This window comes from Daphnia pulex, chromosome 4 (assembly GCF_021134715.1).
Source record: "Daphnia pulex isolate KAP4 chromosome 4, ASM2113471v1".
Taxonomy (NCBI): Eukaryota; Metazoa; Arthropoda; class Branchiopoda; order Diplostraca; family Daphniidae; genus Daphnia; species Daphnia pulex.
This window is the reverse complement of record NC_060020.1, coordinates 8789352-8850299: the sequence shown is the minus strand read 5'-3', so window position 1 is coordinate 8850299 and position 60948 is coordinate 8789352. Positions and strand designations below refer to the sequence as shown.

Sequence of the window (60948 nt, the reverse complement as noted above, 5' to 3'; positions counted from 1 at the left end):
CCCAATGTACATGGAAAAAGGTTATACTTTTTATCCTGTTCATGAAATTGTGGTGCGTGACCGTATGTTAAATACAGTAATTAAATTAAATATGAAGGTAATGGAAGTGCATGTTTTAATATCGAGTATTTTCCTGAATGCTGGAAAACTTCAAAGGTTGTCATCATTGGAAAGCCCAACAAAACTGATAACGACAGCCTAAACAGCTTTCGTCCAATCAGTCTTGTCAATACCCTGGCCAATATTCTCGAGAAGTTCTTATATCGAGACTACAGTGGTACTCCGGTCATTTAAATATGATTAGTGCTAATCAGCATGGTTTTTCTCCGGGTAAATCCACTGAGGCTGCTTGTCATGCGTTGTTATCTTTTGTTTAAAAAGCACGGCTTACTAAGCAAACCACTGCTGTCACTTTCCTCCATATCGTTAGCGAGTTTGACGCAATGTGGCATCCAGCCATTCTAACTTCCCTGATCCAAAGAGGTTGCCCATTCTATTTTGTTCGACTTGTCTCTTGCTTTTTGTCATGTCGTACCAATATCTGGCCTCACAATGGTTTCACCAAGGCTTATACTGTTAACTTAGGGTGTCTGCAAGGCGGGGTCCTTTACCCGATTCTCTGGGTTATCCTCTTTGATTACGTCCTCAGGCTCTCGTGTCCGTTCTTACATCTAATCTCTGGCTATACTGATGACTTGACCGTCGCCTGCTCTCACAAGATCCCTGAGATCTTCACGCAAAATCTCCAAGTCATGAGCTACGCAATTTCTTTGGGGTTGTCAGAGTCAAAGCTGACCCTAATGCTCTTAAAACCGTCGTAATGTTCTTTCAAAAACAGTGCCCAAATGTCTCCCACCTCAGAATTTCAATTAACGACGTGTTTATTCAATTGTCTATGAAACCGTCTTCCTAGGCTTTACTCTCAATTCCCAACTCAAATGGTCCTCTAATGTCAATGCTACAGCTGTGGCTGCTAAGAAAGATTTTTTTGGTGTGTGAAGTTGCCTTCGCGCCTCTTGAGGTTTGGACAGGAAACGTATTCAGTTCATCCACCTCACGGTCATCGAATCAATCCTGCTCTATGGCTGCTCCCTTTTCTCAAGTCAAAGGCAGGGATTAAGAAACCCAGATCCCTCCAAAGCATCTTTCTCAAGGTCACAATAGGTGAATTCAAAGTGGTGTCGACCGAGGCACTTCTTCTTTTGAAAACAGCTATTCCCATTCACTTTTGGGTGGCAGAAATCACCACGACGAAATTCTGAGCTTGCTCGAACGAGTTTTTGCCCGTCTCACTCAAATTTATCTCTTACTTCTTTTCTTGCATCGTCACTCAAAGTAAAACTGACCTATCTTGCCATTATTGGGGTTTTGATTAGATTAAAGTCACAATGTTTTATTTCATAAGTTGCAACGTCGCCAAAATGTAGAAAAGACAAAGAAAAATACTTGAACCAATGAGAAATATAGAAATCATCACGTGATAGCAACTTTACCCTTTTACCTTTTTTTAGTTTAGAGTTTAGCCACGCCCTTGGACTATATTTGTGTAATTGGTGCAACATTGGCCATAAATCATTCTTGAAAATATGATGGCAACATCACCATTGCATATATTTTTTAAGTTTGCGCCATCATCTACTACCAATTCTAGGTATAATCACAATGCTACCATCTGCAAAAGATCCTATACTGATAATGCTCCATGTGTACTATAGATTCGAAAACAAACTTTGTCATAGGCTGCAAAAGATGGCAATGTTTCTGACAAATGTTTTCAAACGACGATCCATCGGATTTTCCAGATTTTTCATCCACGAGCGTATTTTTATCTTTTTTCATATTGCTAATACATTTAGAATAAAGAAGCAAAATGTATCATTGCAATATGCTTGCAACAGCATTTTACGTCTGAAGATTTGTTAAAAGAAATAAAAATTTCTTCCACATTTTCGCATTGGTTGGGGTTCGATGTGATAATTTATATTGAAGCTATTGTCATGTTGGGAACTGGATTCTTAAGGTTGCTTCTTTTTAATGTTTTCTGTGGGTTTCTTGTAGTAGGTCTAACCCAACAATTCTCGAAACCTGATTTAACCGCCGTATTTTTTTAATAATTTAAATGGCGTACTGAGACTTGAAAGTGGCCTCTGCTCTACCATACAGTTGCAGACTCAGATAGATTTAAAACGTAACGGAGCGTTTCATACTAAGATTGGATGGTTGCATATGTAAGATTTTTATGTGTAAGATGTGGTTGGAAGATAGTAGTGCAGGAAGTCTTATGAAAATATGGCTAGTGGATATTAAATTGGAGGACGGATTAATTGATAGATTTCGTGTGCAATTTCACGTGAGTTGGACGGTGGACTGACTTTGGACATTGGTTTTGGATTGAAGTAACGGGGGAGTTCATTAGCCAACCGCCGTATGCGACGGACATCCGCAAAACACGGACTAATAATACCGGGCACTTGTTTTCGCCGTTTTTCCCCAATTTTTCTCTCTTAAATCGATCTTTACGAATATTTGCTTCGATTCAAATCCATATTTCCGCATTGTTTTTGTTCCTGACAATTCAAATCCCGTATGTAGGTGACGCTTGTTTGTGACGCCCAAGAGATACGGACTAATAGGACGAGACACCTTTCGTCTTATTTTTAACGTCCCACTTTCTCGCATCCATCTAGTCCCGCCATTCAGTCCTGTCGAAAACTGGCCATGGGACTTGGAATAAGTTTCAGCAAAGTTTAGGGTGGCGAGAGACTGCCCCATGCATAAAAAAGCCAACGATATTCCACTATTTGATTTCAGCTGCTTATTTTGACCGTTTGGTCGGTAACATTGTCCCGACCATCCCTCACACGATATCTAGAAGCCTCTTTGGATACTATTTTTTTATTTTCTTTTGAGGTACTGCCTTCCTATATAGGAAAATAATCAATATTTCTGGTAGTATCTGTACATTTTTCCTCATTTCTGAGAGGGTGGCTGAGAGCAATGCTCAATTGAGTGGGACCAACCCTCGCATATGTCGGAAATCAAAAACGACCTGGCGGTATAAAATGAAATTTTCGCATTTTTCACGACTATTTTCCTCTTCTCTCTCGCGATTCAATTCAACCAAGTCCCAACTTCAGTTGATGAGACCGTTGACGGGACGTCAAGACAAAATTACTGTGTGTGTAAAATAAAACAGTTTCGCTGAATGAAAACTCCCCATGTCGTTGAAGCATATCTAGTTGCTAACTAGACAGGTTTCAAAGAAAAGATAGAGGAAACGATGCCACCATTTCTATTTATTTTAAGCCTCTTTCGTAGGAACGCAGCATCTTCGTCGTATCTACGCCGTATGTTCTGGATACAATGAGAAATAGTCTTGGGACAACGCCTCTTTCGGAACGATCCGTTTAGCTTCTTCCTATTGTACCTCAGTGACATCTGGTAAAAAGGGAGAACCTAATGACGGCTGGTCATCATCGTTGTCGGAATCAAGGTCGGTGATGTAGGCGCCGGTCTCATCCCCGACGGGTTCGTCATTCCCGTCGCTGTCTTCTGGGTCTTCTTCGTAGTTGGTAGAAATGGGCGAGTACTCTTCGGGTTGAGGAATCCAGTTGCCGTAGTTTCCGGGAAGGACGTTCCTGTCGGCGAAGCACGCGTTGGCCATCTTCATGAAGGCAACGAACATATCGGCGTCCTGTTGGGCCTACAACATTCTTTTCATCATAAAGAGGGCCAAGCACGCCAAGAGATGATTTCACGTCGCACCTCCCTTGATGAGGGTGCGCTTCGTTTGCGCCCACATTCCCTCGACGGTGTTGGTGTTAGCGCCGGTGATGGGGTCTTTGAAGTGCTTGGAATGGTTAACGGTGAGATGTGAGTAAACATGTTTTCTTTTAATTAAGAAGACCTTTCCAACCCCACCAATCTGGCTGGATTAGGCGGAAAGACCAAAGACGAGAGGAAAAACTCCCTCCCGCAGATATTTTGCCCAACGTCTGGTGGTCTAGTTGTTGGCAATCCTCATGTTCTCTTTCATCTGGGAGTAGCTTTGGGAATTAATGAAGAAGCAGAAAAAGAACAACGTCTAGAAATCAACAAAAAAAATTAGTTAGACATCAAGTTACATTTAAATAAATTTGGAATTAATTTAATTACCAGTTCCGGAATGGAGAGCCTGGAGTGTTCGTACAACGTGCCGGTACGCACGGACGAAGTTGGATCCTTGCAGTGGCGTTTGTTCATCGGGTTGCGATAGATGCACTTCCAGTAGCAACTATCAACGTAGGCCGCCGTGTTCTGATGTAACGTCATTTGTCGCTTGAAGGGAGAACAGATGCGATGAGGTCGGAAACAAGCCTCCTGATTGCGTCGATACCTATGAACACAAAACCACTTACCTAATAGAGTAGGGTCCGTCGGTGATGGGTTCTCGGTGGGGATGAGTAGTAGCCAAATCTTTCCTTCGTCCCATTTATCATCCTGCATGGGACGCCTAAAATAAATGGGATTGTAACTAGCTTAGAACGAGAGATCGTGTGGGGTTGAGCTATTGTAAAACATTAATATTCAAACTTAAGTTTTGGTTTATATACGGAACCTGTTGTCTTAAAAAGAAAGGTCTGATTCACTCGGCAACAATAGAAGATGATCTCCTCAGTTTATGATTTGCTCGGCAAAAAAACAGAAGAAGGATTTAGTTGGCTTTAGCGAGGTAGATGCAGTAATCCATCTTAATCCGTATTAGCAGTTTCTGATTTTCTCGGAGAAAAACAGAATGATTACATTTCGACTTAAACTCTCTGTAAGTCCAAGTATAATTCATCGTAATCCATTATGTCATAAGGTTTCATAATCTCAATGTATTTAACCTAATACCTTTTTTATAGATTTGAACTTGGGCCCTAAGGAATAACACCCCTACTGGTAAACATTATGCGACCTTTTCATTTAACGCAGTAACATCGGTCCGCATGTTATTACAGTGCATGATTCTGATTAGCTTTTGATGTTTTAAAAATCAAATCTTCATCACGTTCCTTGCTTCTTATAATCTTCTAAATAAGCGTCCTAGGTGATAGAACCAATCGATTCAGTATGACTCAGTATGACGCTTTTTGTGGTAATCAAAGGCCCTTCTACTGGGCACAGCTTTAATTTTACAATCTATATCTTATCTGTCGCTATTGCTTGAATTACATCAGGACTGCAATTGAGGAATTTTTAAAGTCTTTTCAGGATTTAAATTTATCCATTTATTTGGTTCGGGGTTTCAAAACGAACACAGGCAATCTTTCGGGGAATTTTGAGATCTCCAATGGGTCAAGATTCAAATAAACTTTGCATTTTGGATTTAAAAATGGAACAGTGGAAATATTGCCCTTGCAATATTGTTGTCGGATATTGAGTTACTAATCGTTTCACTAAAATCTGGAAATACTGAATTAAATTCATTTTTGAAAGCCAGCATTCGAAAAACTTTGATATGACAATGTTCGACAGTTAAATCTTCTTTGCAGATTTTTCTGTGCAGTTCACTAGTAGCTATAGAACACTATTTTATCTATGATTTGCTGCTGGCCTAGGTACTGCATTTTTTAATTTAAATATAAAACCAAACCACAATAAAAATTCAGTACGTAAATGTGAATACTGATGCAGACTTATCCTTATGATTAAATTATTATAGGGCGACGATGATTCATAATTTCATCGTGATACGATATTGAGGGACACAAAGTGTTACGGTCTAAGGAGAGTATGACATCGCATCGTTTTCTTTTCTTTCTTATCATGGGGATATGCAGGGGGATATCTTAGCAAACGAGAATGAATAGCAATTAACCATTCATGTGTGGTGCGTCGACTGTTTGAAAGCAATCTCACTGGAAGGAACATGGCGAAAGAAACACAGGATTTCATTTTAATCGGTTGTTTGGTAAACAATAACGAAGGTCCCGTTTCATGTTTTTTTTTGGGGGGGGGGGGTTTAGAGGGTGATAGACTGTTTCATCTTCTGTCAAAGAAATTGGATTGTCCATCTACGAAAGTTATGATACCGAACGTGAAATTTTCGTGATTTTAGATTTATATCTTGCTGTATATTGTATTTTTTATTACAATGACCTTAATATCATAGTAGGGGAGGGCAGGTTTATGGGGGATGCTTTGGACAAATGATCCTGTGACAAAACTATTAAGAAAAAATAACGAAAAATTATTTTTATGTGAAGAATGTTAGGTATTTTTTATCCGAGAATGCTATTTGACGTTTAAATCTATTTCATTTCTCAAGATATGAATAAAAGTAAGAAAACCATTTTTTTGGAACATTTTTCCCCAGTTTTTACCTTCTTGTTTTAATTTATGAAATTTTGTATTTATTAACCAGAATTCAAAATTTTTCACAAAATAAGAGAACAGACAATTCTCTGCTTTAATATCTACAACAAAACCAATGAAACTCGGGGATCAGTTCTTTTTTGTGTCTATCCAATTAATCACCCCAACCGTCCTGTTTTAACCACGTTTTTTTATATTATTTGTAACTATTTACGATTTTTCTAAACTCTATAACTCGGAGACTTCTCAACATAAAACTTCGAGAAAAATAGGGAATGTAAGGGTAACCAAAAACTATAGTTTCATAATTTTTTTGTCAAATCGTAATAAATTTCATAATAATCGATGAAATACGAAATTTTTCCAGGATAACCCCCCAAATAGGGGGTATTTCAGTTTTGTTAGATGGCATCAAATGCATCAGATTTCTTCAAAATGTTTTTGTTTTCTTCTGATTTTTCTCTAATATAAACAACAGAATATGAAAACCAAGACGAGATACGCTACCAAAAAAAAACCCTATCTACCCCCGAGTGGAAAGAAATTTTCTAATACTTCTGCAATTATTTTAAACGGGTCATTGCTGCAATCATCCACGAATTTCTTTTTTCTTGAGTTCTTTGGCTATTTTTTCTTTTTTTAAATAAGGTTGAGCGTGGCGGCTTGTAAAAAGTGTGTTACGTAAATGAGGGCAAGAATATAGAGGGAAAAGGCCAACAACTTGTAAATAGCAACGGTAAGCACACTTTCATAAATTCTTACATAGAGTATCAACGGAAAACTAAGATTTTCATTACTTTACTTAGGTTTTTGTTCACCTTTCTATGGTAAACAATGGACGTTTAACAATTTTTAAGATTTCATTCAACCAATATGAATATCGGTGAATATTGTAGCAAATGTTGGAATTGAATCAGAATCTTACTTCAGAAAATTCCATTTCAAGGATTTCAACCAAATCGAGAATTTATTTTCGTATTGCGTCAATAAAAGATATACTAACCTAAATTTTTCGAGACGATACGTGAATTATCCGGTAGAGTTTTGACGATGGTTGGTCTTCACGGACGAAAGCTAATCGTCGTCATCCTCAGCACATGAGTAAACCAGAATTCAAGGACCACCCAAACAAAGATTCAACCGAAAATATATGTATTCCAATAAAAGAAGTGGAAAAACAACATTAGGCTTTTCGGGTGGAATATGGTTGGGAGGATTCCTCTGCTTTATTGCTTTTCCAACAATTTAACTCTGGTAAAAATTCGAACACCTTGTCAGATTGATATTACTAACAGGTTCCATTTCAACCACAGCCGGATCAATCGAACGATCTGCCGCTCCAAAGCTAAAATTATGGTCCACGGCAATCCTACACACCATCCTACAACACACCATCCTACAACACGCCAAGTCAGAAAACTGGAGGATTGAAACACCACCAAAGAGGTAAATCCAAACGCTTTCGCGTGAGGGACACGGGATCAACCCTCTGCCAAAACCCGACCACGGGCCAGTGAAAACGACAAGAGGCTTCGACCGGTTCTCATACAGTTGTCAACACCACCCAGCTCACCTAAGAGCTCAAGAAAAGGGAAAGCCCTGCGAGCAAAAACTTTGGACAAGTCCAAAACCAGCTTACCGGTGGTTGACCCAACTGCATCCGATGAAGATGGTCTAGAAACTGACATCAAAGCCAGTCTAGAGGAGTTACGACTCAACCTCATTTGGTCACAAATGGAAAAAAATGTGCGCGGCAGCTCCAAGGATCAAGACTCTGAGAAGTAGGGCCGAGAAGGTCCACAGCCGCTCCACGGTGCCTGTCCCAGAAATCGTGATGGAAGCCGACCTTTTTGGGACCATCACGGACGAAAAAGAAGAGCTTCTGTAGGATCCCATGTAGAACCAACAGCCAAGCACCGTTTAGGCCACTGCATTGCCTACTCCTCCAGTCAAATAGCCGAAAGAAGTCAAACTCGAGCTATATACGACCACCGAGGCCGATCAGGACGATGTCGACTATCGGGACAATTTTTCCGAAGGCTTTTCATTGGGTCTGGCGGGAGCAGTCCCACAGACACGGGAGATTAGAATTCAGCGAAAATCCTTCCGATGGAAGCTTATTTCTCAACCATTCAATACAGAATTGAATGGCCTTTTCACGAAATATTATTGTCCCTTCTTCTGTCGATTGTCACAGAAGAAATTTTATCGAACGAGTATTTCTCGTTTTTTAACCGATTTTTTGGTAAGGGGAAACATCTGGCGCGACAGTCGGCTCTAATCGAAGTCTACAAGAATCTTCGACTGTGAACCAGCAGGACATATTTGTCTCGCACCAGATTTGTCCCGACACTCAGCTGCCAATAATCTAACGCCCTGGATGCTGCCGGGACAGAAATATCGCTCTTCAAGAAAGATCTGACTCGCCATGCAGTTATGACCCAAAGAATATTTTAAACGCTATGCGTGGATAGAATGAGAAAGAGAGAAGGCTAATTAATTGGCTAAATTAGAAGCCTAAATTAAACTAATCTTTCGCGTTCTACGGAGAGCTTTAGAAATAAGCAAAATCAGAACAGGTGTCCAGTTCTAAGTACTTTACTCCAACGTAGGAAACCTCCTTTCCGCCCATCGTTCGTAGATTTTATTTTGATTCCGTTTGGGCACTAATGGGAAAGAGAAAAATACAAAATAGTAAGTCGGCCGAAAAAAACGAATTTTGAAGCCAATGGTAGGATAGATCGATGAAGCTAAAGATACAAAAAGAATGTGCGAAATTTCCTATTAGTTTCTACGGAAAACTTCATTTTACGGAGTGATTTTTGGAATGGACGAAAACGAAGAACGGGAAGTGCACGGTTCAGCGTTAGTAGTTCATTCCTCCGTGGCAAAGCTACTTCTATGACTAGCGTTGATATCGCCGCTATTCTTCATTTCATTGTAAGATATTGCCTAAATTAAGAGTTTCACCATCAAATTGCAGAATAAAATCTCAGAGAGTCACATTCTTTCCTCATTGTCAATGGCAAAGCAAATTTTATTTTACGATACAAAAGATTTTTTTATTATTCTTAGAAAACACAAAAATAACTAACAATTGTGGCAGATCCTATCAGGATCGAAGTCCCAAGGTTCTAAGAAGATTAAGTGAATACCGGAAATCTGTAAGTGTTACGTGTCTATAGTATAGTCCATACAAATTTTTTTTTAAAGATCGGCGCTGCTGATAAAAGAATTTTTTCTTAGGTAGGGCGAATTTTGTTTAAAATTTGAACCCTTATTGAAGACTTGGCGACTTTCATTTTGAATTCCTTAATTGTTGTGATCTAATCGAAAGATCTCACAAAAATAGTTTGTTTACATTTTTTTACCAAGTTATAAAATTTTTTGCAAGCACTAGGAATTTTTTTTTCAGTATCGCTTTTAATATCGCTATCGCTAGCAGCGGTAGTTTCTCGTGATAGTATCTGTAGCGGTATCGGCGATACAGGGGAAACTATCGATTTACAACCCTGGTTTCTTCGAGTATCATGATGAGAGATACTTTCAAGATGAAGAGGCTACTCTGGAAGCTGTCTACTCCTCAGATAAATCTAATGGACAAGTGTCTGTCCATGAGTACCCCAAGGCGATGCATTCTTCATTCGCTTATTCCGACGAACTTGAAGATTTCCGTGATGGTTACATGTTCGATAATCGCTATGATTTCCAAGAATAAATCCGTGTCTTATATGTCGCGTTGTATTTTTTCTTTGTTGCTGACTGGCTGCATGTAGTCCCAAGATCGAGCGGTAGAGGGACAACGGTGAGCTCACCTGTCTCTCAAGCCAGGGAAGGCGAGTTGATTCGAGCCACATGATCCCGACGGACGGAGAGTGCAAGTCCGCTACCCCTCGCGTTAAAGCACCTTTTTATTGTGCGAGGTGCCCTGCCTTCCAGCTGGCCACCCCTCGCGTTGAATCCCCTTTTTAATTGTGTTATCGTCCCCTCTGATTGGTTTCTTCAATAAAGGCTGTATGTAAGTAATTATCTTGTATTGCGTCTTGCTGTTGTGAATTCCGCTCGGCCCCCAAAGCCATCCGCAAAAACTTGAGACTTCGGGCACCTGCCGGAGAGAAATTTTTGGAACACAAAATAAAGAATACACTAAATAGTGAAAACATGTGAAACTGAAAATTTAAGTATAAAGCTGATGAAAAGTGTCAGTCATGCCTGGCATAGAAATTGAGAGAGTGAGAGAGAGATTGAGAGAAGTGGGACTAAAGAGAAGCCCACTTGAAAGTTTCAGAACTATAAGTGAAAGAACGAAGTAAGTTAGACAGCTAAGTAGGTGCTGCCATCTAAAATTGGTCTACGGAATGTTTTACTATTTCTCACACTCCTCGAACATGTAAGTGTATGACAATAAACGAATAAATAAGTAACAGCATATTAATATTTTCCCATGGTAATGATTGTTGTTTTTTGTTGGCGCTTTTTAATGAGCCTTTTATGAAGTCAGATGTGCATAAGTGAAATACAAAGAAGTCATCGGTAATATTATCGGTAAAATATTAAAATCTAATCTGAATCCACTAATCCTTAAAAATGTTACGTCCTATGTTATTCGTTCAAAAAGAAATAAATAAGTGTTGTTATTGTTGTTTTGGGGGAGGGGGGAGGAGAAGATGGCAATTTCAGGCATCTTTGCCTATATCTTGCCAGGGACGAAACGTAGTCTTCAGTTGGAGATACCGTGGCTTATACCCGTGTTGCTGCGTCTTTCATGTCAAACGTAGTCGCGGTTGATGATGCCGGTGTTTTTAAGAAAGGTGATCACTGCGTTGTTTCGCACTTTGCTCGTACACAGTAGTTCTCTGAGAGATATTCTGGCTAGCGAGTCCGCTGTTTTCATTGCTTCTCTCTTCGTCTAAATGGCAGTGGAGAAGGACGTGTTGCACATCTTCTTTATTTTGACAGAAATCACACTGGCCTGTTGGGTGTTTTCCCTGCTTAAATAGGTTTTGGTTGATTCAAAGCTGATGACATCTCACTCGTGTCAACAATACTTGTTATTTGCGTGTAGATCCCCATGTCTTCGGTCTTTCATTGACATTTGGGGTGTGACTTCGGTAGAAGCTGCTCGCCTTTGATGCATTGTTCCGTCTTTTTTGCCATATTCTCCTGACATATGATTCCAATACCTTCGCTACTTCTTGGAGTGTTTTCCATGTGCTGATTGATTCTTCTTTATTTGATAGTGTGGATTTTGCTTCCTTGTCGGCCCACTCGTTTCCAACATTTCCGTAGTGGGATTTTACCCACGTGTAAACGACTGCTGTGTTATTTTCGTCCACCATAGACTTTGAGCACTGAATGCATTGGACTAATAAGTAAGTGAAAGGTTGGGTGTTGAATTATGTACTAAATTTTGGGGGAGGGGTGGTCAATTCAGAGCCAACAATTTAGGTTGCCGAATTTGTTTTTCCCGAATCAGTATTTTTCGAATCAACAATCCGTTTCAGCGAAAATGCATAATTTTTGTGCACTAGGTGTGTGTATTTCTGAACAATAGCCCCATCGCCACGGCGAGGCCATGGTCTACTAGGAGTGGTAGACATACGCCATGAGAGCAGAGTAGACAAGGAACCTTGAAGGTTCCGTCAGATTCCGATTGGAGCACGAGAGTCATGGAGACAAAGATTCAGGGTCTACCAGGAGAGGTAGAGAAAAGGATGCTTAGTTGGGGAGGGTGAAAGAAAAGTTCGAAGGTAAGTCATTAAGGAGGAAGCTAAAATCTATGTCTCCCTGACGTTCGCGCTCCAAGCGGAATTTGACGAAACCTTGAAGGTCCCTCCATTTTTCTGGCTGATGACAGGGATAGGGCGTTAGGCTACCTTTCCTGGTAGACCGTAGCGAGGCTGTGAGTAATGACCTCTTTTAATAATTCTTTAAAGTTATATTGAAGTTTCTCGTTGTCGGTTAGTAGGAGTTTTTCTGTCTTCAAAAAATCCACCCAAGACCTTAACTATGGACGGACGTGATGTACAGTATGGTCCAAAAAAATCCGAACAACCTAAAAGCCACCTATCAGTCATGCGGGAACTATGTTAGGCTTTTTGGTCCTAATTGTGGGGGGCTAGGAACAAAGCGAAAGGTGGGAAGAAGGAAAAAGGAGTAATAGGCTCATTTAGCCACCGATCATGCCTTTCCCCCAAAAAAAAATCATGAATGAAACCAGACAGGCTGTCTGGAATTTCCTTTGCGGGTAAAAACGAATAACCGCATTGCATCATTTAATTAAACCAGTTATGAAAAACGACAATTTGATTGTCAATTTAACGAGATTCCATTTTTTGGAAATGCCGAGATTTGAACTCGGGACCTTAGGCGTAGGAGAAAACCCCCGTATCCACTAGACGAACAAAGAGATGGCATAAGTTCAAAGAAACGAATAGCAATGGGTATGAATTACTTTCAGGAATCAATTTTTTTTAAATAATGAATATGTGGCAATAAGGCAAAAGTTTTCTTCATCTGTTACCGTGTTAATTTGCAATCATTCACCCGTGATGTTTCGTGAAAATCCAAACAAAAAACTCTCCTTTGCGGAGAGGGGAGCTATTGTCGCGTTGACGAATTCTGGTTTGGGTGTGAGAGAAATTGCAAGGCAATTAGGCATATCTCCAGCCACAGTCGGACTTTGGCAATTCCGATTTCTTGAAACGGGAGACATTTTGCGACGAGAACGATCGGGCAGACCAAGAGTTACCACTCCACTCCAAGATCTGCGATTGTTACGTGTGGTTCTAAACAAACCTATCACGACATCAAAGGAAATTGCCGGTAAAGTGTAGTTTTTGTTCTCATGAATGAAATTATTTGTTAATTGCTAATTGAAATAGATACTTCCGATGTCGATGTCTCTCGTCAGACAATTGTTCGACGATTGAAAGCCGTCAATCGAATTCCGAGGAGAGCTGTGTGGAAATTCTTTCTTTCTCCACAACACATTGAAGATCGATTTGAGTTTGCTGCTCTTCATGCTTATCGTGATGCTCAGTGGTGGCGATCTGTTATTTTCACAGACGAAAAAACCTTTGGGTAACTTTAAATTATTACTGGCCGATAGTGTAATGGTTAAACCGATAGTGTAGTGGTTAAACCGGTTGCCTTCCACGCCGGAGTCTCGATGTCGTCCCTTTTTTTTTTAATTTTAGATCTGACGAATGTGGCAGAGTTTTTGTTTACCGCCCCAACGGCACTAGATTTGAAAAAGACCACGTCCAAATTTACGACCGTAGTGGGAGAAAGACTGTGCCAGTATGGGGCTGTTTTTCGGCTGAGGGGTCTGGGCCCTTGATTCAGATTCACGGCAGATTTACCGGGCAGCAATATGTTGAAATTCTTGAGAATCATCTCCTCCCATGGGCAATAGAAAGGTTTTTCCCAAATTTTCCATATAAATTAGTTCAAGACAAATCTCCCATCCATACTTCAATTGTTGCCAAAACCTGGTTCCGTCAACACCCAGAATTTCAATTACTGCCATGGCCTTCTAAGGGTGCTGATCTCAACCCCATTGAAAATGTGTGGGGTGACATAGTCAAAGACTTTGATGCCAGAGACGCCACTACAAGTTTTTGCAAAAGCAACCGAATTGTGGGCGAGTTATGACCGTAGGCCGGGATACTGGGAGAGATTGTCTGATTCAATGGTCTCTCGTTTAGACTTATGTTGTCAGGCTGAAGGGCATTGGACTAAATATTGACTTTCTTGTTTTGTTTTTATTTTTAAAATAAAACTGTTTAAATCATTCTGTGTTGGGCTAGTGGTTACGGTTGTTAATTCCTACCCCTATGGTCCCGAGTTCAAATCTCGGCATCTCCGTAAAAAATGGAATCTTGTTTAATTAACAAACAAACTGTCGTTTTTCATTACTGGTTTAATTAAATGATAGGGAAATAATAGGAAATGATTATTAATCGCCAATGAAATGATTTCATTGACGTCACGACATTCGGTCAAAATTGACTTGCATGAAACGTGATTCAAAGCCACCTTACTATAACTTTGAATTTTTCCCGCTTTATGGTGCAGGATTTGGACAGCTTTTTCCTTTTCTTGTCACTTGACGAAATTACCCGAAGGGTTACTGGTCAAAGTTTCGTTTGCAGTATGGTTTACATTGGTATGGTTTTTACATGTGGTTTTTTTACATTGGGCACCCTCAGTTCTCGTAACACTACACAGATGGCTTTTTGCAGTTATCGTAACACTATATAGATGGATGCACTAGTTTTTGGCAATTATTGATTGCAATCAACAATTTAATTGCATTTCAATGGCAGTAATCCGTAGCTTACAATTTTTTACATCTATTTTGAAAATTTGGCTGCAATCGATTCAGGCGTTTGATCAAACGGAGTTCTTGTTACTTTTTGACAGAATTTCAATAGCTGTTACAGCAGACGATAATACAGAGACATGTGACAGCTGACAGGGATATAAACGTAACGTGACAATCGACTTGAAGCCCGTATGATAAAATAAAATTTATAGTCAAAGTAGTAGTACTGTGTTCTCTGTCGGTTATAGTTCAAAACGAGTGTTATTATTTCGTAATCACTAACTATAGCGACTATAGCTGTTGGAGTAATATTGTACGATAGAATATAAGTAACTGTATGTTATCATTTAAACGCTATCAATCTCCAGTAAAAGAAGTGCTGATAGGTAGTTACTTACATTTAATTTTAACAAGATCCGGTGTGACGTGGGGTGGCGGGGCGAAGCCTCCGCCGCACCAAAGTCACGCCTTACCCTTACGCCGCGCCATATCATATTAGGTTTTTTGGAATTGAATTTGTATTTAATGTTTGGATAGAAACATGCGGAAATATGCTTTTCATCTCTTTCTCGATTTCTGCATATTAAATTTCTCCGGAAACTAAGGGCATAACATTTTTGTTTTAAATATTATTAATTAATCTTAATAATAGGCCTACCTTTATAACAGAATATTATTATTATTCTATAACTATTCTATAGCTCTGCCTTTATAAAACTATACCAATACAGCAATACTACTATACCAACTAGTATACCCTTAACATTCCCTTCGGGTACCTTGCGGCGTACGTACGCTGCCTACAGTATTGACGGTGAGCCTAGGGCCTAAGGCCTAAGGCTATTGCAATGCGGTTATTCGTTTTTACCTGCAAAGGAAATTCCAGACAGCCTGTCTGGTTTCGTTCATGATTTTTTTTTGGGGGGAAAGGCATGACCAGTGGCTAAATGAGCCTATTACTCCTTTTTCCTTCTTCCCACCTTTCGCTTTGTTCCTAGCCCCCCACAATTAGGACCAAAAAGCCTAACATAGTTCCCGCATGACTGATAGGTGGCTTTTAGGTTGTTCGGATTTTTTTGGACCATACTGTACCGCAGCTGTGCGACACAGCACCATTTGAAATGAATGAAATGGAAGACTGACGGGAAACTAGGGCAAAGTAGGGTTTGTTTGTCAGTTCTACTGACAGGTGGAGCAGCTGGGCAACATGTTACGGATGTGGTCGGACGACTAGTATACGGACGACTTGGCCCGCCTGACACATTTTACTTCACAAAAATGTCCAAAAAAGACGCATTCCATGGCCTCGCTCAAGGATACCGGAAAAACCAATTTATTCCCATAAAAGACTAGACCATCCACCTCTATCAAATCCGTGCTGGTGTGTCGAACATTTCTGTATAGTCGAGGGTAATTAATTTTTAACCTCGAACAAAATTCAACATGAAATTTTTTAAATGAGCTTTATTATTGTAGTGTTTAAGATGTTACATCCAAAACCCTCCGTGAAAATATTAAATATTTCTGTTAAAAAAACATTTTATATTAAATTTTTTTTATTTTCGAAAAAATATGGTACTTCTAATTATAAAAAAATTGTTTAAAAAATTTCCTCGTGTTCACGTCTTTTACTTTATAAGTTATCAAATTTTCATCAACAATTCAACATCACGTGTAAAATAGATTATTTATGAAATTAATAGTGACAGACGGTCAAATTTTTTTCAGCCGCGCGGCAGCCGTGGTTTACATGGTGCCTTATGGCTAAGCGGCCGTGACAAAATTAAGTTTTTCCATTAAACTATAATACTTAAAAATTAGAGGCTTTTGCCATTAAATAAACAAGATAATGCCCGATTAATTTTAAAAATGCCAATTTAAAGCAATGTATAGCTTTCTAATTATTGATTGGCAAAAAAAGTCCTTTTTGGACTTCCGATTTCTCAAGGGTGATTTTGGTGATGTTGGTGAGCGTCGTCTACAAATTTATCAGAAATTAAGCTCCGCCCCTAAAAAATGGCTGAGGGCCCGTTTTGAAATGGGAGGCGCTTATTTGAACTTTGAATTAGAAATACACATAGATAGGTTCATTTTAAAAATATTTAAAAAATACCATGAGAATCAGCGTAAAAAACTGATTCTAACCAAGTATGTTTTAAACAAATTTAAATTTCATGCAAAGAGCCAAAGACCCTATTTTGCTCTTTTTCCCCCTTTTTCGTGCTGCCTATATCCCCTCTTTTGCCCTTAGGGCCCAAAGGCGAAAGACGAAAAGGGTGAAAAGAGGGGAAAAATAATAATAATACACCATGTTCAATTGATTTCTAAAATAAATAGCACTAGCAGCTCTGGCACTAGTATAATTATAGGGGATCATAGAGTTGGTTAACGTCCGAAGTTGCCAGTTCGTTGGACGTTGACGATTGGACGGTTGACGTCCAAAATCCAAAAATTGGACGTCAACCGTAACCGTCCAATCGATCATTCGTCCAAGTCGAATTGGCAACTTCGGACGTTAGCCAATTCTATTTGGCGTTCCGTATTTTACAGGCGTTTTCAGGCTGATCTGTATGATAGGTTTTTCTTTTAAGTGTCACAAATTACCCTTCACGGTGGGAATTTTGTTATATCATGCAGTTAAGAATGCTGAATCGTATGAATAATTTTATAGATAAAAAGGAAATTAAAAAATATTATGGTAAAAACGTTAGGGTTTGTCAACATGATCACAGCTCGTCTTAATGACCAAGCGAACCAATAAACACTTTGTAGCTGGGCTTAGAGCTTGGATCACTTGAGTATAAAATAGTTAGCCAAATTGTTGGTGTAATCGAGCACTAGAGGCACTACTGTTGATTATTCCTATTTCGCCTGTGAAATCGATCCATCAGCTTGGAAAGTCGGAGAACCTGGTGCTCTGTTGTATGTTAATCCGCCTTTTTTTGTAAAAAGCTTTTGTGCACCATTTTCTCGTTCATAACAAATTCTAAATTTTGTTTGATAATTGGTATACCAAACCACGCAAATTATTGTTCAAAACGCTTTGAGATGTATAAATACTGCTTTGAAGTTATTAACATGAGCGTGACTTGCAACTCATCAAAGGGGAGTGTAATAAAATGGTCTGTGACCCCAATGGAGAATCAAAGAGGGGATTAAGCAATATATTCTTAAATCAGCAAGCTAAAACAATTTAATGTAAGTCTGAATGAACTCCAACATATCAAGTAGCTCATCAGTTGTATTGATAATGGTTGTGATACAACACTCCACGAGTATAGATACCAAACTACTTGAAAATCTTTCCCTGGTTGAAAGGACGACCATTTTTATCAGTGCCGGACCAGGCAAAATACTCCGCCACCATCTTCTTGGTTTCATCTGAATCAGGGTTCAATTTCTTCCAGTCGTATGTCTCGTAGTCAATCTGCCAATCAGGACACAACTAAACAAAAAATATTGTTAAAACTTAGATCCATTACTTCAAGCAAAGCTAAGCTTAAAAACAGGTAAGTCTTATTACTTTCCCTCTACTTGTTACACAAAATATCGAAAACAAAAAATATTTGTGTCTTTGAAAGAGGTAACATCATTGTAAACCATCTTACCTGGAAAGCTAAATCTTGCCCACGCCACACCCAAATTCCTGAAATGGTACAATCATTGTCTGTTCCAAATAAGCACATGGATGCAAAGCATTGTTTCCTCATTTTATCCAAACGTTGATACATGCCTATTAAAAAATGTGAATATTATGGGATTTCTTCTTTGAAAACAAAAAAAAAAAAAAAAAATTGTGGAATATACCAGAGATTAAATTGCAAGACATGAAGACTTTGGTAAGTTCATCAGAGTATTTGTACTCTCCAAACCAGATAGAATAATTTTCCTTGTCGAATTTGTCCCAGAAATAAGGGATGGATTTTGACTCTTCATTGTTAGAATAAAATCTTTTGAAATCATCCATGTTGAATGTTCCTTTGGGCATTTCATCAAATGGATCCTTGGACTTGGGTTCCTCTAATAGGGCTGCATCAGCTGCATCCATTTCCTCAGCCTCTTCTGGCTCTTCCTTCTTTGGCTTTGGTTTCTCTTCTTTTTTCTCTTTCTTCTTTTCATCCTTGACAGATTTCTTTTCTTCCTTTTTCAGAGATCCAGTTATTTTACCTGTTGACACATTGGATAAAAATGGCAATGAATTAAATGTTTAGAATTTTCTTACTCTGAAATTCAGCAAACTTCTTGGGATCAACTGGACACTCTTTCTGGCATATCTTAAAGTCTCCAATGATGGCTTTGAATTGTGGTTGGTTAACACAAGTAATAAACCATCTATTCAAATTTTGATAAGGCTTCCTGTTAGTTTCATCACAAATGCTCTCATAAAGGTGGAGAAGATTGCTAGAAAGAACAATATCTGCAAGAGTTATTTTCTCTCCAACCAAAAAGGTGCGTGTAAGAAGGTGGTTGTTGACGACAGACAAAATAGCCTTCAATTCTTCTTTAGCATGTTCAACAGCCTATACAAACAATACACCAATTAACATTGTACATATAAAATTAGCTTTGCACAAATAAACTAAAATAAGAAACATACTTGTTTGTTGTACTGAATGATTCCAAGGACAGGGAAAACAATAGTACAGGACAGTGGAAGAATTTCACTGTCGGCAAATGACATCCACTGAAGGACTTGGGCCTTTTCCACGTCACTGTTTCCTCGAAGCTGCTGGTTGGCAACTGTTCAATAACACTCATTACATCTCAATTCCAGAGGAATACTATTTTAGTAGTAATATTTACCGAAATATGCAATTGCATTGCTCTCAGCAATGCACTGCCCATCTTGGGATTCAAAAGCTGGAACCTATCAATACAATCACATAGACTTAAAACTTTCCACCATGAAAATGAACCGCATAAAGAAAATTACCTTTCCCAACGGAAATTTCTTCAAAAAAGTTTCACTCTTGTTGGTCTCGCCGAAGACGAAGTTGGAAGCGACATTTATTTTGAAACCAGAGTATTGAGCAGCAATCAAAGCCTTATTGGCCCTGAAGTTGCTTGGGTAAGTGTACAAAGTCTAAAATTAAAAAAACCCGATTAATTAGATATTGGACAACAGAATCACGCTTTAAAACACAAGAAGATGTCACGGAATTTCTTAGATTCAAACACAGATCGTACTTACTCCAGAAGCCATGATGATCAAATGCAGGGACGAGAACCTGACGTGGAACCAAGAAGAAGTCTGCTGCAAGAGAGAACGAGCTCAAACGTGAGAATAGTTGAAAATTTCTACATGGCAACGCTGTTAAGCGCGCAGCCCTTTGTTGGTCTGCCTTGCGGGCCACTCTTGCAGAGTTGCAGTTAGGATGTGGAAAGTGGAATGTGGAATGTGGAAGTGGAATGTGGAGGTGGAAAGTGGATACTTAAAACGGAATAGAGCTAGAACTTTAAAATGCAAACACTAGAATGCGACACTAGAATCGCCGCTAGACCGACCTGGAACCGACGGAACAGAACTATGGTTTTTTTACGTTTACTCATGCTCTTCTTGTCTTCTAGAGATCAAAGGCTACCTGACTTCTATAGGCTGCCGGTCGTGCCACGACATCTTTGGGGAGAAACTGAGAATCCATGAAAGCATCAACTGTCTTAGCAGCACTTAGCAGGAAGGTGTACTTCGGTAGTTCGGTCTCGGTGGTACTTCGGTACTTCGGTAGTCGGTACTTCATGGACTTAGCACGAAGACAAGAAGTGTATCAAGCTCAAACTGTGTTAAAAAGAACAGTTTTACGCGAGTCAAGAAAGGACTTCAAACCAAACAATTCAAATATTTTCAAATAATTAACTCAGTGCATTCATCTGAAGTCGGAGCGTTAGTGTAGAAAGTAAACAAAATGCCCGCCATTGTTTTAGAAAAGCCGAAACTCAGCAGACCTATGTGGAATTCATTAAAATCACACATAATCAGAGAGAGACAAAGGAAAAAGCAAGGTTGTTATGATGAAGCTCCACAATAATTGTGTTAATGTTTCAATTGTGCTCTGTAACTCATTTACTCTTAAACAGAACAAGAAGCTGATGCTGAGGTCGAGCGACAGCGAAGAGAAAGAGAAGATCAGCAAAAAGAACAAGAGATGACTTTAGAAGAAACTAAGGAACAAGTTGCTCAGTCAGAATCCAGGCTTTCTCAACTGAAAGAGGATAAGCATCAATTATTTCTGCAACTCAAAAAAGTTCTAAATGAGGATGATACGAGAAGAAAAATCAAAGAATCCAGTTTCAAGTATGCTATCTATTTTTTCTTTTAAAATTCATTCTTAGCATAGAATAAGAAGACAATATTCATGCTGAAATATCCTAGGAAGTGTGTAAATAGTAAATGGACACTAAAAGTTTAATTTGGTAAAATTTTCCCTACCAGTGTTCATATCAAGAGTGATCAATATCCTATGAAATTTTTGTCCATATGAATTAGATTAGAAACTCAAATATTTTTCATTAGCAGTGATATGATGCTGTTTCATCCCTATCCATCTGGAGCTCCATTAGTGCATCCAAACACCCATGGTTCTGTGTACATGCATCCTAATCTTGGGGCTTCAAGGCCAGTATTTAATGGAGGGAAGGAAGAAAGCATTTTGAATTTGCAAGGAGTGCCTCCTTCATCACTTTATGGACAAGCAATCAATATGGTTCCTTCTCTTGGACATCAAAGTCAAACAAATCAGAAGAGACCTCGTAGTCCATCCCCACCACCACCACAGCTGTATCATTCTTACAAGCCACCAGCCCTTTCCCCATACAATTCAAGTATAAATCATTCTTGGTGAGCACTATACTGATTTATTTATTGTTTACTTTCTTTTCTAGAGAGTATAGGTAGTCCCTATGGAGGGAGCCCTGCAGTTCCAGGCAGCATCTTTTACACTCACTCAGTTTCTGTAAGTGCTGCCCATAGCGCAGCCAGTGCTGGTTACCAACTTCCTCCAGGATCCATGTACAGCTATCCCAACCACTCGGGTTCTTCTCGCCCAACATATTCTGTTCAGACTCCCGCATCATCGAAAGATGATGGTAAGCACCATGCAACTGTTTATGTAGGACAAGGAAATGTGCTATCTCAGAATGCTCAAAGAAGTAAGTTTTTATGGATCAATTCTAATTTTTTTATTTTAATGCAAATTACGCTATTCAAGTAATTCATGCGATAACAAGAAGAAGAAGAAAAATTAATGTTGATAATTTCTGGAATTATAACTTAAGAGATTACTGAAAATTTTTATTGTACTTATTTGTAGGCATCCCAACAAGAAATTCTGGCCCATCTTTGAATCAAGGTTTAAAATAATTATTTTTTTTTTTTCTTTTCAAATATTTAAATTTCTGTTTGTTATTTTTTTAAATGCAATTCAAGGATATCACCAGCCAATTGAACATATGATAAACAAAAATTCTAATGCTTACGGAACTACCGAACAAGAGAAGATTTTCATTTCTCCTTCTCTTGGTTCTAGTCCAAATGTATCCACGAATGTCAATTCTGTTTCGGCAGGAGGGTTGCGGCCTCATACTGGGTTGTTAACTCCAATTTCGTTACCTGGTGCCTCACATCCTTCTGGAATTCCTATTCAGCAGCAAAACCATGCATCGAAGAGCGGTAGCATCATAACAGGAAACCCGTTACGACCTCCGACCTCAGCTGGCTATCACTCTGCTATACCTGCTTCCAATGTAAGTGAAAATAAATTCCCCGTCTGTTCGCCATGTGTTTAAATGATCGAGTCTGTTTCCAGCTTAATAATGACCAAATCGAATCGATTGATCTTGATTTATGTCATTTACAATGAGCCAGTCAATAAAATTGATTTGCATTATATATAATGATCAGTGTGTCGGGGATTGTATTCTAAATTTTAATTTATTTGATGTACGAAAGCTGAGATCAAACATTTGATTTCGATTGGTATTACAGGCAGCTGGGTTGTCAATTTAGAACTGTTTCGAATTACCTCTCCAACAACATTTAATATATAAGTAATTTTTACTCGTTTATTCATGGAGAGTACTCATTCCATTTATATTTTCAGGCGCAAAATAATCGTCTAGTGAATACACAGAGTGGAGGCCAAACCTGTCATCCTACCCGTTATTACGGAAATTCGAGTTGAGAAGGAAATTTCTGCAACAAAACCTGCACTAAACAACTAACAATCGACCGTATGATTATTGTTTACTCCATGTAATGTTGCTTTTCTTCGGTTTATTACATTCCTTTATAACTTCAATATTATTTTCGTGAGTCTCTCGGGTTTGATTCTTACAATTGGCTAGAGTCTGTACTAAAAGTAATCAAGTTGTCAAGTCCCAATAATAATAATTACGTTGCGTAAATTTTATTAAGTGAAGATTTTAAATCAAATAAAAATAAAGGATAATTAGTGTTGCAATCTTTACCTTCTAGGTTAACTGTAGTAGGAATAATAATAGGAGGCAACGAATTATCATTTACTAAAAATATAAAAATAAAAACATCAACATCGCTATAATTTCCAAATAAAACAAAAATGTCAGTAGTGAAGTTTCAAGGATCTGTTGATCCCGAAAACTGCATAACTTCTAAAACATCTTTTGGAACAATTACGAATCCTCTAGGAGGAAATATCGATGCATTTTAGATTTGAAATAAAATATGAAGGTGCAATCTTTAACGCATCACGTTAAACTGAGCGTCCAACAAAACCAAAACGATCTCCATGTCGCCAAGCGGGTGTGTTACCAACTGAAAACCCAGTTTTATTGTTTTATGTAACTTTCCAAACGTTGTCATGGTGATCTAAGCATAACAAGCCGGGCCCCTAAAAAGCTAATATTATTTTGATTTCATTTATTGTTCAAGTTCACCCATAACACGATGTCTGAAGTGGAATTGCTTAAAGACGGGACAAATGCCGAAGAAGAACAAGCCCTAGAAATGGAAGAATGGAGTGATGATGAACATCAATCACAAACGGTAAAATATTCGCTATCTTTCTTCAAACGTTAATCTACCTATTTAACTATAACCGCGGCCGTGTGTTTTATATTTATTTAAACTTGATGTTTGCGTTTTCGTTTCTGGATAAACAATTTCAAATACGTTTAAGCTTATGTTTAAATAAGTTTATGTTTAACTGCTATTATGCGCTTCTTTTTTGTTTTGCTTTTAACTTCGCTTGCAACGCTAGGCGGCTAAGCTCATACAGAAATATTTTATTTTATCTTTTAATTTAAACGCTGAATTTGTAAATGTTTTATTCGTGGCTGTTTAGTGAATTTGGTATAGTCAAATAGCGTTTTCACTTTAAGTAGAACATTTTTTAATCGATAATTTTTTTCAAGGTCTTTATTCACAACATAATTTTAGAAGCGTATAGAGACTGACGCATACAAAACTGAATTACGCGTGGGAAACCGGCTAAATGAACCTTCCATCAAATTGGTCATAACTAAGCCGGCAATCAAATTAAGAACACATTTTTTTTATCAATTTGCATGGAAAGAAGACTAATAAAACTGTTTCAATGCCCTCGTCTTCCCCCCTCCAACATTTTTTAAGTTAAAAAAATTATACATTTTTTTTTTACTGAAACAAAATTAAATGCAATTAAATCATGTAACATCAATTTCTCCTGTAACGGGATAGCGGATAGGCGATTGGTTATTAATTAAATTAAATTGCGCGACCCATAAAATTCATACAATAAATTTGAAAATTTAAATGCTATATTGTGTTAGCGTATCATCCGGTATCATCTACACAATGTCTAAAGGCCAAAATTTTAAATTTTAATCTCTGATAGATAAAAATTTAAAGTAGGGAAAAATGCTATTTTCTTGGTTTTTTACTTTGTGCAACCCCTAAATATAAAATTTCAGTCAAAATAAAAAATATAGGTTGCTATAAAACATGATAACGCACCCCATTTCGTAAGGCCGATAGCAAATTCTAAAATAAGGGGAAAATGAAACACCCTAGACAGGATCTAGTCTACGTATACATTTGAAACAAAATGCCTTTCTCTTAGAAATTAATAACACATAAAATATAATGAATTTCGAGTTGCAAAAAAAGTTATTAAATCACCCGATAGTTTAGATTTTAATTTTTATGAAGAAAGTATAGAAATTGAGGTGAACTACAGTGAAATAATTAATTAACTTAGGGACTCGAGAAATCTCCATACGCCACCGCACGGGTATGGAGAGATTGTTGCCAATGACCATGTTAAATTTCCCATTCGACGGGAAGCTACTTTTTTACTAGCGACATTTGCATGGACATGATAGGGAGGCTCCTTTGAATCAACGCCATCTAGGCTGTTGCGGCATATGGACATTCAAATGGGCCGTTTAGTAAAATGGCCGGAGCCCCTCCCCCCCTTATGGGAAATTTAACATTGTCATTGGCAACCATCTCATAGACGTTTTCAGTCCTTTATCTGGTGAGTAGGGTTGGGACCGAAGCGTCTGTTGCGCTTTGGTACAACACCGCACGGCAACGTCCATGACGCGTCGTATGCAAAATCCCCAAGTCTTATCTCTCTCTCTCTCTTCTCTCGTCACCCAACCACCCACCTACTCAACTTCGAAGTTGGGTGGGTGGGTGGTATTTGACGAGGGCTGGGTGCAGAGCTATAGATGATGGTATAACCACTGCCTGTTAAAATTTTCCTCTCGAAAATTTTTCCTAAAGTTGCAGCCAATATCGCGAATCAAAAGTGAAAAATGGGCTTAAGTATCGATTTAGACCTAATTGTCAGCGCCAACAGCGGCCATCTACTGAAACTTTGTTAATTTTGGTACTTGAAAAAAAATGTGTTTCCCAACACACCCGATGTGGCTCTGTAACTAAGGTCTCCAGCCAGAACACTTCCAGGAGGAAAAGGCAATGGAAGGCCTTTCCATATAAATGGTTCAACCATACATCTATAACTCTGGCTGGGTGGGTGGGTTCGTCACCAATTTAATGCCGTGCGTCAGGGTTGACACCCTAGCGATGTCATAGTTAAAGAGGGGATGGTTTGTTCACTTACTAGAAATTTTCCATAAGGCTGGATCCCAAGTTGCTACGATAAATGGTAGTCCAAGCGGATTTTCTCCAGAACTATGTCTGAATACATTTTTTCTAAGTCCTTGCGAAAGAAAACAAATTCGGATTTTGTAAAAAAATTTGAGAAAACTCGCATTTTTTACATTAGAATTTTTAAATTGCCTACAGAATTTAAAAAAATTGCTAATCATAAGCCCTTTTTGGAAGCAACACTATTCACACGATTCAGTAACGCTACGCTTGGTGGCAGCACCATTCATCGCGGCAAAGGACTTTGAAAAAAACCCTGAAAAACCGAGGATCTAGCCTAATGGAAGGCTACGATTTCTAGTACTAGTGCAGCCATTGTAAGAAACTCGCGAGCCGCGAGTGGGTCCACTATTTCACTTGCAATGGCTGCACTACTACTAGAAATAGAGGTGCGCTTTCCCTCTTTTTCTTCTTAATTTTTTTTCTAATTTTACAATAAAGCGATCGACGACAAAAAAATATTAAAAAATAGAGCAGGGTTTTAAAGATTAACATTTATTTATTTTAAAATAAACACAAATGTCTTTCATACAATAATAAAATAAAGAAACACGTAGTCCCATAAGGCCCGTGTGATACTGTGGCGACGGGTTTTTATTTGGGGGGTTGGGGAGTAGGCATGATGAAGTTGCGAGCTTTGGTCTCAGCAGGCCCGCGGTTAGGGTATAGGGGGAAGGGGGACAATACTCCTTACCAGGACGCTGCAAAGCAGACGAAAATTTCTTCGTGCTTTAGCATAATAGAGTTGCTGCACAAAGAAAACTCTTTTCATCGAAAGAACTTATTAATTGGCTATTTTTATTGGTGACTAATTGGACCAATACCATACCTTATCCACATTTTTTGCATCATTTATTTCTTAACAAATTATTTTTGTAAACATGAATCTCTATCAATTAATGAAAAAGAAAAGTCAAGGGGTTGATAACTCTAATAACCAAAAATTTTAGACCAGTTCTTGAGGTAAATGGAAACATTGCTAACAAAGGAAAACCTGGAAAAAGGGTAAAAAGGGTAGAAAGGGTAAAAAGGGTAAAAGAAAGGTAGAAAAGGTTATGGAAAAACTTACAGCATTGGGAGAAAGGGTACGAAAAGTCAAGCGTATCACAAGGATGTTTTCGCGGACGCCACTGCAGCAATGCCACATATCCCTAATCGAGTAATCGTATTTAAATCTCTTCCCGGCCAAATGACGTTGCTGTAAAGCTGAACTTGACAATGATGTTTCATTGTTTTCTTTAAAAAAAATGTGGGAAACACAGGGAAAGGGGTACATTTCTAAAAAAAAGAAGGGTTTGGTAGCAAAATTCTCCAATTTTTCTTGGAATGGGAGGAAAAACCAAATTTTACAAAAGACTGCCTCGCGCGCCTCCCCTTTTGGTTAATTCCGCGCATTGTAAGTAACAATTTTTTAGAAATATTTGGAAAAATTAGAGTTGACAACCCCTTGAGAAAATTAGTTTACTTTTATGTATGTTATATGTTATTACTTTATATGTATACTTATTATATGTTCTTTTCCTGAGTTTCGTCTGCTCATTTCTCTCAAATTTTGGGAACGCACGAAAACTGTGAAATTACGAAAAAAATGTCAAAATATTGAACCCTCACGATTCCCGTAAATAATCAACGAATTTAAATTGGATTTTAAATTAAGGGGTATCCGAATATTAAAAAAAAAAAAAACATTTTCATAAGGGTACAAGGGGTCCGCAACTCAAATTTGATTTTAAAAATAAGCTCATTTTTTTTGCTTTCCTATCATTTTTTTGCTTTCCGCCCCTTTTTTTATTTTTTTTCGTTTTCTTTGCTTTTTCTACTAAAATCTCTAATCTAAAATTATGTTATCCATGTTGGCGTTATGCCTCTGTACTTGTTTTTTTTTTGCGCTGGAGGTCTGTCACGTTTTTAAACTTGTCATATAGATAAGACTTTTCATAAGATTGAACTAACCTTTTGCACATAGTCCCTGCTGCATGAATTGAGCATTTCTCACCGGCAAGTAATTTAAATTGTTGGGGTTTATCAGCAAAGATTCCCCGAATAATGCAACTCTATCTTCTTGAGTCATTTTCAAAAGTTCTTCGTCTGAAGCAAACAATGAACGCACGTCTAGCTCAAGATGTTCAAGTTTTTCTATGTTGATCATGGAAATAGTTCGGACGCTATTGAATTTTAATTTTTGTAATATTAGCTCTACCTGAGGACTTAATTCCACATCATATTCACGTAACAAGTCAAAAACACTGGACGCTTTGTTTTGGTGTGCCATAGTTGCAAGTCAACAGAGAAATTACACGAAAATTGTTACCGAGAATCTCGAATGTTTACTACTGAATAGCCCCTTGTCTGCTAGGATTTTTCAGGAAAAAAAAAGGAAATTTCCGTTTTTTGCTTTTATGCCTTCCTTTTCCTTCATTTTTCTCCTTTCCTTGTTTTTTTCTTACCGATCCCTTTTTTTTCTATTTTTTTTACTCCGGCTCATTTTTAATCCTTTACCTCCGTTTTTTCATTTTTCTTGCTCATCCTTCCTCTTTTTGGTCATTTTATTGTGGCAAATTTGAGTTGCGGACCCCTTGTAAGGGTATCTCGTAAAGGGTAAAATTACTTTCGGTAATAATTTAACAAAAGAGGAAATTAGTGCAAAAATTATGCATAAAGTAACAAACATTGTAAAGATATCAATATATTCATTAATCATTAAACAGAAGATCGAAAGTGACTTTAGCGCCCACAAATTAAGAGCCACGTATGACACTGATGACGTCACAGAAATATTCGATGAAAATATATTTCATGCTAAAGACGAGACAGAAATGGACCACCTGCAGCAGGAAGAAGAAAATGATGCAAAGTAAGAATGGTACAGTCGAGTAAAAAAAGATGTCCAGTCCCAGTGAAAAAATGTAAGCGAAAATGTAGCGTTTCCCGGGTATAGACAGAAAGGGATTGCGAAAAGGTCAAGGTTCGTAATAAAAATCATCCCAATACCACTTTTTGTTAGGTTTCTCTGCTACTTTAAAAAAAGGGAAATGGACTTAAACGTAATCATTTTTTTTATTTTTCTCTTCCACAAGTGAAAGAAACTAGTGATTAACGAGAAATTAAGTGATCCCATGACTTGAAATTCTAAAAAATAAGAAGTGACGAATCAATCAGAATAAGAGAATTGTTTTTAGAATCCTCCAACATCCTTGTTTTTTTTTACTGCGCGAAGGCGACGGGGCATACTTTCAACTATGCTTTCCAAGTACTCTTCGTTTCTATTTAATTCATCCCACCGCTCCGAGATGAATTGGAATAATTCGTCACTGTTTCTTGAATGAAGTGCGTGTTAGCGAACGCCATCCGTGCTGTAAACTTATTAATTCAGACGGCAAAAAGATAGCTCCATAAATTTTCTATAGGGTTCATGTCAGCACCTTTGGTGGGACAGTCAAGGGCTATCAACCGGCGTTGATTGTTTTACCAGTCCTGCGTTTCATGCGCTCTATAAATGCAGGAACTATAAAAATAGTTAATTAAAAATATTCAAATTTCATGTGTAATCTATTTGATCGCAAACTCGTCCTAAACAAATGTCACTTCCTCATCTGGTGCTTGTCCACTAAATATGGGATTGAAATTTGTTCTAAAATATTTACATACTTAGGAGCTCTTAGGTTGCCTAGAATTTTCCTTAGTGGCGTTACTCCTCCTGGGCACATTCCGCCCAAAACGAAAACGGTAGACCGACCGCTTTTCTTTACTTCTAAAATATTTCCACGGATGTATCGCTGTGTTTTCAGCCGACGGACGTGGATTTTCCCGTTTGCTGATGAAGACCGACACTTCTCATCAGTGAAAATGAATTGAAGTTCCAAATATCAATTGGCATATTAACATGTCGAAGGGCAGAGCGAAGGCGGCCTTCGCGATTCTCATCAGTCAGCACGTCTTTAATTGCCGAATTCGTGAATGAAAACCGACTTCATTAAATGTGTTTGTGATTGAGTTTCTTGTTAAGTTTGCCGAGCCGGCCTTTGCTCCAATGTCACGAGTGGTATCAAAATTGTTCACTGCGGCTAAAACAATTTTTGACAATATTATAATATAATTAAAATAACTTGAGAAACGTCTGCAACAAGTTAGCAGAAAATCTTCCTCTTCTGATGTTGACCTAGGTCTCCCAGGAGATTTTCTAAACTTTACAGCTCCAGCCCCCTGGATATTAAGTATTTTAGCATAATGACCATTTGAGAGAATCCAGCCCGATGAAGATTGAATATTTAAATTCGATTAGCGTATTGAGTGATAAGAATTTACAAAATTAGGCAAAAGTGGCCCAGTAAATCCATTTATGGGAACATTTACGTCCCGATTTTTCTGATCCATCATTTCACCTGAACTGACACGCGACTTGATTTCAAATAGCCATAAAGAAAGAGAAAGGAAAAAAAGCAAAAAAACAATGGGGATAATTTTTATTACAATTTCTACTTTTCCCGCAGTACACTTTCTTTCCATAACCTGGAAACTCTACATTTTCGTTTACTTTTTTTTCACTGGAGACTTAACATCTTTTTTACTCAACTGTACAACAAGAAACTTTTTCCTCTAAATTTTAGCATGTTTAATTAATTATTTATGTTTATAAAATTTAGCTTGTACGACCCTGTCGAGCTAACCAGCGTGAACGTTCCATTCCAAATAAGGGAACTGTTTCATTTTATAACAAAGTAAGTAATTATAAATAATACTTCAAAAGAAAATTCAGATTTCCCGTAATAATAGCCACTGAAGGCAAAAAATCAAACGAAATGTTTCCCTTTAATACTATTTTTGTGGATTCGTAGAACAGAGTCGAATCTTGCAACACGTGTTGTACCCGTTAAAATACCCAATAAAAAGCTTTTTTTTTTACTTGGAGAGGAGAGTGGTGTTGGATGGAAAACACTGGGTGAACCGTAACACAATTTGCAATGATTACAGTGATTATTAATGAAAACACAAAACGAAAATGTAACTAAACAATGCGACAAAAAATGGCAAATTTTTTGAAGGCCAGTGGGATTCAAGAATGACTACCAGCAAATGTGCCAAATATAAGCATTTTGACATTCAAATTACTTAGATCTAGTATTGCTAGCAAAATAAAAGTAAAACAGTTAGAACAGTCTCTAGATTGGTGCTACAGCTTTTTATGAGCAGGGTTTTAATTAAAATATTTATGAGTTACTTTCAGTATACCTACCAGAAGTTTCGTAACGCACAAGAAAAAAATATGTACACATTTTCACGACGCTCACAAAAATTGATTGGTTTGAAATCAATTCACTTTTCAACTTCCATAAGTAAAGTTTTTTTTTAATCAAGGTACCGTCCCCAGATCCTAGAAATGGAAACAAAGTTGAAACCTTTTCTTCCGGATTTCATCCCAGCTGTTGGAGATCCAGACGCATTTATGAAAATTGATCGTCCGGATGAAAAAGTAGAATTCCTTGGACTGACAGTTATTGACGAGCCATCGGTTTGTTTTTTACTCATTTCCATACTTTCTTAAACGTTAGAAAATTTTGTAAAGGTTGTACTATCAATAATCAATTTCATCTTCTTCATACATGTTCTTCCAAATTAGTTGAGCCAAAGTGATCCGTCTGTTTTAGACTTACGTCTACGATCAATTTATAAACAGAGTTCAGCAAAAACAGCGGTGAGTTTTTATGACAATATTATAGTACATTTTCGTTTAGATGCTATCCCTAATAAATACTTAATGATAATGACTGGGCATTCAGACTGGCGCAGTAACGTGGCGTAAAAATAACTCCGCAAAACAAGAAAATAACCTTTCGTGAAAAATTTTCGACAAGCTATTAAACTATTGAATCCTTTTTTAAAAAGCTTTTATTTCGTTACAGTTTGAACGAAAAGTCAGCATAAAAGTAAACAAAAAATCCATAACTTTACGGTAAATTATTGAATAGTTAGTATTGGGAGTAATTTGTTACATGTAATTTTCATGTCACATTTTAGTTTTCTGTTTGACAGAGTAGGGTAGGAGGAAAATTTACAAAGTCCGGATACTTAATTCAATAAATTTTGGAGTGTTGATGTATTTAACTGATGTCACGATTACGCAGATTGCAAGAACAGTAGAAGAAGGAAACAAAACCAAGGCTATTGACAAATGGATCAAAGATATAAATGAGTTGCATCGTTTGAAACCTTTGCCAACAGTAACTTATTTCAAGTTGGTATAATTTGACAAATATAGTTTTTTTTTTCGATGTTTTTCTTAATTTACGACAGCATATCATTAGAATTGTTCTTATTCCAACAGGCCTTTGCCTGATATAGATGCATTGCTTCAAGAATGGAATTCAGACATCGAAGAAATTCTATGCGACGACAAGTTTCTTCAATCAGACATACACTGTGATTTACTTTGTTACATTGACATTGCGTGTGGTAAGAAATTTCTATTAGGTTAATTTCGTTTTATTTCATTTATTGTACCCACCAAAAGAATCAACACTTCGTGTTTTATTTCAACCCTTTTAAGACGTTCGAATAGAATACCAGATTCATATTAAAAAGGCTGAACCCTCCAACAAGGATGCGAGACACGATCAGTACGTTGTACAACACAAAAAATGAAATTTTAGATGGAAGGCAGTGAAAGTTCAAGCTATGGCTACCTACTATCAATTTTTCATGACTGAATTATGTTTCGATGTTATGAACAAAATAGGGATTATATAGTATCGGGGCAGTCGAGAGCAGCTTACGGTAAAACGCGTACTACAGGAGAGAAAATACAAAGGTTCTTACAACAAAGTCTTACAAATAAAAAAGTTGTCATTTTAGAATCAAAATCAAACTGAATTTCATGTGGCATAAAATTCATTTAAACCACCCCATGGGGTTACAGGGCTAAAACTCCTGATGAAAGAAAACTACATTTTTGAAGATAATTTGAACTAAAAGGTCTTTGGCCCAAAAAATAAAAAGCTAAGAGTTTTATGGTTAGAAAGATGCCCAACAAGTGTTGATTCTGTGGGTACTGTAAATGATATGTAAAAATGTAAATTATTTAGGCTTTTTGGACATCCCTATTTATCCCGGATATCGAGTTCACTCTTTGCATTTGTTACTTACTCTCTATTCGGAAATGGGGCGCTTGCAGAAGTAATAAAGTAAAAGAAAACATCAAACTACTGTACACGTCAAATAACGAAGTATTTTACTAAAATACCACTGAAACATAATTACAGGAAAATGGGCTACCTTGATTGATGTATCCCCGTAAAAAATACATAGTGCATTTTATTTTGGTTTGTAGCAAATAAAATAAAATAGAATCAAGTCTCGGCATAACTCAGTGTTCCTATAAGAACAAATGGCTGGAACAAAGGGTTCAGTGAGAGTTTTATGCTTTAGTTAAATGAAATAGAAACGTGAATCGAGATTACAGAGTATATCTTGACATCCTATTATAGACGAAATTATTCATTAGGGTTTGTGCATGAATAAGGGATCAGGTAAAAATAAATATAATTCTAATCAGTTTTTCACGCTGATTCTCAAAAGTATTTTTCTACTCTTAAAATTTGAATTTCAACACGTAATATCTCTTCAAAGTTGAGATAGGCTCCTCTTAGATTAAATCGGGTCCCCACCATGTTTGGTGGGCGGTCCTTGAAATCACTGTCCACCAAAATTTACTTTTCTAAATTTAAATATTGAATAATTTAGATTTAGACTAGCGTTTATTAACAGTATTGTTAAGCATACTTTCACATTGCTTTGTCATTTATATGCCAGACAGCTGCCTTTTCGTCAAAAGATTCTCCATCATCAGTGACAATCTCCCACGTTTTCGTCGTCAAGTCAAGAAGCCACTTTCACTAGAAGCCAGCACCAAGAAGCCACACTACCATACTGGCCAAGAAGCATCATGACGTATGAGGTGTGGCTTCTTGGTCCCCAGTCTCTGGCTTCTTGGAAAACACCGTTTTGCTTCTTTGGCAAATTGAATCCAAAAAGCCACAGTATAAGTCTTTGGTATGTGATGATGAACTTATCACAAGATTCAAGCACTAACACTTAATTTGCTCTAACACTTAACTAACATTAACACTTAGATTACCAAAGAACAACACAAACACTGAACATATATCTTGAGAAGGATACGTATATTTACCGATGCTGGGGAATACACTGCCGGGCAACTCTGGTTGGAAGAGACAGAGCGTGGGCTTTAATACACAGATGTGATTGCAACATCACTGTATACTTGAGGCGCAAATACAAATACAGTAGCACCATCACCAGGATGTGATTGTGCAAGAAGAGAAAGTGTTAGTTGGGTGGCGCAGTTACAATTGCACCATCCAACGCAATCGCACCATCAAGGCTAGCAGGGTCTGACTTGCTATAAGAACTGTCGGTTCCCGCCTTGCTACAGATAAAAAGAATTTTTTTTTCTAGAATTTAAGCCACACTGTGGTTCTATTACTAAAATAGTTTGCAATAATAGAATAATGGCAAATACTACACGGCTATAATAGTAAATCCTAGTCCATATGCCAGGAAGCTTTTTTTGTCAACTTTCTGCACAGTTTTCAGATAAAAAAAGTCTCTAATATGTTTCTAGAAATAAAAATTGTATGATAATATTTATTAAATTTTTGTTGATTTTTCTTTTACAATAACGAGCAGTTTTAAAAAAAGTCTTGTAAAATTAGTTACTTCAATAGCCTTTGATTTCAAATTTTTGCAGTGACATTATAGGATAAAAAAATGGGTAGCTGATGTGAATGTGCCTGTAAAATGTAAAAGGTAATTTTTAAAACCTTTTCCATAACAGTATCAAATAAGGAATCCCTACGATAGTTGTTAGCTTCCTGAAATGCATCAATAAGAAATTGTCGACTCCCTTGAATCCCAAAGAAATAATTTGAGGTTACCTTCTTTATGCCACCTTTATCCTTGGAATATTTATTCTACTTATTACCCAATACTTCAGGATTTGAACCATACCGCCCATACCTCAAAGTAAGGCAAAGCTTCCGGAGCTCGCCGAAAGGAGCAGCGCAGTCGAATTCGTCTTCTGAGGAGAAGGAGGGGGCTAAATGTCGACTGCTGGATTTTACACAGAGGAAGCCATCTCCTTATCTCTGAAACCTTTCCAAGAAAGATAATACACAACATGATTAATATAGCTTCTGTACGCCTAATTTTGTAAACGTCACTATCCATAATTGACAATTCCTTCACCAAACGATCCTTTAAATTGATTTCTTTGTTTTTGCCTCAAATCAAAAAAATAATTCAGCAACATTTTTTTGTTTAGATACGGTTGCGGTTTGTATTTACGAATTTGTAGTTCATTTGATCTGACAGAAAATGATTCGTCCATTAAATTTTGCATTGAGACAATCAAAGCTTCCAGTTTTTTTTTGTTTAAACGCAGGAATATCCGTTGAATAATTTGTCATCGCCGTTTTCCATAAGTTTTCCGAGAAGTTACTAGAACTTTTGCGGAAAAAGAAAACAATTCCGAGAATACATGGAGATTATGTATAGGGCTACGAGATGATTTAAAAATGTGATATAGACTACTACTGATATTATGTGTAAATTATACCACTCTGCCTTTTTCCCATTTCAGAAGTTTGAGCGTTGAACTTTAAGCGAGCGTTTATGCCATTGAATACACTGTTTACTTTCAATACCATTTCTTCAGTAAACCATCTCAAATAGCTCTTTAGCGTTATCAGCGTCCCTTCCGTTGAAATGCAACCCATCTTGTGTCCTCCCTTTGCATAATTCCTAATCTTGCTAACCCTAAACACTTTCAGTGGAATCCCTGTTGCATCCCTTGGTAGGCTTTTATTCCAGCGCAGCTAAATTTGGAGTTAATTCAATCCATATTTCCAAAGGAAAAATGTGTTAAAATTGATGCGAATAAAGAAAGACATAAATTTACTTGTCTTGAACGAACTTTCTCCTGTCATCACGTTGAAAATTAGTTCGAATGAAGGCGAGTAAATTTGTTTCAAGTATATTCGCATACTACACTGTCGTTAAGTTTTCTTCTAATCGACTTAGCCTTGTCTAGCCACCAGGCAACATGCCTCCCCAAACGGATACGGATGTTAGGTCACTTCTCTTGATATTCAATATATTTATTATTTTATAGAATCTTTCTTAAGCCGATGGACTCGAACACGACCGCGAGATAACGACGACCAATTATTTTCGTCAGTAAAAAAAACTTGCCTCTAAAATTCAACGTGGTGGATGATTGACATACCTTCGTACAAATGCTAGTTTTCCTACTCGGTGTTCGTCCTTAAATATATCCTCGACAGCAACAACAGTCAGATATCGGAACAACTTCAATTCGATGACAATAAATGGCAGATTAATGGGAGCACATTACCTGTCCAGGCTTCAAAGGCAATATCGTGATTCTATAAAAGACGCTTGCAACCGCTTTTAGAAGGAGAAAGAAAAAGGATTCAAAATGTGACAGGAACGGAACAACACAACAAATAATCTTCCTCTTCGTCGGTTTTATAAGGCCTTCTAAATTAATTAACATGAGGTGTGACGTTTAATTCTTCACGATATAGGGGTGGATCCAACCCTTTCCAGTTTCTCGGTTTACTCCAAATCTCCTCTCTATTCTTTCTTAAGAATTTGGACCAAACAAAAATTGTAGAAACTAAAAAAAAATTTCTTTACTTTTCCCCTTACATGTTTCTACATAAAAAAATGATCCCTTCCTTCAAATCAAACCCGATACAAACAAAAGGGTGGTATACCAATATGGCCAACACGTAGTTAGGCGCTTGGGGCGTTATAGTTACAATCTAGTTCATTCCAATTGTACGTCAATATCGACATACCTCATATCAAATCTTTAAGGGAATATTTTATTTTTTTTCATTTTCCTGAAATAACGATATCCGTTGGTACCAGAATTCGAAAGAATTTTTACAGCTTACTTGATAACCTCAAATTTTTTAAATGAAGATGGGAATAGATGCAATTCAGTTAGCTTTCTGAGACCGGAAAGCGGTTTATTTTTTATTTTACTGGGGATGTAAATAAGCAACTCAACATCGGAAAATATGACTACCTACTGAAACATAATAAAATATTTAAAGTGATTATAAAGTGTGAAAATCCGTGTAACACACGAATAAACTCTTGAAGATCTTTGATTGTGAATATATTATTTCTTATTGTTTTCTTTAAATGATTTACATCAATGCCAAAAATTTTGCCTTATCGTCTATGGTGGGGTGTTCAAATGAACTTGACTCGTTATTGAAGAAAATTGCAATACAAATAATATAATATTTTTTTTATTGCCATTCTTTGCTTTGCGCTCCATATAGCAGATAACAGATTTCACAATGGTTTCGTCTTGATGAAGAGAAGAAATTTCCCTTGACATGAGCTGCTGTATAACAATGATGCCTTGGCACGAGCCTCTTGTTGATATTATGTTAATGTTAACAAGAAAAAGCATGAATCCAAATGTAACGAATTGACTGAACTAATGCAAGCATTCATTAGCACATATATTTTTATCATTAGCACATTTTTTTCAGGACAGGCAGGAATGTCTTATTCTTGCTGTTTCATTCCCGTTTCGTTTGGAGATGGCTTATGAAATTTATAACCAGATTTATTTTCTACATTTTCCAAATATTATGTGGCATATTCTGCAGCATTTGCAACAACAATATTGATTTATGAAATAATTTTTTAACAGACAATCGCGTAGGATAACATAAGAAGAATGGCTGACGCTGAATACATTTCAAATTATGAAGAAAACAAAAACCAGATTACACTGGAATATTATATATAAAAACCTCCAGAAGTCTTATTTGATTAGAGTGCTCTGCAAAACATGGTAGAACCTGGAGAAATCCGAACGACAGAAATTGAAAAAGCGCTTGAGAAGAGTTCCGACAGCAGTTTTTCTGAAGATGAGTCAATAGACGAGTTTTTTTTACCAACTAGAACTTCTACTCCTCTTCAGCCCTCTGTATCGATTGAAATACCAGTTAGAACCTTGCTCAAAGATACATAAATGGTTATACAGATGTATGTCAAATCAGCATCAGAAGTAAATTGGCCATCGCAAGCAAAATTATCACTCTCGGAGGAGGAAACCTGTCGGATATTTCAATATCTAAATCAACTGCCCATCGGCAAAGAAAGAGAAAAAGAGAAGAAGCAGTAAAGGAAATATTTAATGACTGGATGAAAAACAAGCCGCCGTTTTTAGTGGTCCATTGGGACTCAAAACTGATTGTGAAACAGAAAGGACAATCGAATGAAAGACTCTTTCAGAAAGAGTATCAATTATTGTTAGTGAAAAACCATATTTAGACACTCCAAAGTTACTCGATGCCCCTATCATTTTGGATTCGACGGGTTTGTCTCAGAATAATGCCGTTTCTGATTTGCTGTCTACTTGGAAAATAACTGAGAGCGTAATTGGTCTGGTATTTAATACCACTGCTTCGTACACAACTTTTAACACACAATTTCAAACAATTCATCGAGGATGCGCAACTCTTCTTGAAAAAGAACTGGGAAGGGCCATTATGTGGTTGGCATGTCGCCACCACATATACGAGTTGCACATAAAACATGTTTAGGCCGCAGTAATTGGCGAGGCAAATTCTCCGATTGAGCCACTTATGAAACGGTAATTTTAAATTGTAATTTGGTTTCAATTTGTAATGCTATAGTATGCTTTACGCTTTAGGTTCCAGCAAGATTGGAATGATTTAGATCGTGGCACGGAAGGTCTTTGCCTGTTTCAATGGAACGGTGAAGAAGAAAATGATAATTTCCAACAAGCAAGAAGTTTTAAAATGGGGCGAAAACCATCTATTGACATGCAGTTTCCCAAGAAAACATTACAGGGAGCTGATTGAACTCACCGTCGTTTATTTAGGAGGGAAAGTGCCCCCGTCAAGAATTTTTTATTTGCGAAAACCTGGAGCTCATCATAGAGCACGTTTCATGCACATTGCGATTTATGCCCTAAAAATGAAATTAATGTCGGAAAGATTTTAGATGAGTCCGGATGATCTTAATAAATTGAAGAAACTATCGGATTATATACTGTTCCATAGTATTGCTTTCCTACGTTCACGGCTCGGTATACGAAAAAATTACTACAGAAACCAATTTCGAATAATTGTTTTCCAACAATGTATACTTATTTTAGCTACCTGTGCGCACTTGCAGTTGATTTACAATTCCTCTTAAATGTATCGCTATCGCGATGCTCAGAAAGACGTCGCCGAAGCCGCAATTGCATCTTGTCACAACCATCTGTGGTACTTATCTGAAGAACTTGTTGGGTTGGCCCTTTTCGATGAAGGCCTGTCTCATTTCTGGAAAACGTTAATGGTAAAAAAGCTCAAGAATACTCTCCGCCCTACATCATTTTCTCCAACGAAACCAAAAATGCTTCAGTTTGATTTGACAAGTATTCAAAACTTAATTGATTTGATTGGACCACGGTCCTGGCTTATCTTTGACCTTCTTCGCTTCTCTAACAAACAAATTGAATGAATGCAGTTTCCTTCAATAGACTGGGAATTATTTTAAGATTAAAGAGATCTTAAAGCATTTGTCTGCGGCTTAGAAGTTGTCAATGATAGTGCCGAAAGATAATGATAAAGTGATTTTAAAGACATAGTAGATAATGAAGAGCAACAACAATAGCTTCTTCAAGTTAACGAAAAACATCGTCAAGAAATCAACTTGAAGAAAAACAAGAATGGAAGAAAACAAGACTTGGGCAAAATATAAATCTCTATCTGTGAAAAAGCGTATAAGAGTATAATAAAATCTTATTTTTCCCCGGGGGCACCCTTAAATTTTGTTATTTAAAAATTTTGTTTGACCAAAATATTCGGTAGTGTAATAGGTACGATTCATATAAACCCCAAATTTTTACATTAAAATGCAGAGCCGTTATTTAAAAATTAATGGTGAATTTTAACGTTTTCTGACTTTTTTGACGGTTTTTTTGCTCCGGGGCCCCCCTAAATTAATTTTTTTTAAAATAAGCTCTTTTTTAGGGTCATAACACACCCTGATCTCGTTCCCCAAGACGAAATTCAAAAATTCGTTAAAAACGGGACACCCTAAGCTGGCTCTGTGGTCGCACTAGCCCAGATTCCCCAAAAGCACATGCACTGCCGTCACTACACCACACGAAACGGACGACAGTGCCCAACACTAGCAAAACAGACATACCCATACACAAGACAGGGTCACCCAGAACTCTCTCTTGTCTAATAGGGGGTCATCTTATATGTAGGGAAAACCATTTTGAACTTATGTCATCTTTGTCTAAGTCCCACAGTCGTCCCCTCATCCTCAGTTCCAGGAATGCTTCGATCATTCAACGTTAGTGCTAAACCTCACATGACAATTCCCCCCTCCTTAATGGAATGATTGACCTCGATCATAACTCAACCGGGTGGTCAAATAATTTCATCGTAAATGCGTCTATGGATACATGCGGTGGATTCGAATTATCGCTATTTTTCACGCACGTATAAGAAGCTTCTCGCACGCGGTCATGGCACAAGTATGGATTCGTTTTTTCGTTCGACTCGTACGACGACGTCTACTAAGGCGCAACTCGCATACATATCACCCCAGATGGGTGCGCAACGACGCTCCGTGGTTAAATCTTTTGTCTGACGCTACGACGCACGTTTCGTGTTCGATACACTGCAGTTTCCGAAATCGTTTTTCGTTTAACGTGCTGTAGCTGCAGTCTCTAGTGACTCTTGTCCAACTCCCGAAGATCATTTCCCATCAGGTCGCATGGTCATCGGGGTGGGGGGTCAAGCGGCGCAATCATCGTTCCGTCGAACGGCATGGTCATAGCCCAGTCGAGCGGGACAGTCATCGTTCCGTCGTACGCCAGGATCGTCGCTTCCACTCACTCTCTGAGCTCTACTTTCAGCTCTGTACATTCGGACTCCGGGTAGTTTCATTAACTAAAATTAGCTCAAGGTCAGCTTTTTCCTTTGTCGCGTTAAACGTTGAGTGGCTAACGCCAGATCGCGCTTCTTTTCGGGTCTTCAAAACGCACTTGCCATATTATATTTTTTTCTTAAAAAAATCTTCTTATAGTTTAATCTTCAGTTTGACCATATATGGCGTGATCTTCTACTTTGGCTCTTGCTCCCCATTTTCTCTCTTAAGTTTCTATAAGTTTACAAGTTCGTTTCCAAACTCTTATGAAGAAATCTCCTCCCTTCTTTTCTTCGGGTGACGGATAATTTAATAAATGTTGAACTGTCTGCATATATGGCTGGAACATTCGTCCAAATGCAACGATGAGCTATCCAAAAAGAAAGTCTAAAAAATACAGCATTAATTGTCGTCATCAAAACTTAGCTAAAAAAAGTCAGCAAATTTTCAAAAAATTGAAACAAGATCGAGATAAACCCAATAAGCAGTCTCAGAAACTATACCAAAACGAATCGTTCCAAAAACGTCGGTAACTCGGTGTACGGGCGAATAATCGGTTTGATCACCCTAATAAACATGAAAATTGTATTCCCCACAAGTTCCATAATTCCCATAGTGTATTCATCCTTGACCGCTGGATGTCAAGGTTCAGCGTTCATTTCTCCTCGTTTTTTTTCGCTTGCTGAAGGGCTTACGAAGGGCTTACGAGGAGCAAGGAGTTGACCATTATAATCAGTTGTGTTCTACCTTTTCATTTGCTTATGCCTAGTTGAGAGGGCTATTACTATGATAGAGCAGTTTAAAAACTGACTAATTATCCCGTCCAAAATAAAAAAATTATAAGTTTAAATATTTAAAGCCTGTCATGAAGGTGGTCTTTATAAGTTGATATCCTACCTTAATTATTTGTAATATCTTTTAAAACACAACATAGTTTTATTTCTAGTTCACTTACTTTTTCCCTCACTACATTCTTCCTGTTATCAGATATTCTTATAATATTTTTCTGGTCTTCACTTATCTAAGCTCTTCTTTAAGCAAAATATTTTCTTGCGATCAATCTCTTTTTAAGTCGTTGTTGTGGATAAGGCGGGACAGGGCGGGGAGATGCTGTCAGATTGATGTGACAGTTAGTGGACTGCCCTTTTAATGATTTTACATAAGCTGAAAAACGTCTTAGTAACTGCGCAAAAGTGTAGCCTCATAATATCATCAATTATTAAATGTTACAAAGGTTAATTTAAAATAAACTTACTAAAGTGTCGGGTTTTTTCAAGGTGAGCAATGGAGCAATTGCTTGATCTCTTAGTTCTAACCCATGCCGGCAATATTAGTCTATGACCTTACTTCCATGATTCTACTTGGCCACTTCAAGAGTTGTAATAGACAAAACTTTTAGAAGTCCCATCTCTTCTGCAGACAAATTTTCTGTTTCATGTGAGCGTACTCTCTCAAATGTATGTTATCGACCAATCATCTATTTCTTTATTTCGAAGGGTTCTAATTTGAAATTCCAACTTACTACATTTAGCCTACATATATACATTATTCTAGTTATGAAGATTTAACCTTCATTTGCTCGAACTCTACGTCTCTCTCAAGGGTCCACTCATTAGAAGGTTTATTCACCAACAAACCTACCTGACTCCGCATCTGATTCCGTATCTGACTCCGCATCTGCCTCCGCATCTGCCTCCGCATGTACCATCGCATATCCCCTGTTCTTACACTCGTCAGAATTGCAGGTACATTTTTTGTTGCAAACGATCGGATTTTGACGGTATCGACACCTTTTTGAAAGAAAAAAAAAACGGTTTACTAAGAACGAAAGTTGCTTTCACACTGCCAGTAACGCAATGCTACGGAGAAAAGCGCTACTTAGTTGAAGCTCCACCCCATTCCTAGGTTAAGGAAAAGCCATGAAGGTGGAGCCAATACCTTGTGCACTTTCCTGGTGCAGCCGCAGCTAATGAGTGTCGCCAATTTCAGCTCTTTCTGCAGCTCTTTAATTCTATTGGTAGCCAATTTCAAGGTTGCTTCCATCCTGCGGTGGGGAGGGATCCTTTGTCTGCCACATCCTAAGGCCATTCTGCGGGTTGGGACAGGCCATGTGATGAATTTTTGGGTGAACCAATATTTCAAAACGATGAATTTATCTATAGAACCATAACACTTTTTGGAAATTAAAAATCACAAAGATGAAGACTACTTCTTCATCTTTCTGATTTAAAAAAATAAACCTCGTACGACCAACCTAAGTATTTTTTAAAACATCCCGCGCGAGACACCGTAAGGCCTATCTCTCGTGGGTTAAAACGCCTATTTTGGACCGGGGTGAATCAATACCTGGCGTGGGTACTGTATTCTAAGCGTCACTCAAACATGTGCAAATTATATTTAAGTTGCCTGATACCGAATTTTAATTTAATTGAAGTGTAAACATTTTTGCATGCGTGGTAATTTTATTGTTTTTGCTAGATAGCATAATACCGAATTTTAAGTTAATTGAAGTGTAAACATTTTTGCATGGTTTGTAATTTTATTGTTTTTGCTAGACTTCCAGTATGTGTTCATTCCAAGTTGTTATTTTCTGAATGGTTTTGTGAATGCCAGTAAGTCTTTGGTGGAAAAAAAAGTTATTGTAACATAAAATTCTCTAATTGGATTTATTTGCCAGTTTAAGTTCTTTTCATATTAACAATATACTCCATTTTCTTTGATGTATTTGCTTCACATACAAATATATACATTACATTATTCAGTCGTCTTCTACGGACGACAAAAGTTTGTCAAAAGTTTTGTGCGTTCTGAATCTTATTCAATATATAACGTTAAACCAAGCCAAAGTGTCTGGGATTCTGTGGACAAGCATTTCCCCGTGCATCAGGCCACCAACATAAGTGGGAGCGATGGTGAACTGCCATCATGACCCAAACATCCGCAACCCAAATTGAGCTGCTTCGTGGCTTCTGCAAGTAGTTTATCAAAGGAAAAAAAAGGATCTAAATACTGCAACAAGGCGTGCTACAACGAAAAATAAATTAAGTCTCCGAATTAGCGTCGCTAAATCAATCTATTAAAGAGGTAACCTCAGCAACACCAAACCCAGAGGTGGAAGTTTTCAAAACCACAAGAAACCATATAGGAGGAAAGTGAGACAGACTTCAGATATCTAATAGCAGCACCCCAGACGAAGAGGACCATGTACACCCGTCTCCATAAATATGTGACCTATGGCGGGAAATTTCATAATATCATTGCAGCGGCATGTCAAAATTCTTTTTTTTGGTATTCTTTCTTGCCTGTTTTCTCTCCCACCCCATTACACCCCATACAAGACAAAGAATACAAAAAAAAGAATTTTGAGATGCCGCTGCAATGATATTCAGCGTTAAGACTAGTTGCAGCAGTATTAACAAATTTCCCGCCATTCGAGTGGGTCACATATTTATGGAGACGGGTGTACACCCGAGTCCATGAATATCTACCCCCCCCCCTCCCAAAAAAAAGGCGCGAAAAATAATAGTACCGCAACCAAATTGGTTGTGCGCTTACTGTCATGTAAACAATATGTTTTTCACCCATCCTTTCCACTTATTTTGCGTTGAAAAAAGACATTTCTAGATGAGAGTAAGCGAACAAACAATTTTGTTGCGGTACTACCTAAGAGACTAATTTGCTGACGCTGATAAAGTGATCGAAGATATCGAATCTTAGGATATTAACTCTCTCAGACAAGACGCATCCTATCCAAGCTTCAAACTGCAGTTACAGTCATTCGAGAGCATCAGCGACACATCCAGGAAATCTCTGGAGAACTCAACGATGTCAAGCTCGCTTTCGCTGACTTCATGATTTTTCAGTTTACAAAGGAACGGGCAGCAACTACGACCATGTTGGTGGCAGATCCAAACGCAGGAAACCAGGCACACCAGGCTATATACCATGAGTTCCGTGGGAACACCCAGCAGTCAGATCTCTTATTCGCCCAAGTCAGCAGAGACCAACAGGCGTGGTTGCCCGTCTTGGTTTCCAGTTTCGAAAAGAGTCTGCCCCGACTGACCGCATCACCTTGGAATGTATGGAGCAGCTACTGAACACTGAAGCCGGTGGTCCAGTTCCGGTCTCTGTACGCCAGAAGGAGGATAAGGTGTACGTAAAGCTGACAACCACTCCGAGTTCGACCGGGCTAAAGCCATTTTGGATACCGAAAAATGCAAGGAGCCCTATTTAACTCTGTCTCCTAGTCAACCAGATTGTACCCTGCTGTAGCTTTATTGTTAACTTGAGAAAAATACCTAATCTTAAGTCTGGACTTGAACTGAGAAATCTTGACCTTAGTGGGAAAATCGAGTGTGTCTCGCAGATCTACTCGAAGCCAAACTCTAGCCGAGGTCATGTTAACATTTTTTTTCAACTGCAAGATCACACATGATCAAGCTATCATGAGAAGTGAACTTGATTGTTTTAACTCAACCTGGTGAATCGTCGAGGTACTCTAAGACAGGGAGGTCTGAAGCTGCTATACCTGTCAAGGTTATTGTCATGTACAGGCATTATGTCGCGCTGTGAAGCCGAAATGTGACAAATGTGCGGGCTTCTATCGTACGAAGGAGTGCAGCAGCCCGATTCTGAAATGCGCCAACTGCGGAGGTGACCATACGTGGGTAACAGGTTCTGCTCTATTCAGATTAAGACGGTGGCGAGACTTCGCCAAAAACTTAATTGTTAAACATGCCTGCTGCAAATTACAGATCACGTTGCAAACCTTCCGTATCGCAAAGCCATCTCAGATGCCCCCAAATCAATTTGCGTCATTCTAAGCTGGTCTCTGCTTCACTTGCTCAAATTATTATCGACCTCAACATTGAACTTATCTTGTTACTAGAACCTTATACCGTTCATTCTGTGTGCCCAGTCGTTCCCAAAATTCCTGGTGGCTATTCATCCCATCACAAACAAAACATAGAGCATGCTTTTGGCTCACTCATTGCTATTCGTGACCAAAATTGCTGTGAAATATAAGTTGTTTGCCAGGTATATTGATAATCACGTTGTGTGCATCAAATTGAAAACCATTTGCGGTCTTCTTCTCTTCTGCTCCGTTACCTGAGACCCTTTCTGCCCGATTTGTGTTCCTCAATCACAAAAATCTTCGATTCTTGTCGCAACAGCAACACAGTATTTTGTCCTTGGCGCCAATGCACACAATCGTTTATGGAACAGCGCAAAAGCGGACAGCAGAGGATTGGACCTGGAGTTTCTTTTGCATAGCATTAAACTTTCCGTGGCAAAGGCGCCCACCAAGTCACTTGATTTTGTCCCAACCAGTACATCCTTTGTGGACGTGACACTATATAGTGATCAGGTAGACATCGACTCTTGTTTTTTCCTATCAGCTCCATCACTCTCGGACCTTACTTACATTTTCTGTTTTGTCAACATTGATTCCCCAGAGCCGAGTATTACGCGTCGTCAATCTGTCTTACGCATTCCCAAACTAAGCTCAGTCTATCGCGGTTTTTTCAATGACACAATTTTTCTCAAAACAGGCTTCCCATCATTCTGGAATTCTTTAAATTCTTGGAAAAGTCTTTGAAATCTTTGAATTTGAGCAATTTTGTTGGAAAACTCTTGGAAAATCGAAATTTTACTAGCAGTTTTCAATTTTTTGCGATTTGTCGCAACATGGCAACCTCCGTACTTTTTTTGGAGGGAAATAACCATGGCAATTTTTTAGGAGGAGAGAACTCATAAGCTGTAGCATACTACAAGTACGATACAGGTTGAAATTTATTGTGCATGTGTTGGAGAAGCACGTGTTTGTAGAGTTTAGTAAAGTTCTGTTCTTCTAAAGATTGCTGTGGTTTAGCTAAATTCATGTGATACTTCAACTCGGACAAGCAAGCAGTGAAACAAAACATGTCTCGTAAAAAAACAATAACAGAAAAAGTAGTGGCAAATCTACTTATTTTAGTGTAGATTGGCAAAATGCCGAGCTCTAACCAGATTTTAGTGAGTGGACGTTGTAAGTGTCTTTGGTGTAACCACAAATTTTTCTTGAGTAGCATGGAAAAAAGTGCACTGAGTAGTCATGCAAAATCAAAAAAACACTTTAAGACTTTGGCTCAGAAAAGAAATCAAGCTTCGGTTTCAAACATCTCCAAATCTAGTTCAGTCAGCACTGTAGCACCACGTACGATTTTTCTATTGTAAATGTGTTTTCTTTTGTTAAATTATGGATTGAAATTGTGGACAGTAAATTAGTTCGTTATTTTTATTTCAATGATAGATGGAACAGCCCCAACAGAGAATAGTAATCAATCGGGAGCAGGTCCCGGTCCCGTTGAGGTCAATGTTGCCCCTACTTCCTCAGCCAGGTCTTTTTCTAATGTAGACTCTCTCTTTGTGATTTCTGACTTCACTACTGCAGCCGAAATACGCCAGTGCATGAAAAATGTCCATGAGCATCGTTCATTGAACTCAGAAAGTTTATTTAAAAAATAAATAAAAGATGATTAAGAAAGTTTTTGATTAATGTTCCCTGATAGTAAAATTGCACAGGGCTACTCTCAAGGTAGCACAAGAATGGCCTATGTTTTAAATTACGGCCTTGGTTCCCTTTTTAATGAACATCTACGTGCAGTAAAAAGCAGTATTTGTTTCACGGGATACTTTGACGAATCGACCAACAGAGTCATCAAGCAAGGTAAAATGGATCTGCATGTGCGTTTTTTTTACCCCATTACCAGGCTTATAACCACCAGATACTTTATTTCCGTTTTCTTTTAGCGAAGCAAAGCACAAGATTTGCTAGAACATTTCAAACTGGGATTTGCTTGTCTTCCTTTTGACAAACTGATTCAAGTGTCAATGGATGGGCAAAATGTCAATTGGAGTTTCTTAAATAAGCTCGAACATGATCTTGTGATCGAACTTAGTGAAGAAAATGTGGACCCTCCCGATCACGTTGAATTAGGATCGTGCGGGCTGCACGTTGGCCACGGAGCATTCCGAAGTGGTCATGACATTGTAAATTGGAAAGTTCAACAGTCTCTCACGTGCAGCTACTGGCTTTTCGAAGAAAGTACCTTGAGAAAAGCTGAGTTTAAAGAAATAACCAAGTCAACTTGTTTGCCGCAGAAATTTTGCTTCACCCGTTGGGTAGAAAATGTTGAGCCTGCCAAAACTCTACTTGCTATTTCTCCACATTTGGAAATAAAATTGAAGGAAGCCAAGCAAAGCAGGAAGGAGAGTCTGCACAGCTGGAAAACGCTGGTGGAATTTTTGAATGATTCTTTCTACAAGGCAAAACTTCAGTTCTTTATTTCTGTTGGGCAGGAGATTGAGCCATTTCTGCGCAAATTCCAATCCCCGAACCTAATAGCTCCATTGTTATCTGAAGAACTGTTGCAAATTTTAACGCAAATTTTCCTATGTTTTTTGAAACCTCAATATTTTGAACAATTTGTAGAACGGCTCTACAAAGTCGTCACTGCCGACTTGGAAAACGAGGGATATTTTCTTGCTTGTGAAAAAATGAAAATTGGCAGTGGCAAGTGAAATTTCAAAAATTGTTGATTTGCAGAAAAAAAGACTTCAGTAACTGATTTGGACATTAAAATCTCCAGAAATGAATGTGGTATGTCACGAAGCTTTTTTCTTGATGGGGAAATTCAATGAATCTATCCTTTCTTCCGTTTTATTTTTTTTAGGTAGGAAAATTGCTCGTCAAAATGTGTTCGAAAATCATCGAACGATCCCCTCTTCGATATTCAATCGTTAGGGCAATATCTTGTTTTGACCCGGAGGTTCTTCTATCACAACCCGAGATTGCACGAAAGAGGAACGAAAGTTTGCGCAAAATTTCGTTAAAGCTAACTGTCTTACCCATTCAGACAGTGACAAAATTGAATTTCAATTTGAAAACTCGTGACATTAGTTGGCTCTAAGTTGAAACCAGATTTTGAAGCTTTTTATCCAAACCCAAGTCGCAATATTGAGCAAAAGAGGTTCAGAATAGATGTTCTTTATTCTTTCATTTTTTGTCCTGCCAATTTTCCCGCCGGTTACGAAGAGCTCAACGAAGGATGACAAAAGCTTTTTGTTCTTTATACGTCTTTTAGAAGAGTTTCTTGGATAGCTTGGACTTTTTGAAGCGATTTGAAAAAATTGATCCTCGCCGTCATTTTCTGTTGTCGATTCTTCTGGCATGGTTAGCCTCTTCTTTTCACACATTCCTTTTCCTGCATTGTGAAAATTCAAGATTGGCAGCATCATCTTAAACCCGGGAAAGATAAATTGTTCTTTCCTTATTTGTACCTAGCGGCAATTGAACAAGAAAAATCGCGATTAAATAATCATATTAAAAAGAATGAAATAAAGAGCAAAAATGCAATACACCAAAATTTACAACGATTGAAAAACTCTTGCTAGTTACTAGTAACTATCTTGCTAGTTTTAAAACTTAGGGTCCGTTTTTCAACATTAAGAGGAATTCAACTCTTCAAGAATATAGTTTTTTAGGCAACAGAATGCGAATCATTTGGTAAATATAGGATTTTCTCCTGAATCCAATTTTGGATAATTTTTAGGTAAATTTTTCGGTATTTCAGCAATCAAATGAGACATCATTGCAGTAGTCTGCCTTTACCAAAACAACTAAGTCTTCAAATAATTTGGATAACTTTAGAAAAAGAGCTTTAGACTTTCCATTGATTATTTTTCGTGAGTGTTCCATTTTTAATTTGATGAAAACTACCCAAAACCATATTTATTTTATTCTGCTGGTTGCATCATTTAACGGTATGCTGAATTTCTTGTTTTTGGTCCCATTCGAGATTGTAAGTCATCCATAATTTTTTTTTGTCAATACAAAAAAAATAATCTTAGTTTTTGTTTTCTTTCTTCCGAGGTTTTTATTTTCACATTTGCATTACGCACTGTGACCGACTACTTTATTTTATTCTTCCATCAAATTCCAAGTTAACGTTTTTGAGCATCCCGGCACTGTCTCATAATTTTTCTGTCAGTTTTTTTGTTTTTATGGGTTCTTATTCATAAGAAACGTTAGGTTTGTTTTTATACTTTTGACGCAGTGTCCATACTCCCATCGGTAGTTCCCATGAATAAGTGAAAGGTGAAATATTTCGTGGATCCGAGACAAACAGCTCGTAGAATTCGTAGGATTATTGCAAACAATTGAATGGGAATGATTACGGCGTCAATAGTGACAATGAGAAAGCGGATAATTACCGGTAGAAAAAACAGCTAATTTTATAGAAGCAGGGAATTTTTGTATTGTTATTGGCGATAATTTGTTGGGTCACGATGAACGTATTTGAAATTTCAGTAAAGGAAGTCTTTATAGGCCTACTGAAGAGGAAGATGACAATGCAGATAACGTAAATGTTTGGGACTAGATGAAAATGAAGTTTCTGGTTTCGGATAACGATGCTGATCGCGAAGATTAAAATTATTGAGATGTGGAGTTTTGATGACGGTTTAAGTGTTCTAGAACGGCAGCAATTATTTAGAAAACGAATTTCTCATTGAACAATAGAGTCCAGCAGCGTTTCAAAGGAAAGTGTGACCAAGCTTTATTATTTAATGTGGATTTCTGACATACAAATACCGCCATTTGGGCCCCGATATACAGGCCCAATTTTTAAATGGTCCTGTATTTATTAGATTTAAGATGGAGTATCGGTCAGCAAGTTGAGCTGCTATGTGAAAGTTTGATTCCTATGCATATTATAAATTATTATATGTTGAAAATAAAAAGTTAATTTACTATACCTATTCCAAATGTTTAAACTTAAAAAAGGAATCAGAATTTGATGAAGACAGAACACAGTAATTGGGATTGCCAAATTTGGATTATTTGGATTGCAATGTTGTTGTTTTTTTTTATTATTTTATTATTCAAACGATCACTCAATTTTACTCATACTCGATTAGCAGACAGAAAATGGCAAATGTCATGGAATTATAAAAATACTTGAACTTCGTGTTTAAGTAATATTTGTGTGATTTATTATTTTTGAGATATTATGGTAACAGTTATATTTTTGGTTTGGGTGACCCCCTAATGTCATTTGGCATTTGATAATGGAATAAATACAGACATCTTGGTTATAAATCGTGTTTTTATTTAAATGCTTAACTTTAAGCGATACATTCTATGGCAATATTTTCGACTCCGACTTCCATTTCTTTTCTGTTTCTCAACGAACTTTTTGTATATCTCTTCATTAATATCAGCAACAAGGGCATAGTTAAATACCTATAATAAAGTAAGCCAAATATTTAAAACAGTGCTAAACCTTTCACAATTTAATAAACGTAGGGCTTCCCTCCTTGTGCGTGTGTAAAACCAGCAGCTAATTTTTTAGGGTTAACGGATTTTTAAATTACCGAATCAATTTCCAACTATCTGGCAATGCTAAAAACGACTAGAAAAATGAAAAATTCTGTTCACTTAACGAACCTCAGCAACAGCTTTTAAAAAAATTTTATGAGTTCCATCGACGTTATTATTTGTACTCACTTATGTTGCAAAAACATGTATTAGTTCTCGGGTAGCCTAACTTTTCTAATTTATTTACGTCGTTTTTATGTAATTGCAGAACCGTTGCGTAAGTCATTAAACATAAACATTATTAGACGGTATTTATATTTCAATCATTGTAATTCCAAGCTTTCATTCAAAATATTAATAAAAAATTTCAAAACTATACTAGTTACTGATTTGAATATTCGTTACTTTGTGGAACGAAAGGACAAACACTAACACGCAAACCAATTTATGTCTTTTTAGAACTAACCTTATTGATCTCTATAAGACAACAGTGTATATATAAGTATTTAAAATATCTCATAAAAGACATCCTATCAGAGATCTTAGCTAACAAGAGTTACCAGATCCAGCAGAAAGACAAGTTGATATCTTTTAGATATCCAAAAGATATCACGTTCTGCTTGGGGCTACCTGCAAGCCGATTTTTCAGGATCTACATGGAGGAAGACAAAGAGAACTTTTTGGTGTTTCTTTACCAACAGAGCTACACTATGAACATACTCTCCAAGTTTAACATGGAGAATTGCAACCCTGAACTTACTTCGACCAACCCAAATGTTTGCCTAACCTAACAGGATGAAACCAAAGAAAAGTCAGGTACAAATTATGCGTTAATAACCTTTCAGGGAGATCCTAGGTGGGATTATGTATATTACTGTATCAACGTGGCCTGACATTGCGCAAACACTTAATGTCTTAGCCAGATTCTTGGAACCCCCACCCCCAAATAGAACACTTGACAAGTGTCAGACATTTACTGACTTAACTAAAAGGTAAACCAACCCATGGATTACTCTTCAATGCTGAAATCTTAACTTCTCTACTCGGATATGCCAATGCTGACTCGGCGGTGACCTTATTGAAAGAAAATCCACATGTATTTACCACACGTATAACTATCTGGATGACCTATTGTCAGTGGGCCAAGGTGACAAGTATGTATAGCACCCTCAAAGGCCGAACTGACCAAAATAGTTTAATATATTAGTAAAATACACAAAAATTTTAGAAAATGATGTATTTCTTTAATACAGAAAAATATACATTAAATCATACGCAGATTGGTATTTCACCACTACTCCCTTTCAAATTTGGAAGGAAAGTGGATCTCAATGGCAATTTCCCCAGCAAGTATCCGCAAATACAATTTTCACTTCTAGTTTTAGAAAAATATTTGTATTGATTGGGAACTACATAATTAAAGGTCGCGCAAAACTGATACTCTAAGACTGAATTTCATGGGTCACAGTTGATTAATATGGCTGATGAAATAAGAACAAAGTTTATTTTTTATCATATAGAGATGACTTTGAACATTGTTCCCAATAAGAAGCAACAAGATAAGTTATCTTCACTCAGTTTAATCAACATTGACGTTAGAGATAAATGCGCACCTGTATGTGAACATCTATATCCATCCAACATAAATCCTATGTTCAATCCAAGCCACTAAATTTAAGGAACTACAAATGGTTAAAGGATTCGCAAAACAATAATGAAAATATTTGAAATAATATTCATATTTAGTTCGTTAACTAAATTACACCAAACATTTTCATTGATGGTAGGTCCTCAGCTGCAGCCAAAAAATGCCATTGAGTTTCCTCTAGGAATCAAACCCTTACTTTACACTGAGCAATTTAACCTCTGGTGTCAAGGCGCCCCTGGTTTTAACGGGCTAAAGGTAGGCCCTCGGCAGTTATGCATCCACGTAAGTGGAAGTGGATCGACGCCTTACTTGCGAATTAGACATTTGAATACTCATCCCATAAGAAAATAATAATAATAATAATTGACAGAATAAGTCAATCCATTATGATCTCAGAACACATAACAAATTCAAATGACATTTTAAAAGGCCGGCCCAAATTTTTTTATCTTCGAAATAGGTTATGTGTCTAGAAGTCTTTAAAGTATTTGCATGCCAAATGACAAAATAAAGCAATTCCCTTTTTTCTGTTGTATTTTTAATTGACTATGTATGGTCTACTGGATTAGGATAACTATTGATGGGTTGATAAAAGTCTTGGGACCGTGTAGGATGTCATCAAGTGTAATGGTAATTACTTCCCTAAGAAGGTGACGGAGCATAAGATACATGAAAACCAGTTGGACAAGTGAAACATTATAATCTTCGTTCTTCCGGTTAATCTTTGTCGGAATGGATCTAGTAAAAAAACGGGGAAATGTTTTTTTTTTAGTTTTCAACAATCAGTAAGTAATTTGTAAGTTTTGAATGTATTGTAGTATTTTTTAAAATTTTTTCGCGGTATATTCAGGATGGTGATCCATGAAATTCAGCAATTTTTCAATAGAATCATTCGGTGATGGGAGAATACCTAGTTCTTTAAACTCGTTGAATCGGTTTTTCTAGAGTTGCATTCAAGGCAATTATTACATTTTAATGTTTCATTCCAGTTTTGGCCAGAAATTTTTTATGTTAGAAGTTCTGATCATGTTAACTTTTAGAATATTGTGCAATAATTTTGTAGTCACAAGCTGATACCACCATCTATGTTTTCAGTGTCGTAATTATTTTCACCCTTCTGCGTGAAAAATGAACTATAATATTAAAATTTGAATAAAAAGTTTTTACTATTCATTTTTTTATCCCAGTGCATCCCACAGCATATCACGTTAGGGATCTTTTTTGACGTCGTGTTGGCTGATAATTGGTTCAACAACTCATCCAGTACATGTGTTTCCACGTCTTCAACATTTAATGAATCGTAGGTAACTAACGGACCAGCAGGGACAACTGAGGAAACATAACGTTAACGAAGTTCGATGGTATCTACCCTTAAAGGGTATCATAATGTCTAAACTGGAACTCCAATCAGCGAGTGTTGTTTTTAAAATGAACCGAGGGAGTGATGACTATGTTTAAAGACACACCGATCGTCACGCTGATTGACAATATACCGGGACCATTGACATCCTTTATTTGGAGTGAAAGTGACAGAAACAGCAGCTGTGGTAATAGCCAGAAAAGTAGACAAAGCTTGATCTGCAATTTCTCTTAGCTAATTGGCAAACCTTTAGGAACATTTAAAAATAAATTCGTCTTTTTTTCGGGCTTCAACTCACTAACTGAGTTTTATTTCTTCTTTGTCTTTTGCTTTTTTCAATCGTTTAACCTGTCTTCTTCCTCTTTCTCTAATCTAATCTTTTTGGTAATCTGTCTTGTCTTACAAGCTTCAGTTCTAATTCTATAGTGGCTTTTCTTTGTTCAGCTTCCTTTGTTGTTTTTTTTATTATTTTTTGTTTAATCTCTTCTTCCATCAGTTGATTCATATACTTTATCCGCTGCCACACCTATTCTGTCTTCTTCCTCGATTTCTATAAGACTTTTTCTTCTTTACCTCTCGATGGACTTTTCGACACACACATTTTCCAAAATGAATTCGTTGTTTATTTGTTGTCTCTATGCAAACTTCCCCTCCATTCTTCTAGTTTTTCCTAGTTCTTAAAGAGACTAGTGGTTACTACCCAGAAAGCAACCTTCCGTCTTTTAGACGTCTTTCTAGGGCTTAAATCAGGCCCAAGATTATATGTCCTTTTTCCGGGGTTTATTTGAACCAAAGCCGGTTTTATATTCGCCGCTTTATAAGCTTTGTTTTGGCGTTTTGGGCTTTTGGGGACGTTTTGATGGTTTTTTGTTTTATACTTTGGTTTCATATTTGAAATGACAAATAAATTTTATGAAAGATATACTTACACTTTCACAAACATACATCACCAGAATGACGGTTAGTAAACTCTTCCAAAGATATTACCCAGATTAAACAATTTAAAAAACTCAGTTCAAGTTTTTTGTTTCAATATGAAACGTTTGGATCTCGTCAATTTTCTATTTGTTTTCATTTAATTGAATTTGACTTTCAATCAAGTTTTTATTTTCAGTGAAACGTTTCAATCTCGTCGAAATAAAAAATGAATTCTTCAGTGATTCGTTGCCATTTTTCCACCCTATCTTTCGTCTCCCGTTCTTTATCGAGCTCATAGTCTGAATCGACTTCGACTTCATCATCAGCATCAACTTGTGGGGCATCTTCCATCCACCCATCATGGCGTAAATCAAAATTATGAAAACAACAATAAACCGAACCCATTCAATTAGCGTACTTCTTCATTTTGAAAATGAAAGTGCCCTCTCTACAACCTGACGGTCACTTTTTACAACGCGATCCTCCACTAAATCGTGGTCCTCTAGATCTCTGGTATTTCTAAACGTTACAAGAATATGTTCACATAAAGGGAATGCTGTATCAGTGAGGATATGGTAGTTTGTTTGGCCAAGCCTGACACCCAATAAGGCTTGGGAAAGAGGACTTTTAAGTAGAGCTCTCCAGAACTTCCTGGGAATCCCACAGCAACATCAATGATTTCTAAATCATGTGTTGATACTATATCTATAGCTTGAAAGTTGTTTTACACTTTCTGTTGGTATATTAAGGCAGCTAATTTAACGGTTGGCTGATTTCAAATTCGGACGCATCAAGTATCCTACACGAGAAAAAAGTATTTACAATCTATCGGAAAATTTTGATGAGACATGAAACTAACGAATTTTGGTAGTCTTAACGAATTCTTGGTAGTCTTCTACCCTTGGCCATCTTATGAAGCAGTTCGCCATATTAAAGATAACTTTCATCGTCTTCATCACGACGTGGTGTACAGTTCCTTGATTAATGGAAAAACGTCTTTTTAGATACGATATATGCTTCTCGATTCGCAAGACACCAGACCACCATCATTATTTTCTGTTACGAGAAGACCGCTGTATACATAATAGCCTATTATGAAGGGGCCCCAAAACTCAACAAGTACCTAAAAATAAAATATATTTCTCTGTAATGCACAACGATAAAAAAGTTCTGGATTTGTAACGATTTTTTCTTACCCGAATGGATAAAATGGCCCCCAGCTGGAATGTACATAATACTATCTGTAGCTTAATATTTGTTTTACACTTTCTGCTGGTATATGAAAGCAGGCGTCAAGTTTCTTTTTCTGATCCCTTAGTTTTTTATAATGCAACCATTTGAAATAGTTACGCTTACTCTACTTTTATTGATTTTTTTTTGGCAGTTGTCATAACTATCTTTTTATACTACTTCGATCATAAGTTTGGCCGTTAGAGTCTTTAACCAATAGTGTGTGCATTGACTACGAGAACCTTCTCAAAAACGCTTATCGTCAACGTAACGAAGACTTATATTCTGTGTGTGTTAGAATGGCTGCTTGCTGGAATGTTATAATACTATCTGTAGCTTAATATTTTTTTTACAATGGATGAATGGATTTCTGATTTTGTGTCAGTTTTTCCGCACATTCACTTGTGTATCTCTTTATACTGATGGTATATTTTCCTCATTGAACAAATAAAAAAGTTACCTAAATTTCTTAACAAGAGTACTCTTCTTTTTCTTTTTCTAGCAGTAACACGTCAATACTTCTTAAAACTTGTCTCATCGTCTTCTAAAACTTGATGGTCGTACATTGATACTCAATGTACGACGAGATATGGCGGAAGCGTTACTGAATTACGATATGGTAATTTTACAGTGTATTTTGAAATGCGTTTTTTTACAAACAACGATTACAAAGTTTTGCTGCAAAACGAGAAAAAGGGGCTCCAAGAGAAGGTTATCGTCATGGGCAACATGGTGAGTGAAGCTAAGAGGGAAACGAACTTAAAGAGAAGGTGGGTGAGCTGCATAAGAATGTTCATCCTCAGTTAAGAACTTCTTTAACATATTTAGAAAAATCTATTTTAAGGGAGGGCTTTTTCAAATCATTTATTAGGTTTGTTCTGTTTTTCCCAATAATAAATGTCTTGCAGTTTTCTTTCTTGTATTGTCTTTTTTGTCGTTGTACTGAACACAAGGAAGCTGTGTATAACATGGTTACTTTTTCGATTGTTAAAAGGCAGAATAAAAACGATCATCATCCGACTCAATATATATCTTCATCTTACTCAGATATATAATTTTATAGAAACCACTGTTGATGCTTTTCCTTTAATACTCTTTCAAAAACTTGCTGAAGCAGTCAAGCAGAACGCGAGACAGAGAACATCAGAAAACTACGAAAGAAGACTTAAATGACGTTTTTTTATGCGGCAGTCACAAGTTTTATGAAATCGTCTAATCAATGACGATTATTTGCCAATTTCGTTTTTGTTTGTTTTTGGCACACTATTAATTTTGTAAATAACGAAACAAATTAACGGTGATTTTCATTTTGCATCGTTATGTTATTCGTTAGTTAACGGGACCAAAAAATGCTCAATTAACGGAGTTTTTCGTTAATCGTTGAAGTTAACGATCCAACACTAGAGTTAACTCTCTAAACTCTCAAAGTAAGGAGCAAAAAAGTATTTGTTTTAACTTCGTGCAATTTATCATTCAATTAATTAATTTTTTGTCATTGAGACAGTTTCTATTAACGGACGCAGTAAGACGCTTTACCACAGAATTGCCAATCGACCGTCAAGCCGTTTATCTGCAACGGTCTTTCATCAAAATTTCGTCAAATCTCTAGAGGTGACGAATGATTGCGCTGAGCGTGAAGTCAAAATAATTAATGATTTCAAAGATGTAACTAAAGATGAGGAACAACTTCAATATGCACTTTTAAGTTATAGAACACCACCGACGATTATTTCCATCCCTCACCAAAGAAAATTTGAATAATCAACTATTTCCGTAAATAAGTCAAAAAGGCACAATTTTCGATGTTGTAATCATTTGCGGCAATGCCAAATAAAATAGGACAAAGTTCAAATTTTCAGCAAAAATTACTTTCTAAGTGTACTATTTACAGTTAAAATTAGAAGCTGCTCATGTAAGAACTTCACCCTCAAAAAATAAAAAAACAGGGTTTTCGGGGGGGGGGGTTCATTTGCGGCAATAGTAGATTTCATTGAAAAAAAATCAGTATTATTTGAACGATAGTCGGTAAAAAAAAATTCGGTGCAAAAATTCCGACTTTCATCGGAAATGAAACACCCTAAGGTGGCCTAATGTAGTTTGTCACCTTGTTTAACCTTATTGCTTCATGGTCTTCTTCTTTTTAACCTTGCTCTCCCTCTCGGTGACGGTCAGTCGGGTCCGTTGTGTGAACCTTGCATCTTGTATTGTTTCTAAGTTGTGTTGTACTCTTTTCTGGTGTAGTAAGTGGACGCTGTTGATGTAATAAAGTTACGTAGGCACCAACAGTGACAGTTTATCATTCTGTACCGGCTCTTGTGTAAAAGGGAGTCGGCAGAGTGATTGATTTCGCTTATAGTGACCTCACTTCAAGTGTAGATTGGGCGATATGCTGATTTGAGCGTAACAATATAATAAAGCTAGACAATTCAATTTTAATTATATAGATTAAGATTTTTTATTGCTCATACGTCAAATATTAAAAAAAAAACACATATTAAAATATTTCATGGATTTTGGTGTACCGCTTATTTTGCCAACGATGTTCCCAATTGTATAAGGGTGTATTGGGTGTATTGTAATTACAAAATGAAAAGGGAGAAATTCTTAAAGTTTACGTCGCCAAATATTTTTTGCTTTTAGAAATGAGAGGAAGGTTTAAAAAAGATTGTGCTGGATTTTAAATATTGTTTTATTTACCCTTTCCTTTGCCTTTTCGGGAAATTTCTGGTGATTAGCTACTTTCATTAATGTTAAGATGTGATAGGACATTGCCTCAATGTTGTTCATAACATATTGTAACTTCTTTATATTGTAATTCCCTGCTAATTTTTCCAAGCCCCTTCATTGTTCTTTCAATCCAGTCTCTTATTTTGTTGTTGAAAGATTATTTTCATTCCTTATAATAAATAATTTACTGATAGCAACACTTCATACAAAACTGGTGTGCAGTATTTTACCACCCGCTTCTTTCTTTCGTCACATTTTAACAGTGCGGTAGCACAAGAGGTCCATTAAGGTAATTAAATTAATCAAAATTAAATGGGTTTAAGGTAATAGTCTCTACCCTAAACCCTGAATACTACCCCTAAAACAGAGTTTTCTCATCATAAAAAATCCCCACGATTTTTGACAAATAACGAGAAAATTTTGTGTGAGAAAAAATTCCAGAGTGGAAAACTTGCTATTTCAACACTAACCAGGGGAGAGAGGGGAGAGAGGAGAAGGTTTAAATGTAAAAGTTAGTTTTAAATTTACAATGAAAATTAACGGTTCTATTCGTCCAAAAATTATGAAATTTGCTAAGTTTTAGGGGTAACGCAACTCTTTATTTCAAACTTCATATCGTTACCACTTCATCGTTACCAGTTTCCTCGCATTAGGTAACCAAAGATACACCAAAACTGAAATGTTTCAACCGCTGAAATGTTGGGAAGATTACAAATATACATTCTCAAATCTCGCTGAAATCGCAATTAAGTTGTTTTACAACATTATAGCGTAACAACTTCTGCCTCGGCCGAAAGAATATTCGGTGTAGCTGGAAAAAATCGGTCTTTTACGATCAACCATTTATCTTTTTGGGGTTTCTTAAATATTTTGGTCTTGGAGACCAATATGGTGTCTACACAAAAACACTTTGGTTACAGAATCTATCAAATGGTGTATGTGGGTAGACTTCAGAAAAGGTGTCTGCTAGTCATATGTTCACGTGATGCAATTAATAATTTTGTTTTGTCGCCATTAAAAATATATTTGAAGACATAAGAAAATGCTGGCAATCCAGGAAGAAAAAGCCTCCTTCTAATATATTTTCTTTCTATGTTGATAAGGTATCAGAACTAACCTGCTTTTTTGGATTCCTCTAGACCGCTTTAACGAAGCTCGTAATGGTGACCAACGATTTAGAAAAATTTCAATTGATAGTAGACACAAGTTCTGTGTCGATATCTTCGAACGCAAGATTGTTATTAACATAATTAACAGCTCAGAGGGCCTTAAACTTCATGTCTTTATTGTTACTTCTCTTGAATAAATAACTAAAAATATCAATGTAAGCTAGACTATACTAACCATGGAAAGTAAGAAAATTGTTATAATAGAAAATTGTCCATAAAAATAAGCTACGCCCATCTCCGTTCGTAATTGCTGTCCTTTGCAACGGATATTAACTATAACATTTTATTGTAAAGAGTATCCTAACCCCGTAAGAGAGTCTGAAGTAGAAATAGACATCAGACTTAGAGTCGGACATATGGGGCTTATGGTCGACTTTTCTGTGTAGAAAAAGATCATAGACCGGGTTCTTAGACCCTTAGGAAAAAGCCGATTTCTGTGCGTCGTATTTTTCACCGAAATCTCTGGGATTCTGTTGGCGGCTTTAATCCAACATGTCGCGATCTGTGAGTCGGTCTAGATACGAGACATGTGGTTTACATCGCCCATTGCACTGGAAAGATGGTCGCATCGAAGAACCTTGACGTGTCCTAGAGAGTCAGGACTAGGGTGAACAACTGTGTTTTAGTCCATCACCCAGTCTTTAAGTTTCGTCGGGGACTATAAGATTCCTAACGCCTTCGTATCTGTATTTTAAAGAGATAAAACACTTCATCAATGG

At 37.3% G+C, this 60948-nt stretch overlaps 3 protein-coding genes and 2 long non-coding RNA genes across 7 annotated transcripts; 3 read left to right on the top strand and 2 right to left on the bottom strand.

Annotated features, from left to right (window-relative positions):
- Window positions 1-17891: 17891 nt before the first annotated feature.
- On the bottom strand, window positions 17892-20154 carry LOC124193186 (elongation factor 1-gamma-like). Its single transcript, XM_046586887.1, has 8 exons — window positions 19860-20154; window positions 19602-19751; window positions 19472-19535; window positions 19266-19408; window positions 18891-19188; window positions 18476-18835; window positions 18277-18401; window positions 17892-18113 (listed from the first exon to the last, which is right to left on the bottom strand). The coding sequence occupies exons 1-8, from the start codon at window positions 19869-19871 to the stop codon at window positions 17958-17960; spliced, it is 1308 nt and encodes a 435-aa protein (XP_046442843.1). The 5' UTR covers window positions 19872-20154; the 3' UTR covers window positions 17892-17957.
- LOC124193189 lies at window positions 18038-19101 on the top strand. The gene is made up of 2 exons (XR_006874111.1): window positions 18038-18177; window positions 18250-19101. It is a non-coding gene; the product is annotated as an uncharacterized LOC124193189 (long non-coding RNA).
- A 372-nt stretch (window positions 20155-20526) lies between the features above and the next one.
- Window positions 20527-22962, top strand: LOC124193185. Of its 2 annotated transcripts, none has more exons than XM_046586884.1 (7): window positions 20527-20668; window positions 20744-20960; window positions 21183-21487; window positions 21548-21814; window positions 21976-22014; window positions 22092-22408; window positions 22765-22962. In XM_046586884.1, exons 1-7 carry the CDS (start codon window positions 20572-20574, stop codon window positions 22843-22845), a joined length of 1323 nt encoding a protein of 440 aa, XP_046442840.1. In that variant the 5' UTR covers window positions 20527-20571; the 3' UTR covers window positions 22846-22962. The 2 variants fall into 2 exon arrangements, with proteins under 2 accessions (XP_046442840.1, XP_046442839.1); XM_046586883.1 differs by having other exon boundaries at window positions 21180-21487.
- Window positions 22963-23099: 137 nt separating this feature from the next.
- On the top strand, window positions 23100-35496 carry LOC124193187 (intraflagellar transport protein 46 homolog). 2 transcript variants are annotated; one of them, XM_046586888.1, is made up of 8 exons: window positions 23100-23687; window positions 28505-28650; window positions 30440-30514; window positions 31152-31305; window positions 31414-31488; window positions 31919-32028; window positions 32119-32246; window positions 34807-35496. In XM_046586888.1, exons 1-8 carry the CDS (start codon window positions 23589-23591, stop codon window positions 34959-34961), a joined length of 942 nt encoding a protein of 313 aa, XP_046442844.1. In that variant the 5' UTR covers window positions 23100-23588; the 3' UTR covers window positions 34962-35496. The 2 variants fall into 2 exon arrangements, with proteins under 2 accessions (XP_046442844.1, XP_046442845.1); XM_046586889.1 differs by lacking the exon at window positions 34807-35496 and adding an exon at window positions 32876-32992.
- LOC124193188 lies at window positions 33062-34175 on the bottom strand. The gene is made up of 2 exons (XR_006874110.1): window positions 33573-34175; window positions 33062-33507 (listed from the first exon to the last, which is right to left on the bottom strand). It is a non-coding gene; the product is annotated as an uncharacterized LOC124193188 (long non-coding RNA).
- Window positions 35497-60948: the final 25452 nt, after the last annotated feature.

Bases quoted from the DNA above. Each gene is read 5' to 3' on its own strand.
- LOC124193186 (XM_046586887.1), bottom strand. The intron at 18,402-18,475 runs GTATATTCCACA...ATTTTTTAATAG, and splicing joins GTCTTGCAATTTAATCTCTG to GCATGTATCAACGTTTGGAT. The intron at 18,114-18,276 runs GTAAGATGGTTT...TTTTTTGTTTAG, and splicing joins GGCAAGATTTAGCTTTCCAG to TTGTGTCCTGATTGGCAGAT.
- LOC124193185 (XM_046586883.1), top strand. From the start codon at position 20,572: ATGCCCGCCATTGTTTTAGAAAAGCCGAAACTCAGCAGACCTATGTGG. The intron at 20,669-20,743 runs GTTGTTATGATG...ACTCTTAAACAG, and splicing joins GAGACAAAGGAAAAAGCAAG to AACAAGAAGCTGATGCTGAG. The intron at 21,815-21,975 runs GTAAGTTTTTAT...ACTTATTTGTAG, and splicing joins ATCTCAGAATGCTCAAAGAA to GCATCCCAACAAGAAATTCT.
- LOC124193187 (XM_046586888.1), top strand. From the start codon at position 23,589: ATGTCTGAAGTGGAATTGCTTAAAGACGGGACAAATGCCGAAGAAGAA. The intron at 30,515-31,151 runs GTAAGTAATTAT...TTTTTAATCAAG, and splicing joins CTGTTTCATTTTATAACAAA to GTACCGTCCCCAGATCCTAG. The intron at 32,247-34,806 runs GTAAGAAATTTC...CCAATACTTCAG, and splicing joins TTACATTGACATTGCGTGTG to GATTTGAACCATACCGCCCA.